The sequence below is a fragment of the Lottia gigantea genome (assembly GCF_000327385.1).
Source record: "Lottia gigantea unplaced genomic scaffold LOTGIsca_23, whole genome shotgun sequence".
Lineage (NCBI taxonomy): Eukaryota > Metazoa > Mollusca > Gastropoda > Lottiidae > Lottia > Lottia gigantea.
The window spans coordinates 1,561,981-1,634,069 of record NW_008708645.1 but is presented as its reverse complement, the minus strand read 5'-3'; the positions used below and the strand labels follow the sequence as shown (position 1 = coordinate 1,634,069).

Sequence of the window (72,089 nt, the reverse complement as noted above, 5' to 3'; positions counted from 1 at the left end):
ACGTCACAGTCGAGTCGTCAGACAATTCAAACAAAAAAATCCAAGTGTTCACACAGGTTTCTTGCCAGAATTTAAAAACGGCAATGGAAAATTACTCTTGTTCTGTACAAGTGAAGGACGCCTTATGTGAACAAAATATTCCTACAGTGATTGCATTAACAGTGTGAAATCTGGACTCCCAACTCAACAAGGTGAATGAGGGAACTTTTCATCTGTCCAAACTGCAATTGATATTCTTGCCAGCCAGTTTGTAAGTGCTCGCCAGAAAACGACCGCAATTTTACGGTTTTTACGGGTAACGACCTTTACAAAGGATGTAATGTCTACAAAGAGAAATGAACATTCCAAACAAGAACTGAAAAGTATGACTGTACAGGAGTTGGGACTATCACAATCACGATCCCGTTATCAACCAATTAACAAGTCGCTTAATTAAACAAAGGGATCTGTTATCGATTGGCGGCGGATTTGCCAGATTGACATGTGTCTTCTTTGTTAGCGGAAATCAGTGACCCAGAACTGAAATGATAGTTCGTTGACGATACAAAACTTTTGTTTGTCAAAAATTGTATTTGACTCTTTTGTGTACGGAAGTTTGAATGAATGCTAACGTCTGCTACGACTTTATGAATGTGATGAAAGGTGTTTGAGACAAAAGACAGTGCAATTGTATTTTAAGTTATTATGAAGTATGACGTTGTGAAATTGAATGGAATATGATTTGATTATTTGAAATTGTATGAATGGATATTGATTAAATTCAACGATATTTATTTAAATTAAAGGAAATATTTTGAAAAGAATTTGTTTGTCCTATTGTATTGAAAGACACCTGTAGTGTTAGGACTGTATTTGAAAAACATCTGGAGAAAAGTGTCTTTAATAGTCAAAATCATTTTTGAAAATTTGGGCATTGTTTTGTAGATTTGGTTCAAAGTACAGGCCACCTACTAACTCATATATACCTCTATGCCATTAAAAAGGGGAAACCACTGTGCGCTCATTTTACCCTTCTTATGCAACAAGCGTCATTCAGTATGTCAGCTGAACTGAACCCTATATCCTGCCCCTATGCCTTGCACATCGATCCCATTTCAGTTTTACCCAAAGTCTGAATTAACTCAGAGCACGTTAGATGCAATTCCATGGATTTTACAGTGTTCTGCAGAAAAATGCTTTGTTTTTTCACGGCCATCGGTGATCGCCATTTTAATTCACTATTTCTTGCGTAAGGCAATGCCGACTAATCCTCAAAATATCACACGTTGAGAGGATGTATATAACAAAATGGAATTGACATCGACAGAATCCAATCTTGAAGCAATCAGGGATATATTATTTGAGAGAACAATCTAGAACAAAATTTTTGGGTATGACCCAAATGAAAATTGACAAATGAAAATTGACCCAATATTTGATTGTCGAATGTAAACGGTTTGTCGCATAGTTGTGATTGTTTACTTTTAGTCATGTACACAATGGAATTTTCACTGAACGTCTCTGTTAACTTTGGTCGTGTCTATAACTAGGTCACATGACCTTTTCGTCTGGAAGGCTTTGTTGAGGGCATTTACGTATTGCGCCCTAAGCACCACCATTTCCTCACAGCGTACTGGTTCATCTGCTTGTACCAAGAAACCAGTAACCCCCGAAACAGAAAACAAATGATAACCTGAGGTTATCTTTTAGGCAGACTTCGAAGGTGTATTAGTAAAGATCAGTAGTAGCCCGTGGCATGGTCTGTAGCCTACTGCCAAATTGCTGTGATGCTGTCAATATGTCAAGGACACATAATAAAACATGGCAACAGAAATCGTGGTTAATGTGTGAATTGTACACATACATTCCAAGTTTAAAAGACAGTCGTTTGAAATCTGAAGGAGCGACAACTTTCCATTAATAGGGAAAAAGAACATCTAACCTGTCTCTGCCTTATACAATCTAGAAAGTTTAAGAGCAAATATGAATGGACGGACATTGGTACCGATATCCCCTGTACTGCTTTCCTTTATTACGACACTTCTAGCAATACAACTTAAAATTGTCCAAGATGATAGCTTAGGGTTCCAATGGTCCACTATTAACCCCAATTGAAATCTAGATGCTACAAGATGAACGACTTTGTGTGGTTTGTCACTTGTTCCGAGGAACACAAAAAAGCTAATTTGGAGCAAGCTTTTACTTTCAATAAAAATACAGTAGGCCTATAATTTTCATACCATATCAGAATGAAGTGATATAAAAGTAATGAAAACTATTTCCCGCGCCACACCCAAAACAACAGACTATTTCCTTTCTGTCATTCTAAAACACTATGTATAAAAGGTAGGGTTGTTCAACCATACAATTCTTATATATAATTTTTTATAATCTGACGTCATATTGAAAATGGGATGACGAGGTAAGTGACCTTGGCGCTAGTTTAATGGTAAGGATTGCCTTCGGTAAAATACTGTTAGTAAGCAACTGAATGTTCATCCCATAAATAACTTATATAAGTCACAAAAAGGTTAACTGGTATACAATAGTTATGAATTATATAAAACAAACTGGGAATAATAACAGTATTGATTTGTAAACAAAATTGCGTAATGTAATGTTACAAAAGCAAAGGCATAGGTATATGCAGGGTAACTCCTATACTGAGAGAGTATCTGTGCAATAGTTTGAATAATACAATATAATTTGAATATATAAAATAAAAATCCATATTCTTCAGAATGTGCAATATAAAAAAGGGATATCCCTTAAAGTAATATTGCTCCAACATAAGGGCTTTAAAGAGATTCCGTTTTATAGCTAACTACAACTGTCATTCCAAGGTGAAACAGAGAACTTGAAACTCCTGCCAACATCGAACAGGAGATTTCCAAGAGAGGAATTTTATTAAAGGGCCAAGTAAAGCATATACCTGACGCAGTATAAGCTATATCATGTTGAGGGAGTATTACAATAGATCGAAGTCCAAAATTTGAATTTGCGTCAACGCCGAACAGGAGATTTACAAGACAGGATCGTTACAAAATAGCCAACGTAAAGCATACCTGACGCAATACACAGAGATCGTGGCGTGACCTCAATAGATCCCTGAGAAATATTCTGGGTGTATTGCAATAGATCAAAGTCCAATATTAGACTGAAATAAAGAAAGAAAGTGTTTAACGTCTTACTTTTCTAGGGCTAACGAATTTGGCCGACTACATTTAAAAGTGTGCAATGAGGGGAATTTTGACAGCTACAAAAGCTACTCTTTTTAGATTTCCGGTTGATGAGGAATCTTTAACGTGCACAGCCTGTAGCAAATTAGCACCTGGAAAAACATACAAAATAAAAAAGAAATGTACCTATGTATACTATTAATATCAAACTAAACAAACCAGAAATATTTAAATGAGTGAAATAGTATTAACTCAAAATGCAGAAGAACAAAAAGCAAAATTTCCCGGTGGAAGGGTCCCAACCAACTTAAGAACACTATCAAGTTGAGATACTGGAAAGAAGGTGTGGGCAAATACTTTCCATTATAAATACTATCAATAAAAGCTAACAGTTACTATTAAGAAGTGACTAAACACCCAACAAATATTTCCTCACGATTAATATTGTCAAAATACTTCAGTTAAACTTGTCGGACACCAAGCATGAAATATGTAACCTGTATAGACTCCACCCACACGAATAACTTGCATCATTGATTTCTAAAAAATGATTTGTTCTGTGAAAATGAAATGAAATTAATCCCATTTTTGTGCAAATGAAAACGAGTAACGCCATGCAGTGTGCAATGAGGGAAATTAGCCTCAATTAACTTTCAATTTCAATTTCATGTTTAAAAGCTGCTCTCGGATAATAACGTCATAAAACGCTCGGTTTTAGGGGTTTTAGTGGAATTACATATCCACAGAAGTATGATAGAATATTTCAAGAATGCAAATCACTGCTATTAGTGTTTCCGATACATATATTTTTTTTAGAAAACCTCTTTATAATTCTTTTAATATATATTAAAGATGGGTTCCCTTAATTTGACACTAAATAAGGAAACCCATCTTTAAGTCTAAAAAATACGTAATATTGTGTGATCGAAAATATAAACAAAGGTGCAGAATTTAAAATCGATATTGAGATTCTGTATATAAAATATATTTCCACTCCTTATTTCAAAATCTGAAAGGAGGCCATTGAAATTATCAATAGTCTATACTTTACTATTTGTTTATATGTTTTTCTTGGTTACCGTTACCAAGTTCAATTACAGATCAAAGGATGACTAAACATAATGATGGTGATCGTGGAAGAGTAGTCAAAATACATTAAAATTACACAAACACAAGTAAACTTTACAAAGATAATCAACACTTCGAAATAAAAAGTCCGTGCTTCGGATCTCGGCCCGTGCTTTCTATGAGTTATATTCTCATTTCACCTTAACACAACCATGTACATAATAATCATACAAGACCACAATCAAATCTGGTTTTCTTCAAGAGACGAGACTACAATTGTAAATCGTTTCACATGCATGTTACCGAGGAACCGAACCCCAGACAGCAGTGTAATCTCGCAAAATCAAAATCGCCTTGCAAAAGTTTTGCAAAATACAGACTTACTTAGGAAAATCTGAAAATGTTTGGTTTGCATATAAATAATGATTTAAAAAGGATTGGCCGTTCTCAGACCTCACCCATGACTAAATCATGTATCATTCTCGCCACAGTCACGATTTCAAAATCACTGTATTGTGAAATGCCCAAATATGTAATAAGCCACACCTTTCTTTTGCACAAAACACAATACTTTTGGATTGAAGTTTTGTATAATAGGAAAGGAAAATTTTGAAAGATTTTCGCGTCATGGTCAAAGACGTGTCAATCGCGTCATCCATGGAATTGGGTTCAAACACTACCTGTACGGCGTGTATCCGAGCGTTCCCTTTCGAAGAATCTATATAGTCATCGTTGTCTGTTTTGTACTTTGATAACCAATAACTGATTATACTGATTATACAATAGTGTATATTGTGCGAATATTACGCTGCTTTGTGAAATTGATCAATCAGTCATCGATAGCCAGATTATCGATATAAATGGCAAACACCTTGTTCAGCATTATTCTATAAAACAAATTAAAGAACTTTCTTTAACATCAATGAACCATGCTTATCGTGTCAATGAACGACAAAAATTCTTCATTTAAAAAAAAGAACAACGAAAGTCGTCACTGAACTTGAGAACGATTGACGCAAATCTAAGAATGAAATATCGTAAGTCACGAGAATGCAGAGAGAAAATGTCAGATGGCTTTAGGCTAGAGTAAATGTGATGACCGCAAGCAATAATTATGACTGCACACATTAAAAGGTTACTGTGTCTCTCCTACGCTGAAATCGATTAATGAAGATGTTCTTTGATCTAACTTTCGTCACTGTGTAAGCAGTGTCACACACAAATGGTCCACCGCGAAATTTCAGCCTTACAGAAACTGCCGAGGATTACCGAATGCGTCATACACTGTACTTATCGTTTTACTTGCAATTAATTTGTCCTTGACAATGATACTGTCATCTGCATACGAGCCTTTTGTAAAAGCTCAATTTCAGATCCATAGCGCTTTTCAAGATGACAACTCGTCGATTAAGGAAAAACGTTCAACGAAGTGACGTATCGCACTTTGAGAATACAAACTGCCTTCAATTTTTTGTCGAAACCCCACTTTATTTCAATGAAAATGAACCACCATCAGATTTCGCTTTTAAAGAGACATGACGAGACAATCAAATTTAGAATATTAATTTCATATTATTTTCATGACTATTTTAAGAGAGTCAATTTCTCAAATTAATTCATGATTATTGATGTATTTGTCAACCTAAATTAAAGGCTGCAGAGACACAAATGTAGGTTCTTTGAATCACCAACTAATTTTTAAAAGTATCCCTTTAAACCCCTGGTTCCCAACCTAGGGTGTTTTCACCTCCTGGGGGTGTGAGTTGAGAGAGCACCTCACATCAACACATGCTGCAAATGTGGATGAACAAAATATTTGGGGTGTGAAAGGTCCAGGTGATTGCTCTAGGTGTGTAAAGGCTGAAATAGGTTGGGAACCACTGCTTTATACGAAACAAGACCAATCCGGTATATTATAGAAATAAGGATAATATATCGGTATGTAAAAGTTACGAGAAGTTGGTTGGGTACCTTGTTTACTCACAAATATCTCCATTGTTTTGGGTCTAGCTTTTCTATTTAAAATCTTACACATAAAATAAACAATTCATTCATTGTATTTTACCTCTTTAACAATAGTGCGTGACATAATTTACTTCCACCTTTTACCTATTCACGTTTATCTTGCTTCGATGGTTAAATATAACCGATACGAATTTTTCACAATGTGTAACGTTCAACTTATCCCCTTATCATCTCGTATGTCTTATAACATGCTATATTTGTCTAAATCATTCTATATCTGTCTTATAATATACTATACCTGTCTTATAACATATTGTACCTGTCTTATAACATACTATACCTGTCTTTTAACATACTATACCTGTCTTATAACATACACTGTCTTATAACATACTATACCTGTCTTATAGCATACTATACCTGTCTTATAACATATTGTACCTGTCTTATAACATACTATACCTGTCTTATAACATACTATACCTGTCTTATAACATATTGTACCTGTCTTATAACATATTGTACCTGTCTTATAACATACTATACCTGTCTTATAATATACTATACCTGTCTTATAACATATTGTACCTGTCTTATAACATACTATACCTGTCTTATAACATACACTGTCTTATAACATACTATACCTGTCTTATAATATACTATACCTGTCTTATAATATACTGTACCTGTCTTATAACATACTATACCTGTCTTATAATATACTGTACCTGTCTTATAACATACTATACCTGTCTTATAACATACACTGTCTTATAACATACTATACCTGTCTTATAATATACTATACCTGTCTTATAATATACTTCACCTGTCTTATAATATACACTACCTGTCTTATAATATACTATACCTGGCTTATAATATACTATACCTGTCTTATAACATACACTGTCTTATAACATACTATACCTGTCTTATAATATACTATGCCTGGCTTATAATATACTATACCTGTCTTATAACATACACTGTCTTATAACATACTATACCTGTCTTATAATATACTATACCTGTCTTATAACATATTATACCTGTCTTATAATATACTATACCTGTCTTATAATATACTATACACTGTCTTATAACATACTATACCTGTCTTATAATATACTATACCTGTCTTATAATATACTATACCTGGCTTATAATATACTATACCTGTCTTATAACATACTATACCTGTCTTATAATATACTTTACCTGTCTTATAATATACTATACCTGGCTAATAATATACTATACCTGTCTTATAACATACACTGTCTTATAATATACTATACCTGTCTTATAACATATTATACCCGTCTTTTTAGCACAGATTTGATTAATAAATATTTTTGAAGCTTTCCACTGTTGTTTGGAAAATATAACGGAACGTCAAAAGGAAAAAACACAAAAAAATAAAAATCCTAAGGAGACGGTTGTAAATAGACTAAAAATAAATCTTTGTAACAAAATAAATAGTGTGATATATCACTTCCGTGTACAATAACATCAGATATACTATATACACGTTATAAATAGGTCAATGATTATTTAATGTGTCGCTTTGAAATTCTTTGAAAATATGGTGATCTTATTCAATTTCTAATTTTTTATATGCAAATTGCAGTAAACTCCGATAAACTTTAAGCGTACCTGTTACATTTTATCAATAAAAATTTCCCCACACTTATTGTATACTTTAATGTCACATGTACATGAATCAATTTATAACAGGAATTTCACGATCTTTAACATATTGTTTCATTTGTGGGTTACTATCCTGGCGTGAAGTAGAGGGGGTAATTTTTGTTTTTGATAATGCTTTCAAACAACAATCTGATTATCAACGATTTTCACTATTTGTCTTGTACCCAATTTGTCATTAGAACATATATGCCTATGTTTCAAAATATACCCGATAAATTGGCATATACCGACATTCTAAGCTAAATGAAATGTGATATATTTCCAATTGTTACTTCATGACGGCATAAACTCGCACAATAATATGACCGTGACATTGAAAGTAGCAGTTTGAAAGACTTCTCTAAGAATTCTCTGAAAATCATCTTAGGTATAAATATTTTTCGATCTGCTGTTTCTATTTTGGTTCAGAGTTGTACTAAATTGGAAAATGGAAGTAAAAGGAACAGTTTTTGAAATGAAGTTGTGGTTCGCCATTTTCGGGGGTTGATTTGGGACTTGAATATAACTATGTAAATAGTCTTCAGAGGTTCTAGAACTGCACGCAAATCGCATAATCCTTCTAATATACATCAAATTAGAAATTCCTTGTATGTCTTTTCTATAATATAGCGGGGTCTCAAGAAAAGACAAGTCGTAATTTAACTTTGAAACACTATTTCTAATTAATTTAGGAAAAAAAGTCCCTGTTTCTGAAACTAAGGTCGAACAGATGGTGAATCTGTCCCTTTAAACAGAATATTCTTTATTTAGTACAAGCGTCATACTATTTTGTCAGAAACCGATTTGAACCTGATGAAATGTCACATGACGCCTCAGCTGACAAACATTGTTATTATTCAGTTACCGATATTGTCATGTGACGATGTATAGGTCAGCAACCCAATATTGATTGCAAAATAAATTGAAACTTCTTACGACCTATTAAAAAATGTAAGACCTGGACTGGAATACGGATGAATTGTAAGTGCCCTTGTCATGTTCGGGGTGACACAAAAGTCACCTTGTAAATAATGTATCAATTCCACTCCTTAAATTTGATTTAGATTATTTTCCTTCTACGTATAAAAATGATATATAAGGTCATTTCCAAGCTTGATCTACATTTTTAAGTGATGATGAATAATGCTGATTATGTTATAATCGGTAAAGCGTCTGAGAGCAATGTATCGTACGAACGGATCATTACCGATCCGGGTGTAATAATGGAAAAGTTCTGAAAAAGATAGGCAAGTGTCTTCGGATATTAAAATCCGTACATGCATTGCGATAAGTGTGTCAGTGTATCAATCAAGTTTATACTTGTACACACCTATTCATCTAAAATTTTGACACTTATGTCTTCTTTTTAACACGTATAAACACCTATACAATAGCAATCTTCAAATGATGACACAGCAACGGTTCACATTTGTAATCACAAGAAATTGCTAAAACCTTAGTTTAATAATTGCACAATATTTGCAGAAAAAAGCAAAACAGTTGCAAGACAAGGTAAAAATAGCGATAGACATTTATCAAAATCAAAACCTTTTCGCCATACCGCCAACACGGATACATTCGTATCACTAAAGCTGTATAAATATACCAAATTTACTGCTCATTCAAAGAAAATAAATAAAACAATGCATAATTAATTAGACCATAAAGTCACAAGTTTCATCTGACATGTATATATATATATATGCATACAAGTTTCACGAAACTTGGATCATAATGTAATTTGAAATGTTTTTGTATTGTTTCAAGTAGGTTTTGTTAAATTGGCAGATTTACGGAAATAGTTCACAGCGCACAGTCAAAATTTGATCGTCAAGTTTTTAATCGCTTGAGAAATGATGTAAAAGAGAGTTCATTAACACCATACTTTCTTCTGGTGATATATATGCAAGGTAGGCTAACAAAGTATATTCTAATTGCATAATAAATTTTTGAAATAAAAGCGAATATTTCCTTGCAAGTTATTTCGCAAACTTAATATTTAATAACCTTCGTTTAACTTTCATGATCGAGGGCGTAATTTATTGCAGGTAATTTTCTCTTGAAACCAATTTATTTTATTCCTACTAACAATATATTCTTTTGAAATTAGTTTAGTTTACTTAAAGGCATGCAGTCCTTCCGCTTTAACAAATAATAAATTTCATATTATATGTGTATATTATAAACTTCATATTAAAAATATTGAAAATTGAACGTGTATATAAATGCACAACTATACCCATTACCAATCATGACATCTTCACAATGGACAAGGTTGACTGCCATGGCCCACTTTCTTATTTTACGGTAAGCGATTTGATTTGATTGTACGCCAGTCAATACAGTCAATCAGAGCCTTCGATTTCAAATCTTTTTGTCGAGAGCACAGATCGGCTGTATTTGCTTGCGTACAATCCAATAAAATCGCTGGATTCATAAGTTATTATTCCCGTCTGAAAAAATATGAGAAAGGAGATCAAATTCAATTGATGTTACTTCGGAATGCGACTGGAAAACTTGACGATTGCATATCTTTCAGTTTCTCTGTAACAATTTCATTTTTTTCGTAACGAAGACGGAAACCACACTGACTTATTGTTAATGTTTTGGAACAACTTATCCACCAACCATTACACAATATTTCGATGTACAATTTATAACACATAATGGCAATCTTCTTAATATAAAAACAACAATCAATGAGTTTATTCACCAATGAGTAAAAAGCAATTAAAAATCTTAGCAAATCCTAATTTGTGTCTTCAAACTTCAAATTCCAAAATACCGCAAGCGCAACGTATGGCTCTGAGAGCGATTTTTGTGGACAGCTACGTAAAGCTTATGAAAATGAGAGAGCATCGTCAACAAAATGCAGGCGGAGACCCACAATAAGCATAGTTTATACTTTCCTACACATTACAGCCCCCCCTCCCCCCCCCCCTCCCTATCTTCTATTTACACACACAATTTCTTGAAATCTACTATTTCACTGGCATTGACAGCATGGTACGATTATATGCTAAAAATTATTAAAAGTTAAGAGGTTTATCTTTTTATACGCCCACAAATATATTTGGGCGTATATTGTAATCACCCTGACGGTCCGTCGGTCCGTTCACATTTGGCTCGTGCTCACTCTATAGGCTACAATTCTTTTCAGATTTTTTTGATTTTCATTTCGTAGGTCAATGTCATTATAAAGATGATCTCTATCGATTTTCGTGATGATCTGATAATTTTTCATCGTGTGTGACTTAGCGTTTTCATTCTATTAACTGTATTGTGCAACTCTTGCTGACTCCACAGGCAACAATTGATTATGGATTATTTTGCTTTTTATTTTGTGGGTCAATGTCATTATGAAGATGATCCTTATCGATTTTCATGATCTGATAGTTTTTCACCAAAATGTCGCTTTCAACTTAGTGAATTCACTCTTTTAGCCATATAGTGCAACTTTTGCTCACACTTCAAGCAACAATTTTTTATGGATTCGTTTGATTTTATATGCCCACTGGTAGTATGGAGGAATATTGTCACCCATCCGTCTGTTCGCAATTGGCTCATGTGCACTGTACAGGCTACAAACAATGATTTGTACTTACAATCAAAGCTGCTGGTTGGCGTAAGTCACCTTGCTTCACAAAGGCTATCTTTATCAATGTATTATGAATACATAATCAACTTGAGTTCAAAACAATTATACAATCATACTTATCACTATGTAAGACATGTACATGTTATTAATTTAATTAGAGAGCCGCGGTGGCTTAGTGAGTTAGACGCTTGCTCGCTATCTGTAGGGTTCAATTCCTGCATATAGGTCTAGAAAATATCTTCGGATTTTTCACCTTGGTTTCTCACTTAAAGCAGGGTAGAAGAAGAGTAGGGCGTAAAACTCCATTCATTTCATTTTTAAGTGAATTAAGCCTAATGGACTGAGTAGGTAACGGATAATCAAAGTAGTTCAAATAAAGTTCTGCTCCCAATAATCCTGTTGAATTCAGAATTTTCCAGACTGAAAAGAAGGCAGAGGTCAACAATTTATCAGGGGGGAGGGGGGGGGGAGAGGAATGATTTGATTATCCAGCTGGGTCATACCTGTAATTACGTTAAATTTGGGTCTATAACTTGCGTCACACAACTCGTAAACGTAAACAAGAAAATGTAAACATGTTTACGTCGCTATACTACAAAACACTCTCCAAACGACAATCGATACGACGAAGCTCGTGTCATAATTACACGATCATTTCAACCAATCGATATAACCGAGAATTCAAACTGAGAGGTAACAATCTACTTCGTATATTAAACTAAGCATCACAAAGACACAGCTATAGTGTTCTTACAGACATCACTCCATTTATTCAAACTTAGATCACCAAGACACGGTTATAGCGTTTTTATAGACACCGCTCCATATATTCAAACTTACCATTACTAAGACACAGTTATAGTGTTTTTACAGACACCACTCAATATTCAAACTAAGCATCACAAAGACACAGTTATAGTGTTTTTACAGACACCACTCAATATTCAAACTAAGCATCACAAAGACACAGTTATAGTGTTTTTACAAAAATGAAATGAATGGAGTTTTACGTCCTACTTTTCTGCACCATGTGGGCTAAGAAGACGGGCAACGCCATGCAGGGAGCAATGAGGGAAATTTTGCCAGGACAGCGGCATTAGCCTGCTCATTTTAGATTTCCAACTGTCGAGGGATCTTTAACGAACACTGCCTGTAGCACACGGGGCCTCGGTCTATTGTCCCATTCGAACGACGAGACGCTTTTTTCGTGTCAGTCCCCTCTTACCTGCACCACTAACAGGGGGAAACCGTGTTGAAAAATCCGAAGGTAATATCTCAACCTATGCCGGGATTGAACCCTGGACCTTCAGGTTAGTGAGCCACCGCGGCTCCCATTGTTATTACAGACACTGCTCTATATTGAGTCTATATATTCAAACTTAGCATCACTCAAAATATTCAAAGTAAGCATCACAAAGACACAGTTAATGTGTTTTTACAGACACCACTGCATATCTTGCATATCTTATCACCACTCTTTATATTCAAACTTAGCATTAGCAAGACAGTGTCATAGTTCTAAAACTTCAGACTAGATTTTTATTTTTTGACCGATCATATTATATTGCATATTCTAGAGACATTTAGGCGGTATCTAGTTGATATACTGTGAGAGTTCAGAGTAAAAAATAAATGAAATGAATAGATTTGGAAACGCAATGCAGTGTGCAATGAGGGAAATTTTCCATTACAATGGCATTATTTTTTCGATTTCCAACTGACGATGGATTTTTAACGTGCACACCATGTAGCACACGGAGACTCGGTTTATCTTAACGACTAGATGCTGTTTCCATGTCAGCCCCTCCGACCTGCATCCCTGACAAAGGGAAACCGGGTTAAAAAAAAATCCGAAAGCATTATCTTGACCTTTGCCTGGTTCTTCAGGTTAGTGATCAGGTTCACTGAGCCACAGTTTCTGATAACATTTGAGAATTGAAAATAATCTACACTATCTACACTGTCAGACTAATAATATTTACTAGGTTAGAATAATTTACACCACTTTACTCTCGACTCATTGGTTAGAAATCTAGCACAATTATTGATTCTTCCAACAGCTGTAAGGAGTTGACCTATACTAAGTTGATCAACTCTTATATAATCATCTCTAACCAACCACATATTATATAATTGAAATTTCATATAAAAATCTAATAATTTAGATCTATCTAGATCTGTAAAGAAGGAACTTTACTTTATACATTGTCATGATTTGTCATTATCAAGCAATGAATATCATCATCATTTCAGTAACAATCAATCCCCCTCCCACCTTAGAAAACTTGTTTGTATCCTCAATTCATTTCTAACAAACTTGAAAATGATTTTTTATAAGTTTAGGCCTCAAAAATTGCCAGAATGCAATTAATTAATCCTATTTTTCAAAAATCTCTCAGATGCTGCATCGTACCTCCGTCAGATCCTGGACGGCAAGGCTGTGAACTGCAGATCTCAAATCATTTTGTAATCATTATATATCCAACATTATCAAGTATAATCAAGCAATGAACATTATCATAATTTATTATTATCAAGCTGGGAGCTATTGCCTCAATATAAAAATGTTAGGACAGAATCAACGTGTAACTAACAGTAAAAATTTGACATCATTTAAAAAATGTTGAGCAGAAAGTTAAAGAGACAGTTGGCACCACAAAACAAAAGATCCGATTTCAGTATTTCAGGTGCATACTAAAAACTTCACCTGCAAGTCTATTTACCCAGGTGTGACTGAAGATCCTTTGTTTCATTCAGGAAGATTTACAACGAAAAACATGCAATTTTGCTGTGAACTAAATTCAAGGCGGTAAGAACATCCATGGAAATTACAAAATATTTATTTCATCATCAAAGAATTACAGGAACCACAGACGTATGATTGCAAATTGGAATGGCGCAAATCGATTCTAACAATGTACCTGCTTCACACAAAAAATTTAGAAAACCTTTTTACAATCCCTTTAAATTTTTGGGTATGAAAGTTTTCAAATTTACATTATGTCTCAAATACGCACCTTTTTGTAACCATTAAACTATTTCAAACTACAGTGTATTATTAAACAGTAGACAGTAAATATATAGATTATGTAAATTAGCGACTGACAGATGTGTATGCTTATTGTTCATTTGTTGACAGGGATACAGTAGGTTAATCGATAAGAGCTCAGTTCATGCTACCGACATATTTTGGATACAAAATCCTCATCAGAACAGATTGTTTTGGAAATGGACGTCAACTGTCCAATATAGGATATAAATGGACAGATTCGCCATCCGTTTAACCAATCGTACCTTAGTCTCACAAGGGAATCTTAAGCTAAACTAATCAGTTATAGTCTTCAAAGCTCACCGTCGAGCCTTCACATCTATGTGTTTCCAGGATTTGTTAGTTTAAATGACTGGTCTGAATACTACACATATTCAATACTAAAATCAACCCCGGATTCAAGGCCTATGAGCAAAGTTTGTGAACTTACTGAAAGAAGAGAAAAGTTTTGCCACCAGTGGGGCTAGGATGTCTGTGAGATTCCCTTTGCCATGATCCACGAATCAATACTACATGAGAGTTCCTGATCCATATTTATATATAATCAGAGAAATCTGTAAGTGAATAAAACTGTATCACTGAAAGGGGGGAAATAATATTCTTTTTATCATTCCTACTATAAACGGTCCATCCATATATATCAATGATGAAGGCATAATGTCAGTCATATTTACTTTATATGAATGGACGATAATAAATTTGTTTGAAACAGGCCGAAAGCAGAGCTCTATAAACAAACAGAACAAACATTAAGCCAGCTTTATCTGTATATGCTCCTTATAAGTTCCTTATTGCATAACACATAAAGTATACTTTTATCAACAATCAACATGCATAATTTGTATCATACTTTATAACCATACTTTATCAACATGCATAATTTGTATCATACTTTATAATCATACTTTATCAATATGTATAATTTGTATCATACATTATAATATCATACTTTATCAACATGCATAATTTGTATCATACTTTATAATCATACTTTATCAACATGTATAATTTGTATCATTATTTATCAACATGTATAAATTGTATCATTATTTATCAACGTGCATAATTTGTATCATTCTTTATATCACTATGTATAATTTGTATCATACTTTATAATCATACTTTATTAACTTGTATAATTTGTATTATACTTTATCAACATGCATAATTTGTATTATACTTTATCAACATGTATAATTTGTATCATTCTTTATAATCATACTTTATCAACATGTATAATTTGTATCATTCTTTATATCACTATGTATAATTTGTATCATACTTTATAATCATACTTTATCAACATGTATAATTTGTATCATACTTTATCAACATGTATAATTTGTATCATTCTTTATCAACATGTATAATTTGTATCTTACTTTATCAACATGTATAATTTGTATCATTCTTTATATCACTATGTATAATTTGTATCATACTTTATAATCATACTTTATTAACTTGTATAATTTGTATTATAATTTATCAACATGTATAATTTGTATCATTCTTTATATCACTATGTATAATTTGTATCATACTTTATAATCATACTTTATTAACTTGTATAATTTGTATTATACTTTGTCAACATGTATAATTTGTATCATTCTTTATATCACTATGTATAATTTGTATCATACTTTATAATCATACTTTATTAACTTGAATAATTTGTATTATAATTTATCAACATGTATAATTTGTATCATACTTTATCAACATGTATAATTTGTATCATTCTTTATATCACTATGTATAATTTGTATCATACTTTATAATCATACTTTATTAACTTGTATAATTTGTATTATACTTTATCAACATGTATAATTTGTATCATACTTTGTCAACATGTATAATTTGTATCATTCTTTATATCACTATGTATAATTTGTATCATACTTTATAATCATACTTTATTAACTTGAATAATTTGTATGATACTTTATCAACATGTATAATTTGTATCATACTTTATTAACATGTATAATTTGTATCATTCTTTATATCACTATGTATAATTTGTATCATACTTTATAATCATACTTTATCACTATGTATAATTTGTATCATACTTTATAATCATACTTTATTAACTTGTATAATTTGTATTATACTTTATCAACATGCATAATTTGTATTATAATTTATCAACATGTATAATTTGTATCATACTTTATCAACGTGTATAATTTGTATCATACTTTATAATCATACTTTATCAACATGCATAATTTGTAATATAATTTATCAACATGTATAATTTGTATCATATTTTATCAACGTGTATAATTTGTATCACGTATAGGCCTAATCATACTTATCAACATAGATAATTTGTATCAATTTTATCAACATGTGTAAATTCATGCAGAAATATCATGCATATCAACATCTGAATTAAAATAGAATTCAATAAAAGGTACCCCATAATTAAACTGAAGGGGTCCTTGAGTTAGCATATATTTAAAACCGGATACAAGTGAATATTTATATTAAGTAATTACATCCGGAATCTCAATATAACGCAATATACGAAGATAACAAGACCTTGACTTTTAAACTGTATATCTATACAAACAGTCGTTTCTTTTATATTACAAAAAAGAGATTCCATTTATGATAAGTTAATTATAGTTATGATAGGCCTACATTGCCAATCAGCAAAGCAATTGACCGGAATCAATTTCTTATTTTGTTAGTTTTCCTAAAATAAAAGAATATTTTAAGATAGACTTATAGACGATTTTATTTCCCAATATAGACCAAATCAATTTTAGTTTCATAAATTTTCTCGAGGGAGAACACTCCCAGGCTCTCCATACGCCTATGCACTTGCTCGGAGTTGCCAAGTTTTTAATATCAACATCGACAGTTGAAAGACAGTCTTCCATGTACCCCCAGTTTCGAAAGGATGGCGTCGCAACTGATTCTCGGTTCATTAGTGAACTGTATTGCTACGTCCCACTTTTCAACAGAATTTTGATTTGGCGTCGATTTTTTTTTATGGTAAATCAGGGTATTGAAAGATCTATATCACTGCTGCTTTTATTCACTGTCACAGTTCAAACATTTTCTTATTTCAAAAAAAAAAAATTCTTACGTAACAAAATTTTATGGGTTTCTTTTGTTGACGTTTTATATCTTCCTTGTGTAATATTTTATATCATAAACAACTTATTATGTCATAATCCTGGAATAGCTTCAATTTTAAAATTCTATATTTAGACATATAAAACATAGCTACCCGTTCAAATAGGTCATTCGTATGGAAAATAACTATGTGCTAAAAATAGCCATTATGTATAGCTATATAAGATTATGAATACAGTAAACACATATTATCTGTGTCAAGAGCTACAAATTTCAATGTTCTATAAATAGAACAGGGGTGTTCCCTGGAAATTATCTATATATAATGTGATACAATTTCTTATAAAAGGAAAATTTTTTCAAGGTTTATCGTTTTAGATCTAATAAAATTTCTTTCTGGGAAATACGCAGAAGTTTGCTTTTCAACAGACCTACATATTCACAACACGAGTAATGTAAGAGTAATTTTCAATTTCAAGGGTTACTTTATGAAAGATTCAGGCAATAGGCAGCAATGGGGCCGTTGGTAATTACAATATACACACGACGGATTCAGGGTGAGAACAATCTAACTATGACGGATCTATCTAGGGCCGTTAGTGAGAACAATATACACAAAGTACTCATGACGGATCTATTTTGTTTCATGGGACGAGAGCCATTGGTGAGAATAATATACTAATGACAGATCTATCTTGATGCATTGGACGAGAGCCATTGGTGAGAACAATGTACTCATGACAGATCTATCTTTTTGCATTGGACGAGAGCTGTTGGTGACAATAATATACTCATGACGGATCTATCTAGGACCATTGGTGAGAACAACATTCCCACTGACGGATCTATCTAAGGCCATTGGTGAGAACAATATTCCCATGACGGGCCAATCTGGGGCCATTGGTGAGAACTATACTCCCATGACGGATCTATCTGGCGCCATTGGTGAGAACTATACTCCCATGACGGATCTATCTGGTGCCATTGGTGAGAACAATATACTCATGACGGATCTATCTGGCGCCATTGGTGATAACAATATACTCATGACAGATCTATCTGGCGCCATTGGTGAGAACAATATACTCATGACGGATCTATCTAGGGTCATTGGTGAAAACAATATTCCAATGATGGATCTCTCTAGGGCTGACCCGAATTTGCCCCCACAGCACCAACCCTAACTATCTAATAATCTGGTTTTGCGAGCCATACACCATTCATCCTCCAACTGACATTTCTGTGGTCCCTACACCTTATGATTCATGAAAATGCGACTGAATATATCCACGCTGGACTAAGAGCCAATGACTTTGAAATAACCTTTCATCCAAATACTATACACTTGTGAAAGAAAATTCAGAACTCACTGGACGTCACATCATAATGAATCTCGAGGCTTTGGACAGAAAATTACGTCAAAAAATGAAACAAAGCATTGAAAAGCTGCCAACAATCGCCAAACGAACTAAAGGAAAACAACCATCCCAATCTAGTCAATGATTTAAAGCCGATATGAGTAGGAGTTTAAATTTATCACAGAGTTATATGGTCTAAGTATGGAAATATAGATTTCTAACAGTAAGCTATTGTTCTAGTGTTTACAAGTGTCGCTCCTCACCATTGCTGATAATCCTCCTACTCAAATCAATCTATTACCTACGTCATCCAGAAATTACAGTTCGAGACCCATGGAGAATTTCACTTTCAAATCTTCTTTCAGCCTATCCAAAATGAATACAGGGATCCAGAGAAGAAGCTAGCCAAGTATTGACCCCTAAGTAGACCTAAATAGTTACTATGATTTATAAAAAAAAAGGATTTTAAAAACTTGTAAATATAATCATATCTGACTGCAAGTTGGCATAAAAAGAATTTCAATCAAATTTTGATTTAAAAAAAAAAAAAAACAACAAAACACCATTGCGCACATATTTAGGCTAGCCACATTTCATGCCAATCTACTGGTAACTAAAGAAATGTTTTATTTTGATATTTAACTTCGCACTTTTTATTCCATTGACAAATTTTCAGAATCAACGAGCAGGATAAATTGACAAACCGTTATGGCCTACCTACGACCAGATTAACATGTATAAATAGAGTTCAAAGCAGGTGTTTGATTAATCCCACCAGAATGTTATAGGTCAATAAACTATCTTATTGATCTACTTTTTACATACACTGTATTTATAATTAGACAATCTAGAACGACACAAACATCGATTTCTACAACGTAAAGGGAGGCAACCTCCATCACTTTGCTCAATAAATCAGACTACATTTAAATACTTTGAATTTACCCAGTGGCGTATTGACATTGAATTTACCACTTCAATACAAGGGAGCTTACAACTTTCTTTTACCAGTATTTTTACATCAACATGATGTTTATTCGTGTTTGAATGCTAAAATGACACTCATTTTTTCTTGTGACTGTCTGACAAAAGATACATAATAATATAGTATAGTATAAGGTTTTAAGACAGAAGCACTGGCAGTATAGTACTAGGCAGTGAAATTCCTAGTTTGAGACATTTTTTAAGGAATTATCCGTTTTAAGTACATTCTTAGTACTATATACATATTTTCAAGATCAAAATCAACCCCTGAAAATGCCGAATCTGTCCCTTTAATATAAATCCATAGCAAAATAAGTTGAAAGTTGATAATTGAATAAAAACACAAAAATTTCGGCAAAATGTAACTATAAATGTTTTCAGTTAGTAAATTAACTATTCACACATTCATATTCAACAACAATTAGATAGTTTGAGTACTGCACAGAATTCTACAGGCCTTTTGAAAGATAACATGTTGATCACAAATAATGACTTGATAATTTCAGTGTATCAAGGGTTGATGAAACTACAGTAATATTTGTCAAATCATACCCAAATTCCATCATGTCCAAGATCTTCTGGATAAAAAACTGCACACAAAATTTTATAACATTCGGCCTTTAACACGTTTAACATCATTTCAGTGTATCAGGGATTGAAAATCTATGATCATTTTTTAATTATACCCAAATTAGAACTTGTCTAAGGTCTCATGGATATGAACTTTTATCGAAATCGGATAAAACTGGGGCCTCTATTGCGTTCCCAAAAGGGTTGAATGTAGGCATATAAATATTCTGATTGGTTGTTCATATTACTACTATATCAATAAAAGACTAATTATTTTAATTCAAGGATCATACACTTTAATGTTTTTAATGTCTTCAATTCTTTTGAAGTTCTTGACCCCGTTTCAATATCGTAGATTAACGTAATAGCATAAAGAGTGTAAATTGGCGTCAAAAATATCGTTTATTTAACGTGCCAGTTTAGTCATACAAAACGGTGTCCAGAAGCATTAAGATTAATTATGATAACAGTTTCTGTTTGTTTACACATGTCTGACCAGCAGATCACTAGAGATAAAAAAGCCACATAGTGACAATATTATCACTATGCACTAAAAACCATGAAATATTGTACTGGTCTGCTCAATTGTTCAGGAACAATGTATGTTTGAGAAAGTGACTGTCCAGCAGTGAAAAATGAGCTTCAAACATAAAGCAATAACAAGTAATTTGCAGTTTCTAGCTAGAGATTCTCATGCTGTATATTTCAGACACCTGAAAAATAACATTCCAGATTACATGCTGATGAAATGATTTAAAGGACATAATGATCAGCCTCGCATAGATCAGGCCAAAGGTCCAAAAATGAAATGAATGGAGTTTTGCTTCCTACTTTTCTGCACCTTATGGGCTAATGAAAACGGGTAACAATATACAGTGTGCAATTAGTGAAATTGTTCCAGGACAGCGGCATCAGCCTACTCATGTGATTTCCAACTGTTGACGGACCTTTAAAGTGCACACCTTTTAGGGGTCTTTTTCTCTATCCTATCTGAATGACTTGAAAACCCCCTCCAAAATGTATCATTGACAGGGGGGAACTGAGTGGCCAAAGGTCAAAAGTAAATGTTTCATTTACATAAGATAAAATAAGGTGAGAAAACATAAGCTTACCTAGTATCTTGATGTGTACCTAAACATCGAACACAGCAATATCTAGCACCACACTGTACACAGGTAAAGTTAGATGAAAATGTTCCACAGTTAAGGAAAAATGGTTCTATTATACACTGATATACACAATAACAAGATATTTAACCCTTTGAGTGCAAATGAAATAGAACATTTAACCATATGACATTAACATTGTGTGATATCACATGGTATAGTCAATTTTTTTTTTTTTTATCAGATCAAAAGCAATAATTACCAAAAAATTATACTGATTTTTTTCTGCTTTTAAGAACGACTCATCTGTGGATGATACTATGTTTCATCTTCGGATTTTACTTAAAATCGGTCTAAATATTACATATAATCCATTTCAACAGGTTTTGAAAAGTGTGTGGCTTTTAAGGAATTGATGAGTTATAAATGAAACATATTTTTAAAAACAAGAGCAGTAACTCATATCAAATATTTCAAATTATTTGTTGAGAAACAATTTTATCAAGTTTGATCAAAAGAATTTTGATTCTAGTGTGTTTGCAAGCAGTTATATCAGAGTCAGTCCTGGGTGCAAAGAACATAAGCTACACATTGCATTTCGTGACTGGTGACACTTCTAAACACAGAGAGATGTTGTGTAAAACTAAAAAAATTACAACACTATCCATACAAAGAAATGAAGTGTTTTATGTTCTACTTTTTTTGCATCGTATGAGCTAAAGAATACGGTTGACACCATGCAGAGTACAATGAGGGAAATTTTGACAGGACAGCAGCATAAGCCTACCCAATTTACAAATGTCAAGGGATGTTTAACATGCGCACCCTGTAGCACTTTGGTGATTAGGTATAGCGTCAAATCTGAAAAACTAAAACGTTTTTCCATGTCAGTCCCTGTCAGGTTAAACAGTAAACATCTAACTCAGTGTATCACCTCAGCTCTCCTATCAATATTAAGAAGAAGGGATGATAACTCTGATCTCCACATACTGAGAACTGGATGAAATAAAAAGGATATCCACATACAGCACAGAAATGTCTGGGAGGAAGTGAAGATGGTGGAACAGCAGCACTAAAATAATTTGGTGGATCTTTATTTTGTAGTTGCTGTGAAATGGAAGAAAGTATCATTATAATTGACTTTAAAGATGGGTTCCCTTATTTTCATTTCTGAAAATGAAAATGCTAATACTTATATGAATAGAAAGTAGAGGTGTTCTAATGACGTGGAAAAATACCAGTTTGTCTCACATGTCTATAATTAATTCATAATTAGCTAAATTAGAAGGGAATTACCAGCAGAATTCCAATGAGTGGCCAATCAAGAAAGATTGTACATACATGGACATCTATGATTGATTAAAACTCTTCATTATATGCAATAAGAACATAATAATATGATTAAGAATACATGATAATTCATTAGAAACAACAATTAATCAAATAGTTTGCTTAATTTGACACTGAAAAAAAAAGGAAACCTTTCTAGTGACAATTCCTTCAAAGAACCACGATTTTAAAAAAAAATAGTGACTGACAAAATAAGATACGTAGCTTTTTTCTATTGCTAAAAGTCACTGAAACAACAAAAGAATATGGTTCACTTTGTGTTCCATAGAAATTTTCTGCTGACACGGAATCCGCTAGTTGATCACGTGACTTCATTCGTTGGACTACATTCTAGCAGATGACACTTGGAATTCCGATTACAGCTTGGGATTATAAGGAAATTCGGCCGATAAAAAAAGGGTGACGTTTGGTAATAAGTGAAATCTGCCATTTTGTATTTGTCAAAGTATACATTAATACATTTTACCTTGCTTGAAACTAATGGATTCATTCTACTAGCTGATATTGTAGATAAAACCCATGTTTATCAAAACAAGCAAATGCGGAGGTCACGCGAGGTCGTACATGTAAATTATTAATCATTTCAGGAAATGCACGAAAAATTGGTTAGCATGAAATTAGGTTAGTTGACTGTACTAACTTCAGCTTATACCTTCACTGCAATAGCCAATATTCTTGTATCATGGAATGCGACAATTTGATGGGATTGTACGCCAGCTTTGTGTTTTTTTTTTTTTTTTTTTTTTTTTTTTTTACATATAAGTTTATTTACAGTATCCACATTTTTACACTTTACATATAATACAATATCAAATATGCTATACTCGTACTACAGTAATACATATGCTATTTTTACCTATAATACAATATCAAATAATTTAAATTTATCATGGTTTATTTGATCCTGTTCTCTTTCTATAGACGCTATCGAGCTCATATATGACATTAGATGACTTGGACTGACAGATATTTGATTACATTTACATCTAAATATATAATATTTTGTTAAGATAATAATGTGATTAACAAATTGGTACTGGGCAAGATTATCTACTTGGTTGAGGTCTATTCCCAAATGTATAGATTTTTTATTTAAATTAATCGCGATTTCATTGTTATCAAATACTTTATATAGTTTCTCGTTAGTGTATATTATTTTATGAATATATTTATATTGAAAGTTTCTAGTTTTTTCGTCTGGACAGACTAAGTAGATTCTTTTAAATATTTCTCTGATAGCTTCTTGATCTAGTGATATATCTAATTCCGTTTCCCATTTATCTATTGCTGTTGGTCTTACAAATCTGGAGGTTATTCTCTTATGATACATGTCGCGGGCTTTAACTTTTTGAAAATCACATTGATACATTTTAAGAAAAACATTATTCAGAGTAGAATATATTTCATTTTTATAATTTGTGTGCTTATTCGTTTTATCTGTAACGTTGTGTATCCCGTCGTCGAAACAAAGATACAATTTTTCTTTATCATATTAAGGATCATATTTTCATCTGTTTTTATTTTGACATTTTTATTAAAATATGCTATTTGGGATTGAATTGGAGAAATCAATATATTGGTTATAGATTTGATACCAGTTTTTAAAAAGCTGGTAGTAAAATTGGGATTTTATATTTATACATTTAGATTCGTAATTACATGTACATAATAATCGCGGATTGTATGGCATAATAGTATATTCTAATACTTCCTTCCATGGCTGATATTCGTCATTGAATAACTTTTTCACCCAAAATAGGCTTTTACACGCCAAAAATTCTTCAAAATTAATCATGCCCAACCCCCCGTTCTGAGTTGGTTGGTATATCACATCCCTTTTAATTTTATCGTTCCCATTCCATAGAAATTTAAAGAAAATTTGATTAAAATTATTAATTATTTCTATTGATACGAAAAGTGATTGGATTTGTAATGCTATTTTTGATATACAGAATGTTTTAAGTATCAAAATCTTGCCTCTTAATGTTAGTGTTCTGTTAGCCCATCTTTTTAATACACTTTCTATATTGTTGAGTTTATTCTTAAAATTTAATTCGTCTTTGAAAGCATTATTTGTTGTAAAATGAATACCTAAAATTTTAATTGATGACGTACATAGGTTTAGTCCTAAGTTGGAGATACATTTTGATATATTTTTACACTTGCTATTTAGATTAAATGCTTCAGTTTTTGTAAGATTTATTGATAGACCAGAAATTAATTTAAATTGTTTCATTACTTCTAGTAGATGTCTTGCTGTTTTAAAATCCTTCATTAGACAAGTAAGGTCATCAGCAAATGCAACCATTTTAAGCGTTTTCGTACCAAATTCGATTCCCTTATATTCTTGATCATTTCTAATAAATAGGCAGAGGGTTTCGATGACAAAATTGAATAGTACCGGTGATATGGGGTCACCTTGGCGAACACCTCTTTCTATTGGGAAATATTTGGTTGTGAAACCATTATTCATTATTGCACATTCTAATTTGTTATATAATGTTTCAATCCATCTTAAGAATATTTTTTTTGAAACCGAAGTATTTCAGAGACTTAAACATGTATAAGGGACAAATTGAATCATGGGCTTTAGAAAAATCGATTGCCAATAAAATTCCTGTAATTCGTTTCTGTTGTGCCAGTGTAAAACAATCATCTATACTCCGTATGTTTTCATTTATATTTCGACCTGGAACAAAAGCCGTTTGGTTAGCATGTATTAATTTACTAAGAAATTGTTTGACTCTAAGGTAAAGTATTTTACTAGCAATTTTCACATCAACATTTATAAGTGAGATAGGTCGCCAATTTGTTAGTTCAAGTTGTTTTTTTCAGGTTTTGGTAAAAGTTTTATTATTGTTTGTCTTTGAGTTTGCGAAAGGCATTTATTTTCAAAGGATTCATTCAAAGAATTTAGAACATATTTACCAATGTATGGCCAAAAACAGCTATAAAATTCTTTTGTAAGGCCATCATTGCCTGGTGATGAATTTAAATTAAGAGTATTTAAAGCTTCCCTACATTCACCGTCGTCTATTTTATATTCTAAGCATTCTGCTTCGTATTCTTCTAATATGGGATGATCGTTTTTGAAAGTTAAAAAATTAATTTCACTTTGACTTTTTTCATTATTTTTTTAATATAGCTGTTTATAGAATTGTTCGATTTCTATCAGAATTTCTTTATTTGTTTGAATCAACGAGTTATCTTTTCTTAAAAGTTTGTATATATTAGTAGAGTTTTGTCTATGTTTTTCTAAGTTCAGGAAAAATTTTGTGTTTTTTTCTCCTTCATAATAATTTTCAAGTTTTGATCTTAATATGGCCCCCTTTGCCTCTTCCGTATAGATATTGTCTAATCTGGTCTTAACAATTTCGTATTCTATTAGTTTCTCTTCGTCGACATTTAAATTTTGGGATATTTCACTTCCTATTTTCTCATAATCATTAATAAGTTTATTTTTAATTTCTCTTTTAACTTTTTGTTTTTCCTTACAATACAAAATTGTATGTTGTTTTATTTTATATTTTATAAAATCCCATAGACCTCTCCTATCACTTCTATCGTAGTATTCTGATTCCCACTTATGAAGAGAAGAGCTAATTAAATTTATATAGTGTTTGTCTAAGGTTAGAGTAGAGTTAAAAATCCAGAGTTTAGGCCCTCTTTTTTCAACATTGTGATTAAGTTCAATGGATATAGCACAGTGATCACTTAAAGTATTGTGGATTATTTCAGTCTTTTTTATATAGTTCAAATTCAATTCTGATATTAACCAGAAGTCAATCCGACTACTGATGGGTGGGGATTTTTGTTTCCATGTAAATTTTTTGTCGTAGGGTAAAGTTGTCTGAATACATCAATCAAATCAAAGTCTCGAATTATATTTTCCATTTCATTTAGGCCCTTTTTTTTAACTTTATAATTTCCTCCTAGACGGTCAATGTCTTTGTTAAAAACATTATTGAAATCTCCCCCCAATAGAATCCTATTAAAATTTTCATCCACAACATTTTGTAATTGTAGTTTTAGATTTTTATAATAATTGTCTTGTAATTTATCAGACACAGGGCTGTATGTATTAACTAAAATATATGATTCTTGTTCTATCGTAATAAGTAAGATATTGTAATAACCGTTATCATCATTTACATACTTAATCACATTAATATCATTCGCCTCTTTAGGTAACAAGATTGCTATACCCGCAGAGTTACTTCTCCCGTGTGAGAAATATATTTTACCACCGAATTCATTTTGCCAAGCGTTTTCATCATTTCTTGTGCTATGTGTTTCTTGTAATAATACGATTTTAAGTTTATTATCTTTTATCCACCTATAGAGTTTATGTCTCTTTATTTTGTCCCGTAATCCTCTAGTGTTAAACGACCCTATACTGATATTAGCCATAATATTTTAAAGATTTTGATTTTCTTATTTTTGAATCGCCACTTAGTTGTTTTACAATCAAAATGATGTATTTTGCCTGTATATTCTTTGTCGTGATTAATAAATATATAAAGGAATATAATATTGCATAATTTTTTAAAATACATGTCTAATAAAATTCTTATATGAGTTAGGATAATGTAAATAAAAAAAGAGAAAAATAAAGACAAAGAAGAATGCCCTTCATAAATATCGTAATATTCATTTGGGGCAGTCAATCTTAAATAATAATACATGTAAAATATAGAATTATGTATGAGATTAAACTTTGTTAGATTAATCTTTTCATAGCTCTTTTCCAAATTTTGTTATAGAATATACTTTTATTATCAAGACATAGTCAAACACATATTGCTAAAAAAAAATTCTGGTATCTCTTTAGGTGGGTTCTCCTATCTTTAAGTGTCAAATTAAGCAACTATTTGATAATTTATGTTTTAATAATTTTCCATGTATTTTTATATTCTTATTTTAGGCCCTTATGATTTATAACATAATATCATTATCACTGTATGTACACCTATAGAAATGTGTCCAGTCATTAGAACACCTCTACTCTCTAATCATATAAGTATTGGCATTTTCATTTTCATTAAATCAGAGAACCCATCTTGAAATAGTTATCTGCTGAAAGTCAAACCTATTGGTCGTATTTTTTAATAATATAATACACAATTCTTTGATTTATAATTTAGCTATATTCGTTGATATCATTTTACCCTTAGCCTTTTTCTCAACAAATTAAGATTACCTGGTTTGGTAAGGGTTTGTATTGTTAACCGCAGAATCAAATAATGGATGTCAATAAATTTGACCAATAGGTTTGGTGTATTTTCACTTAATTTGATATATAAATGCTTTGTGTTCACAGACTTTCTGTTGAGGCCCCTGACTGGATTATTTAGCAGCGTATAATTCAATGAAATCAATATCTTTACAAACTTCAATGATACTAAGAGGAACACTATTGCAGTCAAGGTATAAGTACAAAGTTTGTAATAACTTGATATTTCGAAGAATGTGAGCTGAATCATCACATATCTATTATGGATGCTTATAACCAGAGAGTTGCAAATGAAAATAATGGCAGTTTTCTGTGGTCAGATTGAGATCTAGTAGATTTTAACTCACCTCTTCTTCCAATAAAGAAGCAAAATTTTTACGATATCTTTGTTTAAACTCTCCTTTGGACTTCCTTTTCTTTTTCACATTCATACCTGTAGTGGAAAAGAATTTATCTAAATTTTCAAAGAAACACTTAACCCAACAGGGTGTTGATTTATTTGTATTTGCCACTCATATCTGATTGGACCTTGAAAATGACAGCATTTTTCATCTTTAATACATTTTCTATGCAATATGCTACATTTCCAGCATTGTTCATGCATTTTCATTCAAAATTGATATAAGATCTTAATTGGAGTGTTAAAATGTCTAGTAGTATAGGCTGCAGGGCAGGGGTCTTATTCTTGAAAACTTATCTTAAACAGATATTAGTGTTACAGAACTAAATTCAAAATAATATTTAGTGATCAAATGACTGGAACGTTAACTGGAACATATTATGTCAAGTTTTCAAGAATAAGGCACCTGCCCAATCGTAAAGAAGTCGGCCATACTATGCCTGACAATAACCTTGTATGCAGCTGGTGGATAAATCTGACTACTTTTCAAAGTGACAATAAACTTATATGGCAGCATCTGAAAAATCAGGCTTTTTCTGTAGCCAGAAGTCAAAACACTTATGCAATCATGACCATTGTATAGAGTCTGCAATGTCTCCAATTGTTGTTCCTTTAGTGGTAACGAAATATTTCATTTTTCCTTTGCCAGCTTAATTTTCATCTCCATTGTTGACATCTGACTAGTCTCTGACACCAAGACCACTCCTGTCTCTGACCAGAATAGTCTTCAAGGGAAATAATTAACATATGACAAACTATATTTTTTAACATGGATGTAACTTCTGCCTAACAATTAAAGAACAATTCCAGCTGCATACAAGATTATTATCAGACTAAGGCCACTGTAGATAGGAATGGCCCCTGCCCTGCAACCCACACTACTGGTTTAGTTCAGTCATCTTCATATCAACTATTTGTATCTCTCCACAAAGAAAAATCTGACATTCCGTTTCTCTACAATTGAATAAGTTAGACCTCATTTAACATGTGGTAGACAAAAAAAGAAACTCAGCACAGTAAATCGAAAAAGCACCCAACTTGCCGAAATTCAGTCATGGCCCTCAGATTTATTGTTTACATTCATTACAAGGTACTCAGTTCGTAAAATTAGAACTTTTCGTATTAGTAAGCTTAATTTTCAGAACCTTTAGACGCTTCAGAAATGAGTTCTCCAGGCTTCACAAAATCTGAATCCCCAAAACCAATTCATTCCTGGGGATGGGGCAGTATTTTAATGTCATCTTGGGGACTACCTACTTCCTTCATTGATTGATTCTTCAAACTTTGGTGCTTTTTTACTCATTTTCAAATCAGCATGAGGATCATCTTGAAAGTTATCAGATTCAAGAGCTTCTAAAGCTTTTCTTTGTCTTCTTTTTCGAGCTGCTTCATCTAATACTCTTTTCTGTTGGGACTCTTTAATTCTACCTGTAATGGAAATCATTTCATAATAATTCAAAAGGATTAAAATTATGAAATTGTTACAAACCTTTCAAAGCCTTTGAGTAACTTTGACAAAGGACGAGGAGCGAATGAATAAATTTGTAAATAAGTTACATGTCAATTAATAAATAGGCCTACTACCCCTAAGTTATTTTATCATTAAGATAGTCTAATAAAATTGGATTACATTTAAAAAATCCATTGTCATTTTCTCGTCTCAAGATGTAGTCTATGGAGCTATATAGCCCATTTGGTGCTGATGCTCCTTAATGCATTTCATTTCATTTCAAGATGTAGTCTAGCAGTGACAACTAAGAATCCAAATGACATTACTTTACTGTGTGAAATGAAGTCCAATCAATGCCAAGACGACAATAACTCTAGTCTAACAAATAGACCCAAATAAAGCCTATATACAGGGTCTAACACATCAACATCAAGCTACTGTATGATAATAGCTTTGTAAGTTCATGACCTTGACCATGACAACTTAACAGCCAATCAAATTGCTGATAGCTTTAAAAAAAATGGCATAGAAAATTTTTTACGATTTTCACACCTCGCCAATTAATCTAAAGTCGGCAATAAATAAAGCTAACAAGATGTTGACACTGATGGACTTTAGTGTGGATATGTTCTATGCGTGAAGTACATATTTTATTTCAACTCACAATTTGACCATAAATCCTGTCACTGTGTTGACCTATCAGCTATTGACATGACGTTAATGGCCAAGTAGTTGGAAGTGTTAACGTAGCAGCTTTCGTCTACAATTTTGACTTACAATAATAATTCCAACCCATTTCTTTGCTTTGGGGCGAAGCTTTAGCTAGAATGGCAGACCAAATTAATAGAAGAGTTGACTCATCAAATAATGTTAACGAGTTGTCTTAAGTAGGCCAGTTCTCCAACAAAATATTGTCGTCAAGGTTTTCTTTCCAACTTCAGTGTTTACTGACTTTTTGGTCTGTGTTGTAGCCTAGTACCTAGTCCTACCTACTCTCTGGCCACATCAAGTTCTAAATCACATTTTGGCTATCATTTTTGTGTGAATTGAAATATTAATCTCCAAATATTGCTGAGAGTCTCAGATTGTCTTTGGGTTGATGAAAATGCCAACCATTGAAAACAAAATTATTTGAAACTATGATTTTACAGAGGGAGATTTTCAGTTCAAAATGTGTTTCATTTTCACATGAAATTTCTTGGAGAGAAGCATGTTCATTTCAAGTGCAAAATTTTCAAAACTTATACATTCATGGAACCAAAGGCATTCTAAGACAATTGGTATGCACTTGAAAATTATATTTTGAATATATTATGTGACATGAGAGAAAAAATTTAATTTAGAACTCAATGTGGCCAGTTTTCACATTTTTTATTCAGACATTGTTTCAAGTTTGTCGATAGAGATGTCGAAGATCAATATAGATCCCAGTCGTCAGTAATTTACCTGATTCTCTCTTAGCAGGTTCCATAATTTTGACTAATATTTTTTCTAGGAATTTAGAAAGATATAGACAAGAAGATTTTCTTGTCACGAAATACTTCTCACACGCGTCATTCTCTTTTGTTTTTATGCGCGATCTTCCAGAATTCTATCAAGGGGCTCAATTCAGAGCGCAAAATCAAATCCGACCACAAATAACTATAGGCTTATTTGACAGAGCCGTATATATACGGCTCTGTTATTTGATTTTTTCCCTCAGACGCGGACATGTACTTGATAACGCATATATACAAATTCAATGTTTCTTTCACTATTTTTGGATTTACTCAATCATTCATCCATTGCACCATTTTCATTTCAACACTAACTTCAGTACTGCTTTAATGCGCCATTTTAATTTGGGGGTTGATTTTTGTCTTGAACGTAGCCTACCTAGAAGCCTCGTCTTTTTAATTTTCAAACGCAGATAATTGGATAATTCTGACGATGAGCTGTGAACACTATTAGATTGGCTTAGCTAAGAAAAAATCCTGTTTCTGAGACTACTAAAGTACTGATTGATCAAAAAAGACAGATAGCTTTCCAGGTAAAGTTATAATATACCCCCACCGGCAGCTTTGATTTTGAATAAAAAATATTTGGCAGTACAGTAATAATCACCAGTACCGGTATGAAATATTCAACATTGCGCCATATATAGTATTATAGAATAATATTATCATGTTTTGTCTAAATCTGGCAACCTTTTAGGGTTTACGAGCTAAAAATTGAAAGCGTTTTCAAGAACACGGTCAATAGCTCGTATAAAACATTTTTCGAATTTTTGAATTTCAATGGGGTTCATCCTTGGGTGATAACAAACACTCACACCAAGTTACGTCAAAATCTGCCTTCTGGAGTGTTTACGAGCAATTATGGACGGACGGACATGGGTGACGGCAATATACGACCACCCCCATTTCATGTGTGCGTATAAAAAGGGGCAAATCTGGAAGGCACACAATGGGAAGTGGCGAAATGGGAATAAATTGGGGGCGAATTGGGAATAAACCAAACTATAAACCATTTTCCTTGAAGGGGGATACCCCAGTCCGACCCAACTATCCACCACACAAAAATTACAAACATCATTGAACTAATTTCTAGTCTAGCCTCAAAAAAGCCTTTTGCAGATACATTTGTTTTATAGCCAAGCTTTAGTAGAGTTTATTTAATTCTTATTGATGCAATATCATTTTTTACAAAAAAGAATAGAATAAATATCAGGACAAAATACTAAAGTTCTGTCGGTCTATTACAGGGAAAGAAAACATTTAGGTCGACATAATCCAGTATTAAATGCACTGTGAATCATGCATTGCTATCCACGTTTCAATTTCATTGATGAGGAACTCGCAAATAATTACACTGAAAGTATGAAAGTGTTATCGCGTGGGGATAGTCACCTTTAAGAGTATGTCTATGCAGATATTTTACCGCCTTGCTAAAGGCCTAAGCTAAGAAAAGAAAAGAAAACAAGGATTATAAATGGAGAATTTATCTATAACCAACATTCAATCATATTTTCATGGTTTCTCCACAATTTTTCATTCTTTCAAGCTGGAATAGTTTTTATATTGGGAGGCTTTGTCCTGCTAGTCTATGAGAAATATATTATTTTAAATATAATATTCAGATGCAGACAAAGATATTTTTTTTTCAGATGAACCGGTATGTTCATGTACTCACCAAACTCCTGCAAACCAATCGAATGGCGTTTTGCGTCCTACCACAAAAACCCTGGGCTTTTATATATCCGATACTGTTAGCAATAACATGAATTGATACATGTGTAAAATATGTTAATTTTGGATAAAAAAAAAAAGGTGACACCCCTGTTTAATCCAAAATAATTGCAAATAAGAATAAGAGTATTTCCTTTGCAGCGGATCATCGATTTTTACCCTGTATCTGACTGTATCCTGATGTTATTTATTTCGTGTAGGCTACATCAGGGTACATTTCGCAATAGAATTCCTTAAAGCATACAATAATATTCAGAATTTAAATCAATGGAAATTTTAATCTTTTCCCAGAATAAAATAAATTATGTACGCAAAGGGATCTGATTGTCTGTATTCGCTGGCGAACGATCAATTCAAATCGCTGCATTCCGTGATACCAGAAAGGTGGCTATAGTAGTCAAGGTGTAAGTACGAAGTTCGTAATATGATGATTTAAAGATGGGTTCCCTTATTTTCATTTATGAAAATAAAAATGCTAATACTTATATGAATATGAACGTAGAGGTATTCTAATGACTTGGAAAATAATGTCCTTAATTAATTCATAATCAGCTAAATTAGAAGAGAATTTCTAGCAGAATTCGAAAGAGTGACCGATCAAGAAAGTCTTATGTTTATCCAGACTGTATATACATGGACATTTATGATTGGTTAAAATCTTAATTATATGCAATAGGAACATAATGATATGATTAATAATACATGATAATTCATTAGAAACAACAATTAATCAAATAGTTTGCTTAATTTGACACTAAAAAATAAGGAAACCCATCTTTAAACAGGAGTATAACTTTTTTGAGCCACAATCTATGTCTAACAAGCTAGAAGAATTTTATTGTTGCAGTTTTCTATGATCAGAATCAAATCTTTTTTGTAGCAACAGAAATGAGTTGATGGTACTGAGTGTGACCTTTTATGAAAAGGCTTTCGATTTCAGCCTCACCGTGGTATCTATTTCTTTAGTAGAAGATAACCGATGGAACAGGACTGTTGTGCAGCAGTGGATACAAATTTACCTTAAAATACATATAATTCAAATAACTATACATCGTCCAGTCCTGGAGTATGCATTAATTCACTGGCAGCAGCAAATGTTGCAGCATATATCGATGCCTCGCATGCAAATGTCAAGTAAGGAGACGAAGAAGATAGTAAAAATATGCATCTAAAATTAATACTCTATCCTGTAATAGCTTTCATCTGGCTAAATTTAAAATTTTCCACTGATAATAAAAGGATCACACGGGGCACTGATTGATCGTATAAAATAAAGTTCACTTATTGCTGTCTACGATAAAGTCAGCTTTAAAATTCCACAGACTAAAACAAGCCAAATATTTGAAGATTGCGCACAATCGACGTATGATGCTCGCGCAAATTGTTTTCAAAGTTTTCTGGGCTCACAAGTAGCTTCGTTGGTGAATATAGATATCAAAAAAAATCTTGGAATCGTCATTATATATGTATTCACTAATTCACAATTCGAAGAGACGTGTTTACATCCTTAAAATTAAATATCCTCGAATCAAATTCGATTTATTGGAATTCAACTGATTCGTAAAATATATAGACTTAAGATTGTTAAACTATATGCTGCACTAGGAAAAATCTGTAAACTCAGACGAAATTAAACTTTGAGGCCGAATACCATCCAAAACACACATTTGTTTGTACTTTTCACAAAAACAAATCATTAACTTTAATTCTCTTATCTTCACGTATACACACTTCACGTAAAACATAATTTTAGATAAACTTTTCCGATCGCACAATTTGCTCACAACAAATCACACCCAAATTATTCCCAATAACAGAATACCAAAAGCACACAAATCCTCTAGAAAGTTGTGACGATTTAGCGAATCAAGACTAAATCAACAGCACACGTTTAGTATCGTCCTGATCTTTGTCTAAAATCTACTGATGGGTCTCTTCCTCTTTGCGATGTTCCCCTGAAGCTGTCCCGTCGCTCATGTCGAGGCGGTGATCTGTTACGCATGTTTGGTGATCTTTCACGAAAGCCAGATGATGATTCCCGTCGATTATCAGGAAAAACGTTACGAAAATTTCTATCAACACTGCCACTTCTTGATCTTGTAGATTTTCTGTTGGAAAAAGACGCTCCACGACCAGGAAAATAACTATCGTCATTCTGAAAAGATGCATTATCCTGATTAACATGATGTGACCCAGATCCCGAGTTACCAATGTGCATTTCATTGTCGAACATGAAAGGTCTATCAGAAGTTAACTGCCCTTGTATGTCACCCATTGGAGGTCCAATTTGTCGCAACGACATTTTTTCATTAAATCGTTGTTCTCTTTCGCGATCCAATCTCGACCTTCTTTCCTGATCTATAGTTTGAGCAGGAGCATTTAAGTATCTCGAATGTTCTTCATATCTTCTAGGAGATCCCTCAAATCTAGGTGGATCGTCAAATCTAGATGGTTCGTCCAATCTAGGTGGTTTGTCAAATAAAGGAGGTTCGTCAAATCTAGGAGGTTCGTCAAATCTAGGAGGAGGTTCGTCAAATCTAGGAGGTTCGTCAAATCGTCTCGGTTCATCAAATCTAGGAGGTTCGTTAAATCGGCTAGGAAGCTCATCAAATGGGGGCAACTCCTGATATCTACGATGATGGTCATCCATTTCTCTCGAAGACATGTTCCCTCTACGTCCAGGCATATTAAACCTATCGTCTAAAGTTTGATCAAATCTTGCAGAAAGTTCTCTTTCAAAATTAGCCATATTTGAAGCTCTTGGATATACGTCATTAATCCTTTCCTCCAGTCTTTCAGGAGAAATTGCTTCCAACTGTCTTGAAGGCTCCACAAATCTTTCTGGCGATACATCCTCAAGATCTCTTGAAGGAAAATTATCGTATCTATGCATTTGTTCGCCATAAATTCCGGGACTTTCCCTTGGAAAGCAGTACTGTTCAGGTCGAATGTTATTTAAATCTCTTGACAGCCTTTCATCCAACCTTTCCGGTGATAATTGTTCATAAATAAGAACAGGGCGTTCATCAAATATCTGGGGAGAATCTGTACGGGTTGCTACGACATTTCTTTTGTCACCTGTTCTGTTCAAACTTACAGACAGATCATTCATTTGTCTCGGTGGTGAATCGCTTTCAGAAAGTCTATTATTCAGGTTGTGCCTTAGATCACTTTCTTTCAAAGTTCTGGGGAAAATGTCTCCGTCTCTCAAATGTTGATGGCCACTCTTCCTTGATGTATTTCTTGATCGGCTTGGAGAATAGTTTGATTGCTTGTGGTGATCAGTTCGGTTTGGAGAGCGGGATAGTTTTCCTAGACGTGGATCCTCAGATCTGTATGGATCATTTCTTCTAACCTGTTCTCTGTTGGTGTTTTGGTGATGAAATCTTCTTGGACTGTTTTTCACTTCAGAAATAGAGCTTCTCTTAGGTGATAAATCATTGCTCTTATAACTGCTTCTGTTCCTCCGCTCTGGTGGTTCACGTCTAGATCTTTTAGAAGTACCAATTCTAGGGCTACCAGACCTTCTGGGAGTATAAGATCTCCTTCGGCTACAAGATCTTCTTCTTGGACTTCCAGATCGTTTTCTTAAACTACCAGGACTCCTTCGTGGGCTACCGGATCTTCTAGAACTGCCGTCTCTCCTCTTATGGCTATCATCATGTCTCCGTTTCCTTGGACTAACTTCATGTTTCTTAGAATAACTATTATCTCTTCTCTCTGAAATTTTGGAATCGACTCGACCTTCGTGGGAAGGTTGTACTTTCCTTTTCTTTTCATCAATTGACGTCTTGTCGCTTGAGGAATGAGTCTCCGTTTTTCTATCATTTCGTGTTCTGCTTTTTGCTGGGTTTGACAAACTGTTGCTATACTGTGGTTGAGCAGTCATATTTGTGTACATTGCAGGTGTATGTTGCGGTACTTCATTTCTGTAGGTAGGTATATTCGGGGCAGAATAGTTGTATGGAGGTAATTGGTAATTAGGAGCAACAGGAGCAGCTGGAATTGTAGCAAGAGGAAACTGCACGTTAGGGGTTGGTGTCATTATTGGAGCTTGATTATAATAGCCAGGTGTAAGAGAAGCATGAGCTTGAGGATAAGGACCAGGAAGAGACGGGAACCTAGAAGATCCGGTCATTGGAGTGTAGTGAGATACTATAGGAGCAGTAACATAAGGTTGACTGTAAGCTGAAGTTGAATACGCAGGTACATATGGTGCAGAGCTGGCAGTTGAAAAGTTTGCCTGAGGTGGATACGGCTGAACTAAATGGCTTGAAGTTTGAACAGCTGAAGATACAATAACTTTTTCCAATTCTTTGGCTACATCTTTTTTAAGTTCGACGGTCTCTTTCTTGTATTTCTCTAACATTGAGTTATCAGTATGTGACACTGCTTTTAGAGCCAAGTTTTTCTCTTCATTTAGGTCTTTATATTTCGGAAGTGAGTTTTTCTCAACAATCTTATAACGGCCACTAATTCCATTGTTGTTGGTTAAGATGTTTATCATTGCTGCAGGTGTATGGACAGGCGTTACAACATGATAGAAGTTTCCTTTCTTGCCTTTCACAATACTGTATCTTATGTCATATTTCTTTTTAAAGTATTTAAACAGGAAATAGTATTCACATTTAGGTCCAAAAGTTATTTCTTCCAAGGTATCCTCATTATCAAATATTGATAGCATATTTTTCATAACCGCATATATCCACTTCACACATTTCTTATCCATTTTGGAGGGAATATCATTCAACATGTCGTCTGAAAGATCCTGACATTCCATTCCCGACATCTGCATGACCTTGGCCTGCTGCTCAATATCTGTGTTTGTGAAGCTTCCATCTGTATCGTACTCCTTTACAATCTGAGGATAATAAAGCAAGTTATACATGAACTTAATAGAATAGAAAGAAATTGTATCATCAGTGGATAAAATGAAAAAAGAAAGTATAAATATGGGATATAAATATCAAGTTCCACTGATAAAATTTTATAAAATCCCACATAGAAATTCGGACATCTCCACTGTTAAGTCTGATACTTAAAGTTTGTGTATGATATAATGGACATGTACAAGGATATTTCAATTATTCTGAAAAAAAATATGTTCAAGTACCTCAAGAACAGGATTAGTTTCATACAATCTATATAATACATCAGCACTGCATAAAGATTTAACTCTCAATCGTGTGGGGGCAGTGATTTCAGGTGATGATAACTCTTTCCCCTGGATGTAAATATGGAACCTGAAAATGTAATCAATATAGTTATTTGTCATGAGGAAATATAACAACATGTAATCAGGCTATAAGAATTATCAACCTTTATCTTTAAGGATCCTTGATCAATTGTATACTCCGACCCTTTCAGTTATAAATCCTTAATATTTCCTGATTTTCTCTCAGGTTTTCCTTCCAATCTTTTCATGTCGGAGTATATAGTCTGAAAAAAGAATTGTCCAAAAATTTCATGCTACCTCATTATCTTCATTGCTACTTAAATATGACTTACATATAATTTGAACCATGTTGAGTATAGTCCCATTCCATGAGGAATTTATTCTGGACACAACTATAATTTAAAATTTCAAAAGCATTTGAAAATCTGTTTTTCTTCCACAGTGCTGTCTCCATAATGACCAATTCACTTAAATCTCCATCACATGGATCACTTCCAAGCTTCTTCAAATTACTGTCTTTTTTACTAGTTTCACCTTGTTTATCATATGATAAAATATTCTTTAAGTTCAATTCCTCTGGATCCAGTTTCCGTTGATTCAATATAATATTCTGACCGGTTGTTGATTTCAGGAATGCATGAGCTTTACGGAAAGCATCATTTTTGGCATTATTTTTCGTAGTACCAGAACCAGTAGCAACAAGGTAATCATTTAAAAACATCTCACAACTAATAAGGACAATCTTATCAGCATTCAATTTCCCTGTCTTCTTGTATACACAAAATGGAGCCATTTTCAGCTCATTGGTCTTCTGAACAAGCATAGCCATTATATTGGTTTCTTCTGAATGTTCTTTGATATAATCTATTAGACTATTAAGATTGGCTTTGGTCTTTCGTAACAGCAAGGTCTCTGAAGCTTCTTCAGAAGCAGAATTAAACTTAATCAATCCTTCTTCCATTTCTTTAGAAGACAGTCCACACAGCAATTGTTCTGCAGAATATAGCATCAAACGTTTGTATGCCATCTCAAAGCACTGCTCTTTGGTTGGTTTCCTCTTCAAGTCTGCAGCAATTCCAAGCAGGGCACCAGCCAGGCTACATCTAGCTATACAGAACTTTTCCCCTGATTTGCTCAACGAGTACTCCATTTCTAGTCTCCATTGGTTAGTTGTCTTTGAAATGTGACCCGCATTATGAAGCTTGGTACTAATATTAGTGGGAGTAATCTTAGCATTCTTCAAACTATGTATAAATCGTTTTATTATATTAACAGGTGCATTACGTTCATCTGAAGCAGCACTCTCCAAATCCATTTTCAGCTGATCTCTCAGTTCATCCATTGTACGAGGCATGAGGCTTTTGATTTCTTCAAGGGTACATGTACGACACACTTTGATAGCTTTGGCAAAACAAGCAATCTTTACTTCTCTTTTGGTGCATCCAATAGCATCGGCAAAGAATTGGCCACCAACTGTCAACTTTCCACAATAGTATATGACATTTTGGACCCTGGTTAGTTCTTTAACAACATATTCTTTTTCCATATCTTTATCATTCCTAAATTCTTTTAAAGCTAGTTCTACAAGCTGCAAGAAATGACATGATTATTACATCTAACATTAACATAGGACAACATTTTAAGAAGATCCCATCTCATCCAAACTATGCCAGGTCAGCTGAGATAATACATTTGGATGTTTTATATTTTCTATTCATCTAACACCAGCTCCAGTGGACAAAAAAAGAAGGTCAAGGGAAGAAAAATTTCTAAATTCCTGCAAAAATATTCTTAAATCTTAAACCTAAAAACAGCAGCTGCAATGATTAATTGTATAACTGAAACAAAGGCAAGGTAACATAAAATATGCAGACTAGCAGAAATTACAGTGTTGTTAGTGGCTACACTATAATTTTCTATATTCTAAATAAGGCATAAATAGTTCAAATCTAAAAATTAATAATATCTCGTCAATTTACTGTCTGTCATTTAAATTGAGTTTCCTGCAAATCCATTTTAATTAATATTAATAACCCAAAAAATCAAGGACAATAATGTTTAACAAAATAACAAACTGCCAATTTCTTCATGCAGATATCATACAACTTTGGATAGTAACCAGTTTCATTTGAGCTGAGAAGCCTAATTTGATTTTTAATTTGTCAAGGACACTAACTCAAATCTATTCATTCGAAATATTAACCTTCCTGAGATATCAATATGCACACCAAGTTTCATCAAAATTGGATAAAGCTGTTGCCAAATTTGATGGGTTGATGGGAAGAAAACCACTAATTCTATAATTATCAAATTCAAACTAGACAAAGATCTCATCATCATAACCAAGTTTAATCATGATCAAAGACTCTATTGTGTCCACAAGGAATGTGGACTGACAGAGGATCAATCAGTTTAGCTAGGAGCTTGGGGACGAATTGATAGTCACAGACTCACAGAGCAAAATTGTCTTCATTGATTTTCAAAAACAATGGAGATTTTCATTTGATTATTAGCCTAATAATGCAGCTATAAAGTGAAAAGCCCCTATCCACTACACATAACTTACTGATATGTTACCAATACTTTTACAATAGTATTGAATGAAAAAACAGAATGCTTTCAACTTTTCTTCTTTGGACATTTTCTGGAATCTTAAGTCTTGTTCATTAAATAAGGATGGTATTCCAGACTTCACTTTGGTTTGATCTTGATCAGTAACATCTGCAATAAAGATAGCAAGGTAATATACGCCAACTGGCAGCTTTGATTTTGAATAAAAATAATTAGCAGTACAGTAACAATTACCAGTATGAAATATTCAACCTTCAGTCATACATTTCTTTTAAACTCTTTAGGGCGATACTGAATAATATTGAGTATGAGTTATTGCTCTTAGAGCTAAATTTGAAAGCGTTTTCAAGAACAAGGGCAACAACTCATACTAAATATTTTTCAATTCTTCTGATTTTCAATAGGGTTCATCCTTAAGTGATTACGAACATTCACACCAAGTTTCATCAAAATCCGTCAAGAATTGTGCCTTCTAGATTGATAACTAGCTAAACATTGAACGCGTTTTCAAGAGCAAGGGCAATAATTCATACTAAATATTTTTTGATTTTTCTGATTTGCAATAGGGTTCATCCTTGGGTGATTACGAACACTTATGCCAAGTTTTGTCAAAATCCGTCAAGAATTGTTCTTTTCTAGAGTGTTTACAAGCTATCTCTCAAAAAAATCATCACCAAATTCAATAGTGCACATCTTCATAATGATATTAACACACATACAAAAGATCAAAAGAATCTATAGAGAATTGTAGTCTGTAGAGGGAGCACGAGCCAATAAAGTAAAAAAAAAGTCACACTTACTACTTTTCTTTTGACTCCCTTTAGAACACTCAGCTTCATTTAGTTTTTGAAAAACTTTCTTCAGGGCTTCAAAGTAAGCATCATCAACATGCATTGAAATATCTATTGGCTTGCCACCTTTTGGAGCCAAATTATCACTGTCTGAAATATAAATCCCAATAAATACATAATCCCTGTGGATCCCAATAAATACATAATCCCTGTGGATCCCAATAAATACATAATCCCTGTGGATCCCAATAAATACACAAGATCTGTGGATCCCAATAAATACACAAGATCTGTGGATCCCAATAAATACACAAGATCTGTGGATCCCAATTCATACATAAGATCTGTGGATCCCAATAAATACAAAAAATCTGTGGATCCCAATTCATACACAAGATCTGTAGATCCAAATAAATACACAAGATCTGTGGATCCCAATAAATACACAAGATCTGTGGATTCCTATAAATACACAAGATCTGTTGAACTGTTTCTGGTTTCAGGGAGATTGGTTTGTTTTAGCCTTGAATTTGATCATACAGTCTTGTCTATTTGACTCCTCTTTGGAACTTACAAACTACAGAATAAAAATATCTGGTACAGCCATTTATTTACAGAATGAACAATTTCTGCAAGGTCAAAATTTTCTGGTGTTGGAATTTATATGATTAGCAATATGGCTCTTTTTGCAATGTACCATTTGTAGCCCTACAATAACTGAACAAACTTACCTTTACTCATCTGAATAGAATCTTCTCCAGTTGGCTCAGTTGGGTCATAGGCTTCACTTGTTTTGGTCTTTACACTCTCTGTGACCTTTTTATCACCTGCAGACTTTTTACTGTCTGCAGCTGAAGCTCCATCAATCTCCTTTTTCAACTGACTAATAGAATTTGTTGATTTCTTTACTGAATCATTGCTGCTGCTGTTTGTTTGTTCCTTGCCAAATTTGGATGATTTTGACGCACTTCTGGTAACAGGAGTTCTCTTTGAGTTAGACCCTTGTTTTTCATCTGAGTTTGCATTCCGCCCATGCTTTCCTTTTTCAGGGGTTATAGGTTCAGTATCTAAAGAAGAACCAAATGAACTCCTTTTGGAAGTTTCAGCCTTAGATAGATTCTTTTGAGATGAGGATGACCTCTTTTTAGTTGGACTATTAGCTTGACAAACATCATCAATACTCTTTCGATGTTGTTCTGGAGACTTTGCTCTGGCAGCTTGAGAAGCTGCAATGGCTTTTTCAAAAAATTCTAAAGGAGGAGTTTTTCTCTTGAAAGGAGCTGGTGATCTACTTCTGCTGTGCCACGACCAGGAACCACTTCTTGATCGGTTTCTCCTTTTACGATCCCTGGATCTAGAAGAACTTCTTGTCTTGCTCCTTCTCTTTCTGTCTCGTGATCTTCTGGAATAGGATCTTGACTGGGATTTATGCGAATACGGTGATTTATTTCTGCCCCTGGAATGATGAATTTCATCTGGGGACACACACTCTGTTGAATTGTAAAGAAGCCTATCGATCTCTTCTCTTCTTTGTAGAAATAATTTTAGATCTTCATCATTTGTGTCCGAGTCAGGATTCTTGGAACCTGATATAGCTGGATCACTATCATCAGATACTTCATCAAGCATCTCTTTTCTACGCTTACTTTTTACTGCCATTGGAGATGAAAGAATCGACCAAGGAGATTCCGAACTATCACATTCATCATATTGTTGAGAAGGAGCTTTTATATCCTCTAAACTGTCTGTATCATCAAAATCATCATACAAATCATTGATAGTCTTTTGCTTTACTGGTTGTTTTTTCTCTGACTCTTTTGAGTTTCTACTTCTGTTATCATCAGTCTTGATCTGAATATTCCACATTCTATTTAAAGAAAATTAAAATAAATCATCAATTCATTTCAATTAAAGGTACATTCCACTTTCTTTGTGCTCATATTTGTGAAAACTAAGCTTAATTGATAGAATTTTTGCCAAAATATCCTCAAATACAAATCTAGCTCAACATATCTTCAAATGCAAAACTTCAAACACAAAACTCTACTAACAAATGTTCAAAACAAATAGTTTGTTGTATTTGAGTTTTGTTTGACATTCTGCATTTGAAGATATGTTGAGCTAGATTTGTATTTGTAGATTTGTATTTGAGGATATTTTTGGCAAGAATTCTATTAATTTAATAATTGGAAAACCTATTGTTAATCGAAGAATTTTCAGTACAAATTATGATTTTTGTACAAAATGTTCATTTTCAATAACAAATGTTGAATTAAGGGTGCAAATTAAGATATAAGATATAAGAATTTAGAATTAAGAATTAAGAAATAGCAATGAAGAACATTGAATAAACATAGGCTAGCGAATACTCCCACCAGCATCTTGATAAAAAACTAAATGTGAACTGTAAAACAAACTCTATATCATAGTTTGATGCAATATCACATTTAGCTTGTATTTTCATATCTCTCTATTGAAACTACCTGGTTCTATATTAGGAGGCAGATAGCAAGTTTTCTTTCTAGAAGCTAAAACCAACTTTAGCATTGTTAAATTTAACACAAATTTTACTTGGTTTATTGTGTTGATCCTTTTCAATAAATGTCACAGTAAAATTATCGGATCATCACCAAATTCAATAGTGCACATCTTCATAATGATATTAACACACATACAAAAGATCAAAAGAATCCTTGGAGAATTGTAGCCTGTAGAGTAGACACAAGCAAAATAAGTGAAAAAAAAATGAACGCGATATCAGTTTTATCTGATATCTCTGAACAAAATTATCAGATCATCACCAAATTCAATAGTGCACAACTTCATAATGATATTGACACACATACAAAAGATCAAAATAATCCATGGAGAATTGTAGCCTGTAAAGGAGGCACAAGGTAAATGTGAACGGACAGACGGACCGACTGGGGCAACTACAATACACGCCCATACCGACGTGTGGGCCTATAAAAAACCATTCTGCCTTCCATAGATAAATTTCTCAATTATTCAATCAACAAAACAACACAAGTTTAGATGTTTATTTAGTAAAGTACACTTTGAAGACTTATAAAGTGATGAATTTTTTTGTCAAGAATGTTCTCTTCCAATTTAAATTGAAATCATGACCCGTGAGAACCTCCCCGACATCGGCTAACCGATTTATCATTTCAAAACTAGGTCAAACTGCTTAAATAACAATTTGTACTCTCCCTTTTTAATGAACCCTTTTAATACAAAAATAGCATACTTTAAAAATATCTTCAGGAATAATTTACGAAAATTTTGACAGTGAATACCTCTTACTAAAAATGCGAAATGTCCCTTTAACGGTTGAAAATTGTTTCAATACGAAAACTCCAATAAGGCCAATTTGGCAATTCCAGTTGCAGGGTGGCATTTGTTGTTCCAGGAAGGCTTGCATTTCCTGTCGTGCAAACAGTACTTATCTTATTAGAGAATAATTCATGGTGTCCCTAAACTTTTGAATTCAGAGGATAGCTACTTAAGAACATAACTACCTCTGTTTGAGAGCTGAAAAAATATCTTATGAAAAGACTTCAAGTGTAAATGGTTGACAGAGTATCGTATAACACTTTGAGTTCTTCGACCTATTCAACCAAAAACTTGCATAATAATACAGTATACAAGGTTTTTTGTTTTCATCCGCAGAAAAAGGAACATTGAACCTTGTATAATATAACATTTTACGAGGTTTTAAATCTGACTGTTTATATACCTGTTATTTATTTGGTGGTTTTTGGGTTATTCACTATCAAGCTAAGAAGGTTTTGATCAAAAGATCCGCGCTTTTACAAGCTTTCAAGCGGTGCCAAAATGACCAAATATGGCATATACGAGGTTTCAAGCGGTCACCCAGGATATATTCCAGTGAACGAAGTCACATGAAAAACTAGCGGATATCAGCAGAAAAATTCTATGGAACACAATGTGAGCCATATTCTTATGTTTCAATGACTTTTAGCAATAAATCACTCTTACGTTTTACTTTATCTTCCTTTTTCAGTCACTATTTTTTTTTAAATCATAGAAGGAATTTTCATTAGTTATAATGAAATATTATTTAAAATAAATACGAAGAAAAGTTAATTATAACACGGGGTATCCATCCAACGTGGTTTTGTTTTAAGGATCGAACATCGTACATGAAAATAGGTGTCGCATCTTGCAGCCGTTGTCGAGTTGGTTACTCATGAAATATGGGTCATAGTGAGGGATTCATGAAGAAAATCGAAACAACCTAATTTTAATTACTTTATAGATTATCTGAGGAAACATCTAAGACATAAACGAAATTTGGTGTTGAATCATTATATGCATGAATATAGGTTACACCACTGTACTGATATAACTATAAGGGTAAAGGACACTGATTACAAAGAACATAATCAACTTAAATTTGAGACTCTCAGTATGATTTTGGAATTGAATATAATTGATTGACTAAATTGCGATTCTGAAAAGTTGCAGACCATCATCGGTAGTTTACTCATTCGTCGGTAGTAAAAAGTCTAAGTAGCTTTTCCTTATTGTGTTACATTTGTAAGAGATGTTTACAATTCTCATCACAAAGATAGCTTGTTTTCATTGGTTTTGAATCTAAGAAGTGTCTTACACTTTAGAATCTGCACATCATCTAGTTAAAAATTCGTCAATTTATGATTTTGATGCATCTTGAGAGTCAAGTTGTCGCATGCTGCACAACTTCCGGTTCATATTTATGAAGAAAACATAACTCTTTTAAAATCAGACAACAAATATGTTTTCGAAGCTTTTACAGAGCCGTATATAGAGAGAGTCTGGCCAACTACGTCACAAGGCGCCATCTTGTTACCCTCTCTTAGCTACAAGGCGGCCGACGTTATCCCTCGTAAACGCTCTAGAATTTACAGTTTTTAACCGATTTTGATAAAATTTGGTATGTCTATACAAAAACACAAAAAGAAGACAAATTTTGAATTTTAGCACTTTCCAAATATTAACCACCGAAATATTAAACCTGTAATCTTCCATATTAAAATAGCTAGGGCCTAGCTGTATATTCTACAGCTATATGGAACAATAGGCTAATCACTAGTTATAGTTTATGCAACATATTTATAAGTAATATAATGTATAATATAATTCATATTGTTTTTGATCAATAGGCCCGTGTGCCTGACGAATGTCAAAACGGTGCATAAACTATAACCAATGATTTTTGTTACATAAAGCTTTAGAATATAGTGAAGTTAGTATAAAGGACCGAACTCCATCTTTGTCGAAGAAATTTAGTCATCATGAAAATTGCTCAAAGCAAGATGTGCACTATAAATCGTTATCAACAGAAACAGGCCCGTAACCAGACCAATGTGCCAAGGGGGGCGAATGCATTTGCACGGAGACTGAAATAGCTGATAGAGACTGATTTCAGCTTCGATTGAGAACTTGTTTGAATTTTGCAGTGGAGGGGGGAGGGGGGCGAAAATAATTCAAGGAAGCGCCGCACCCCACTCCCCACCCCTGTCTCTTTTACTTGTGGACCTGAACAGAAAAAGGCTCATTATTCAGTTTCAATCAGCACAATTTATTTTATGTCATGAAGGCATGAAAGTTATATCACACCACTCAATAATCATCATTTCAGCTTTGAAACCATTTTGCTTCAGCTGTCGGCTGTTGTCCTGGCGATCTGTTTCTCTTTGACTGTCGTCGAAGTGATTCTGGAAGAGAAACCAAAATTTACACAAGTGACTGGCCCAAAAGACTTAGTGTTCACATTATAGTCTAGACCCACAGTCTACATTGCCCTTCCATATTTTTCTGCGAATGTCAATAATGAAATAACATAAACAATGGTGGCGTTTCATTTGATCTCTAAAGGGGGTGGGGTAATACTGATGGGCATTTAGGAAATCAATGATATTGATAGGGAGAAGGGTTTTGGGTTGAAAATCAGGACCAGCACAAATATTAGGATTAGGAGCCATGGCCCCTTAAATACTAAAAAAGTAAATAGTCTTAGAATTTCACATTTATAGAAAAACATAAATCGATCGATTATGTGTAGGCCTATCAGAAATGTTGTTGACAGTGTCTCAGAAGCCATGGTGCATGCTCCTCGTCTAGGCCTAGGTTTAGATAGCCAGTGCGTGGAAAGAAACCCTCTCACAAAGTTTTCATATCTATTATATCCAGTTTTTAGACCTGAACATAACACGATTTGCAAAACCCCTGAAATCATCGAATGTACTTACTTCGCATAGAAGAGAGTTGTCGTGGGGAGTCCAGTCGGATCGTTTGACCTTTACTTCCCATTCTCTGCGTCTCCTTTTATCCTTAGGGAACCTGTGCATCACTATACCTTCTCCAGATTTGACAGAGCATTTCTATGCCACACATCGAAGCATTCTGTTGCCAGACAAGACCAGGAATTAGGCTTAAACAACGTAAAGAATACCCAGGCTCCTACGCCTAAACGTCGCGGGAAGGGTAACAATATGGCGGCCTTCAATCACGTTACCACTCTGCGCCAATCATGGTTCAGCGCGGCGAGATCACAAGTTGGCCAGACTCTCTCTATATACGGCTCTGAGCTTTTACAGAGCCGTATATAGAGAGAGTCTGGCCAATTACGTCACAAGGCGCCATCTTGTTACCCTCTCTTAGCTACAAGGCGGCCGACGTTATCCATCGTAAACTCTCTAGAATTTACAGTTTTTAACCGATTTTGATAAAATTTGGTATGTCTATACAAAAACACAAAAAAAAGAAAAATTTTGAATTTTAGCACTTTCCAAATATTAATCACCGAAATATTAAACCTGTAATCTTCCTTATTAAAATAGCTAGGATCTAGCTGTATATTCTACAGCTATATGGAACAATAAGCTAATCACTAGTTATAGTTTATGCAACATATTTATAAGTAATATAATGTATAATATAATTCATATTGTTTTTGATCAATAGGCCCGTGTGCCTGACGACTGTCAAAACGGTGCATAAACTATAACCGATGATTTTTGTTACATAAAGCTTTAGAATATAGTGAAGTTAGTATAAGGGATTGCACTCCATCTTTGTGGAAGAAATTTAGTCATCATGAAAATTGCTCAAAGCAAGATGTGCACTATAAATCGTTATCAACAGAAACAGGCCCGTAACCAGACCAATGTGCCAAGGGGGGCGAATGCATTTGCACGGAGACTGAAATGGCTGATAGAGACTGATTTCAGCTTCGATTGAGAACTTGTTTGAATTTTGCAGTGGAGGGGGGGGGGCGAAAATAATTCAAGGAAGCGCCGCCCCACCCCACTACCCACCCCTGTCTCTTTTACTTGTGGGCCTGAACAGAAAAAGGCTCATTATTCAGTTTCAATCAGCACAATTTATTATATGTCATGAAGGCATGAAAGTTATATCACACCACTCAATAATCATCATTTCAGCTTTGAAACCATTTTGCTTCAGCTGGCAGCTGTTGTCCTGGCGATCTGTTTCTCTTTGACTGTCGTCGAAGTGATTCTGGAAGAGAAACCAAAATTTACACAAGTGACTGGCCCAAAAGACATAGTGTTCACATTATAGTCTAGACCCACAGTCTACATTGCCCTTCCATATTTTTCTGCGAATGTCAATAATGAAATAACATAAACAATGGTGGCGTTTCGTTTGATCTCTAAAGGGGGTGGAGTAATACTGATAGGCATTTAGGAAATCAATGATATTGATAGGGAGAAGGGTGGTGGTGGAGGGGTTTTGAGTTGAAAATCAGGACCAGCACAAATATTAGAATTAGGAGCCATGGCCCCTTGCCTCACCGTACAAGCACCAATATGGCGCACACCTTTAAATTATACTGTTTGTTTTGGTGATTGGAAGTAAATAATACTAAATACTAAATAAGTAAATAGTCTTAGAATTTCACATTTAAAGAAAAACATAAATCGATCGATTAAGTGTAGGCCTATCAGAAATGTTGTTGACACTGACAGTGTCTCAGAAGCCATAGTGCATGCTCCTCGTCTAGGCCTAGGCTTAGATAGCCAGTGCGTGGAAAGAAACCCTCTCACAAAGTTTCCATATCTATTATATCCAGTTTTTAGACCTGAACATAACACAATTTGCAAAACCCCTGAAATCATCGAATGTTGTCGTGGGAAGGGTAACAATATGGCGGCCTTCAATCACGTTACCACTCTGCGCCAATCATAGTTCAGCGCGGCGAGATCACAAGTTGGCCAGACTCTCTCTATACACGGCTCTGAGCTTTTAAAATGTTTATTGACTCGGAGATATACGAGAGCCTTCCAGGCATGGGCGCAGATCACGGTGGGGACAGAGGAACCGGTTCCCACCACTTTTTACAGTGGTCCGGACACGATAGGGTTGGTCTTCACCACTTTTTGTGGCTGTTGTGATTATCAAACTACTTTCAAATACAGTGGTGTAACCTATTTTCGTGGATAAAAGGATTCAACACCGAATTTCGTCAAAGTTAAAAAAACGATAACAAATTTTTATGTCTGAGATGTTTCCTCAGATATTCTACAAAATAATTAAAATTGGTTTATTTCGATTTTCTTTATGAATCCTTCACTTTGACCCATATTTCATGAGCAACCAACTCGGCAACAGTGGCAGAATGCGTCACCTATTTTCGTGTACAATGTTTGATCTATAAATAAGTCTCGAAAAACACGTATGGATACCGGGTGGTATAATTAACTTCTGTTAGTACCGGTATTTATCTTTAATATCAATTCATTATACCTAGTGACAATTCCTTCAAAGAACCACGATTTAAAAAAAAATAGTGACTGACAAAATAAGATACGTAGCGTGATTTATTGCTAAAAGTCACTGAAACAACAAAAGAATATGGTCCACTTTGTGTTCCATAGAAATTTTCTGCTGACACGGAATCCGCTAGTTAATCAGGTGACTACATTCTAACAGACGACACTTGGAATTCCGATTACCGTACCGCTTGCGGGATTATAAGGAAATTCTGCCGATAAAAAATGGTGACGTTTGGTAAAGATAGCTTGCGTTGCAAGGTAACATACGCCCACTGGCAGCTGTCAGAAATAATAAAACAGTCTTTAGTGACTAAAATACGAATTTTCTCATATTGAAGAAATTATTTATGCTGAATAATTCCACAAATTTTTTAAAATCAATATCAATAACCCAAATACAACATTAAATCACACAGCTCTAATCAAGGGCAAAAAACAACTTTTGACGCGTGTTTACAAAGTCAAGGGCAATAACTCAAAAATGTTCATCAAAAATATCTCTTGTTTGAACTTGTCCGAGATCTTATCAATTTCAATGATCACACGAAGTTTCATCAGAATCGGTTGAAAACTGTAGCTTCTATTGTGCTAACGAACAAATTTTGACGCGTTTTACAAAGTCAAGGGCAATAACTGGAAAACCGTTCATCAAAAATGCATCAAGTTAGAACTTGTCCGAGATCTTATTAATTCCAATGATCACAACAAGTTTCATCAGAATCGGTTGAAAACTGTAGCGTCAATCCTGCTCACAAACTATTTTTAACAAATTTCGACGCATTTTAACAAAGTCAAGGGCAATAACTCAAAAACCGTTCATCGAAAATGCGTCAAGTAAGAACTTGTCCGAGATCTTATCAATTCTAATGATCACACCAAGTTTCATCAGAATCAGTTGAAAACTGTAGCTTCAATCCTGCTCACGAACTATTTTTAACAAATATTGACGCGTTTTAACAAAGCCAAGGGCAATAACTCAAAAACCGTTCATCGAAAATGCGTCAAGTTAGAACTTGTCCGAAATCTTATCAATTCCAATGATCACACCAAGTTTCATCAGAATCGGTTGAAAACTGTAGCTTCAATCCTGCTCACGAACTATTTTTAACAAATTTCGACACGTTTTAACGAAGTCAAGGGCAATAACTCAAAAACCGTTCATCGAAAATGCGTCAAGTTAGAACTTGTCCGAGATCTTATCAATTCCAATGATCACACCAAGTTTCATCAGAATCGGTTGAAAACTGTAGCTTCAATCCTGCTCACGAACTCTTTTTAACAAATTTCAACGCGTTTTAACAAAGTCAAGGGCAATAACTCAAAAACCGTTCATCGAAAATGCGTCAAGTTAGAACTTGTCCGAGATCTTATGAATTCCAAAGATCACACCAAGTTTCATCAGAATCGGATGAAAACTGTAGCTTCAATCCTGCTCACGAACAATTTTTAACAAATTTCAAGGCGTTCTAAGTCAAGGGCAATATCTCAAAAACCCTTCATCGAAAATATGTCAAATTCGAACTTGACCGAGATCTTATCAATCTAAAGCATCACAACAAGTTTTATCAAAATCAGATAAAAACTGTAGTCTCTATAGTGCTCACAAGAAATGTTGACGGACGGACCGACGGACCAACGGACAGGGGCGACGACAATATACGACCACATATTCATGTGGGCGTATAATAACTGAAATCCGCCATTTTGTATTTGTCAAAGTATACATTAATACAGTTTACTTTGCTTGAAACTACTGGATTCATTCTACTAGCTGATATTGTAGAGAAAACCCATGTTTATTAAAACAATCTAATGCGGAGGTCGCGCAAGGTCGCTCAAATAAATCATTAAACATTTCCGGAAATCCACGAATAATAGGTTTCCACGAAATTAGGTTACTTTGTGAAATACTTCTTCATCCGTGATTGATATACTTCCTCATATTAATAATTCATTTGTAGCAACCAATTATGTATTGCCAAACTGTTTCTTGGATATCGATTGTCGTTATGTCGTTATCGTTCGTGCTTGGGTTTTTGTTATATTTATACTATATTAACTTTATAATTGACCATATTTCACAGGTATGAGAAATAAAATCCATCATATGATCTGATCTATGAAGTTTGGTAAAGTGGTACAATGGATGATAACTAATCAACGAATTTACTATCGTACTCTCGAAATGCGCGTGAATGGCGTTTCTTGCGATCTTATTCTCTAGCTGAGAGCTGAGGCCTTACAACGAAAACCAACACATCACTTTGACAGAAGTTGAATTATTTACATCGTGTCCAAACCACACCGCCTTTCGTCATATACTTCTTTAATTCGACCATGTCAAAACCCGTATTCGTGATACGATGTATCAGCCTATTTAAAGCCTAGCTCATATCTTCATCCTGTCAAAGCATCAGTTTTTTTTATAACTGAGATCACCATTAATCATCTTCGTGATTGGTTTTGTTCAACTCTCACTTTTATTTGAAATTTACACAATTCCATGGGGGCGTATACAATTTAATTTTATTTTTCTGAATATATTTTACACAAATCGAAATTATGGATTCCACTACTCGAAATTTCGAAGTTGTGCATAACATATGAAGAAAAATATAAATAAAAATATGTTTTTTTTGGTGTACCTAAAAGGCTTTTGTTGATATAAAAATAAATCATGTATTTAAATAAATAAAGATAGCTTGCCAGGCAAGACAATATACGCCCACTGACAGCTTTGATTTTGAATAAAAATATTTAGCAGTACAGTAACAATCACCAGTATGAAATATTCAACCTTCAGTCATACACTTCTTTTGAACTCTTTAGGGCGATACTGAATACTATTGAGTATGAGTTATTGCCCTTGTTCTTGAAAACGTGTTCAATCTTTAGCTCATGAAAACTCTAGAAGGCAAATATTCAATCTTCAGCGAGGGACTGAATAATAAAATCAAGTATTGTCAAAATCCAGCAACAATCGTGCCTTTTAGTGTTTCAGAGCTAAATTTGAAAGCGTTTTCAAGAACAAGGGCAAAAACTCATACTAAATATTTTTCGATTTTTCGGATTTTCAGTAGGGTTTATCCTTGGGTGATAAACACTCATGCCAAGTTTCGTCAAAATCGGTCCAGAATTGTGCCTTCTAGTTTGTTAAAGAGCTGAAAATCGAACGCGTTTTCAAGAACAAGGGCAATAACTCATACTAAACATTTTTCGATTCTTCTGATTTTCAATAGGGTTCATCCTTGGGTGATTACTAACACTCATACCAAGTTTCATCTAAATCCGTTAAGAATTGAACCTTCTGGAGTGTTTACAAGCTTAAATTGAATGCGTTTTCAAGAACAAGGCCAATAACTCATACTTAATATTTTTCGATTTTTCTGATTTTTAATAGGGTTCATCCTTGAGTGATTACAAACAACCATACCAAGTTTCATCGAAATCAGTCAAAACTTGTGCCTTATTGTTGACGGACGTGGGTGACGGGAATATATTCTTGACTCTCTAGAATAGATAAAAAAAAATTGGCGAAGGACGAACTTAAATCAATAAACGACGACATGTACACATATATATTATTTATTTGAAAAAATGATGACAAAATGTACTGTGGATGACACAATTAAAATTATAGTACAGGTATGGGGAACGACGCTGTTCCCAAATTTGAAAACAAATACCCACAAAAGCTTTCCCCTCAATTTCTTGATCCGAAGTCTACTGTACTGTACTGACTTGAATTAGATGTCAATGCCAAACAGATCATTTAAGAGTCAAAACTATTTGTTTAGCTCAACTCTTGGATGAAAAATATAAAATGTGGAACGAGCCAGTATCTGTTGACCTTTTCTGAACACTCAAGCATATGAGACATTATTCAAAGAAGTGCATTCAAAAAAGTTAAAAGTTTAAAAGTCAGGTTCTAATTATTAGAAATACACATTGTTTCTGTTCTGTCAATCTGTTCATAAACTATGCCCATGTTGAACTCTTTGCCTGTGACAGACCTGTATAGACTTCTTTATATTGATTTTAACTCAAATTGTACTGTTTTCCCACAAGACATATCACGTTAATTGAACACCATCTATATCAAGTAATATAATCAAAAATTTAACACTGGCTCCTGGACACATTATTTACACCAATAATTCCATTTCTCTCAGGAATTCACTAACTTTCAATAAAATTCAGCATAAAAACAATAGTCTCAAATAAAACTAATAATAATTGTCAATAAATAAAGAACCATTTTACAGTTTCTTCTTTGAAGCTGGTGTTTTCTTTTGAACAGGAGTACTGGTCATATTTTGTTTAGGTGTGCTGGTGTTACCTTGTATGGGAGTGCTCGGAAGACTCATATCTTCCTTTTTAGGTGTTACAAGAGATGAGTTAGCAGAGCTGTTAGAAGTAAGAGTTGTATCATATGTTGACTGGTATGCTGAATTGTCACCTAGTTGAGAAGACATGGCAGTATGGAATTCACTATTAGACTCTATTGAGACATCATCAAAGAAGTGATCTTGGTTGGGCTGAGAATTCTGAGAAATTTGGATCTCTCCACTGGTTAATTCTGGTACAATATCCTTGTGGCTAGGTAATTCAGATTTGTCCACCAACTTAAATCTTCCAGAGGATCCGCACCTTTCCTTCAGGAATGCAGCCATTTCATTGGGAGTCATACTTTGGGTAACGATTGTGTACATGCTGCCTCTGATTGGTCTTGTCATGTATCTTAAAGGAACCGTGGAATTTCTTAATATTCCAGCTATTTGGCGACCAATTTGAGATGGATAGGATGGTCCAAATAGCATATCTTCTAAAGATTTGACCTTAGTGAACTCATCTACCCTTCGTTTGACATCTTGTAAGATAAATTTTGTCAAATACTTAAATGGCCGTCTGCGTCTTTGAAATGTGTGTGGTTTGTTTTCATCTTGGTTTTCTTCCTTCATTTCCACATCGTCATCTTTAGGTTCAGTCTTAACTTTTTCAGTCTTAACTTCTTCCTTCTTAACTTCTTCAGTTTTAACATCTTGTTCCATTTTGAATTCTGTTTCTACTGGCTTTGCTTCCTCAGATGGTGGAGCCATCTCTACATCTTCTCCAGCATTTTTAGCAGCTTTATGAAGCTCAATGGCTGCATCGAGAACTTCATCAAAAGTGATGCATTTGGTTGATTCCTCCATCTTGGTATATGTTGTTATCTGAAATAATATATTTTTTTAGAATGAAATTAAATAATTTTACAGAGTGTATAATTTTCAGTTTAACATTATGTTGTTCAAAAAATTTTCTCTTATTCCTTTACAGGGATTGTAAATAGGTTTTATAAACTTTTTATATGTAGTGGGAAACCAGTTAATAACCATTTGCACCATTCTTTTTTTCAATCAGATGTGTGTGGTTTCTTTAATTCAATTAGGCATTTTGTAACATCACTATCGCAAAATATGCTTATTCTATATAAGGCCCTTTGCGATAGTGACATCATCAAACGCTAGTTTTAATGGAATTGCAGGAACCAGAAACCAGACGTCTAATTGAAAATTGGAAATGGTGCAAATACATGCTAACACTGTACCCAATACACATAAAAAGTTTAGAAAACCTCTTTACAATCCCTTCCAGCCAAGTACAGGTTTCAGTCAAATCGTATTTTTGTGTGTGTTCAAGATGCATGTACCCATGTAACATCTTCCAATCTTATTTTTGGTCTTCCTGAGGCAACGTTATCAAGTGATCACTTGATAATGTTACCTGTATGTGTCATGAAACGTTGTGTTCAATAATAAATAGAAGTCTATATCCATAAAAACTGTTGTTTCTTAATGTGCTGTGATACTTCTAAATGTCTTACAAGGATTACTAGACTGATGTTAATTTCGGATATAGTACATGTAGTTTCCTATTAGATATGTAATGTATATAGATGTGTACCTGTATATAAGAAAGGTGTATTCCTGATTTTAGAATATTGTTATAGATATACAATGATACATTGTGTTTATTTATTCAAAGATGTCCTAGATTTGAGATAACAATGACATATGCCAGATAATCCCCACCATCTGTTAAATAATACATGTAATAATCAACATTTCACCCAATCATGTTTGTTTGTGCCAAGCAAATGATAGAATTTATAATTACTTGTATTACTGGTTGTGTTTCATACAGTTTAAACAATATATCAGCAGCAGCTAGATTTCGTGAACCGATTTTACTAACAGATTTAGCAGGCTGAGTACCAATATTCTCCTTCTGTATCTTCATATCACATCTATAAAGACAACAATATACTATGTACTGGCCTATCTGTATTAGCCAAATCTGGTGCAGAAAAAAGACCTGGAACTCTACAGCAATTCATATCATTAATTGACTCTATTTACTGATGAAATGTGAATTGTTTATTGCTTACTTATTGTGAAAGTGGAAATAGCCTTGTTGAACACTTTATGCAATAAATGCTTGCAAAAATAGGTTCAAAATTTTTTTTCTTTAAAGATTTTTCATGTTCTTGAAACCAATGTAAACATTGAGAGCATATTGGTTTACATAAATTCAGACATCCATCATACCTTCCAGCTAATACAAATCAGTTCCAACCATTTGATGCCTAATGAGATAAGATATCAACTCTGGAGTGTTTACAAGTTTGAAGGGACAGGTTAACCATCCGTTAGACCAATCACACAGACTCAGTTTATTTTGCCAAGCCAATCAGTAATAGTGTTCACAACTTTGAAATTTGAACCTTTGAACCCATGTGTGTCTAGATTTATCCGCATTTGAAAATTAAAATGATGTCTCTTCTTTTCTTAAGACTCTGCCAAATATAGAAAAGACATATATAGAAATAGAAAGTGAAATTCCTAGTTTGCAATTTTGATCATTTCTAGTACTTATTTACATATATTCAAGACCCAGATTAATCCCACGACAATGGTCAACCTGTCACTTTATAGGACTAACAACTGACCTGAACTGTGTAGAATTATTATCATCACTAAATTCCCATTCCAGAAGCATATTATTGAGAAAACAAGAGTGTTGTAGAATACAGAATCCTTGAACTTTACGATCAGATGACCAACTGGCATGTTCATATAAAACAATGTCTTTCACTGGAGTATCAGATACCTTCAATTTGGTCCTCTGGAGTCGATGAAAATTGGTGCAGTTGTTCCTCAGTACACAATTTCCTTTCACTCTAAAATCTATTACATCTGGAGCAGCTTGATCATGGGCTTGTAGTTTATAATGTTGTGTCAGGATAACCTCTGGCTCAGTTGTTAAGACGATATCTTTTGAATTGGTATATGAATCTATCTGTGCCTCTGTTCTATTTGAAGCTTCACCAATAGCCATCAGACGACCAGCCAGATACAAATTACAGAAGAGCACTGGCTTTTGATCTGGATTATCTTGTTTTGGACCTTGACGATACAGGCAAACTGGTGTGAGTTTAACATCTGCAAACATCAAATCCATGGCAGTGATCACATCTGGAGTCAAATCAGATACAGCTAGAAGTTCCTTTAATCTAACAAACTTCTCCCTTAAATCCAGATTCTTAGCACTCTTGGGTACGATTTTCATACTAGCATTCAGTTCTGATAAAGCCTTTTCTCCAATGGATGGATCCAAACCACTCAAAATATCTTCTGCTTTACATGTCATCAGTCGTTGTACTACCATATTGTAACAGTTAGCTTTGGCAGTTTTCTTTGAGACAGAGAATCCAAGACCTTGAACAACATTATCAATATAATAGCTTCCTTTGAAATATATTCTTCCAGTAGTTGATTGACCCTGTTCTACATCATAACGACAACGAATACGACACTTTGCGACTGCAGCAGCCTGCTCCAAGTTACTAACAGCATTAGAAGGAGTGTATTTTGGATTCTTTAGAATTTCTTGTAATTTTTTCAGCACTTCAACAGTTGGCAAATCTTTAATGGTTTCTTTCTCAACCTTGGCCACTGTGGAATTCAGATTATCCAGCTTCTGCTTCAGCTCTTCTGCTGTTATATCCTTCTGGCTCATGATTTCAGTAACAGACATGGTTCGGAACATTTCTACAGCTCTTTTATAGCAGGTTAACTTGATAACTTTCTTATTACTGGCAATATGGCGTGCCAAAAACACACCATCAAAAATCAAACGGCCAGTGAAAAAGGATCCATTCTTTCCTTGAATCATTTCATCTATCAAGAAATCTGGCTTTATTCCCAATTTACAAGACATGATGGAGTTCTCGAACAGCTGTAAATTGCAATGAAAAGATTAGATTTCAGAATCACATTTGACTCCTTTTGAATCCTTAGTAAGATTTTCAATTTGAAAAAGGTTGCTAGAGTTCTATACTGAGGCACCTGTTTATCTCGTAAATGTTGCATGAAATTGTCCAAAAAGAAATATTGAATATTTTACCTATCTATTGAAAATTCAGACATCAGAAAATGAAACAAAAGTAGAAGTTATCATAGTACTTATTTCATGAATAATCCACTATAGCAAATCTGTGAACAATCCGAAAAAATCTCATTTTCACCATTCTTTTAAACTGTTTTGATAATATTTCACTCATATTAACGTAATGCTTACCATAATTTCATTAACCTCTCGCTTCTCATTGCGTAAAAATAAACTCAATCTACGTATCTTCTCTGGCAGTGGAAGTTTACTGGCATCAACAGTAGGTGCTTTGGCAGCTGCTTGTGGTTTCTTCTCTTTTGGTCGAGATTGACTACCAGGTAAGGTCTCCCATTTCATATCTCCTTCTGCTCCTGAAGAAGTCATGACATGAAATAATTTATTTATTTGCTTGTAAGTTATATCTTTGGAGCAGAGCTTAATTTCAGAGTCAACAATTAATAAAATATAGAAAATAAACAGATATAGCATAAAAAACAAAAATGGAATAATCCAATATCAAAGATTAGTATTGTTTTAGATACTCCTTTGGAAAACAATAATTGCCTACAGATTGCATTTAAGTGATGGTCATCAAAATATTTGATTTCAAAGCTAATGAAATCTCCAATTGAGCTGTCAATCAGTTCAAATAGAGTTCCATCACCTGAGAAAGGCAATATATGTATAGTCCAGCAAAGATATTTCTGCTCAGTCTGGTTTGAATAAAAACAAAAACACCGGCAGTCCACTATATTTTTCGGTTATTTAAGTACCATTCAAATATAAGTTTAGTCTGCATAGTTTCTATTACTATTCATTCTACCTTAAAATAAAATGAATGGCTCAAGATTTTGTTTTGAATTTACCTGGATGAGCAAAAATAAAAATATTTTCCTATAGATTTAAACTTTCCAGTCTTGCTATCACACCCTCACGCTATAGCCATTATCAGATGCACATGTTTGCAAATAATGAAAATGGTAATGAGTATCAAACACAAATCACAACTCAGTTGCATGAGGTTTGCATTGGAAACTTATGATCACTTTAGTTATTCACAATACACGACTGATCACTATGACGTGAGGGATCTCAAAATTCCCTTTTCCATAGCATATTTATTACATTACTGACTTCAAAATTACTTTCTCAGTAGAGTTTTTTGACCAGGCCATGTCACAAATCTCTATGGTAAAGAGTAAAGAGATTTCACTTGTGGCTAGCTGAAATTATAATAATAGGATTTTTTACAGAATTGGGTTAATCAATTCTTAGTTGGCTTTTACTTCAATGTAATGACAAGAATTGAAGTTCTGAAATCAAGCTCTGCCTTCCATCTAACATCTTCAGAGTGTCAAGGTAATACAAACTTCGTCTTATATCATGACAGCAATAGCCAAAGTAGGTAATAACTTGACATTGTGAAGATGTAAATCTTAATGAATGGAATACTTAAAATCACCAGTTATGACATTGAAATCTTATGTGTTAAAATTGTGCAAATTCATTTATATTCCAGACTTACATCCCAGCTTCAGAGATTTCAAAGAGTACAAATTTTTAAATGCAATACAAATCCTTATTTTACATTTTTACAGATGGTGCAAGTGGCTTCAAATTTTCCAGAAGCAGTTTCATGGCTGACTGGAATTTTGAGCTATTCTTCAATACCAGATCACTAAACCATTAAATAAAAAAATAACTTTTCCACATTTTAAGACTGTATAAATAGTCTAACTCAAAACCCATGTGTACCAGAATCTTGTTTTCGGAAAGTTGGAAACAAGCTATACCAGACTTAAAATGATTGTTTACAGGTTTTCTAAACTGTTCATGTACATTCGGGATACTGATATCATCAATTTGCACCATTCAGATTTCTGTGGTTCTTGCAATTCCACATCTGATTGAAAATTAGAATGATCCAAAAGATGCTATCAGTATCCCTGATACACATAAAAAGTTCAGAAAACTCTTCACAATCCCTTAAGAATATCTAGCCTGCCTGCCTGCAAGTCTACATTTGTGCACATTAGGCTAATGCAATAGCAGTGTATTTTAGTTTGATTTAAAGTGATTATAAAGAAATTTTCTAATTGTTTGTATGTGTATTGGGGACACTAATAGCATCAATTTGCACCATTCCAATTTGTAGTTCCTGCAATTCCACTAAAACTAAGTGTTTTATGACGTCACCCCCACGTAATTTGCTTGTATCACATACGACCCTTGTGGGAGTGACTTCATTCTAGTAGAATTGCTAGAACCAGGGACGGGCAATCGATGTTATCATTGTCCCCGATACACATACAAAATTTAGAAAACCTCTTTAAAATACCTTTTAGCATAATTTGAACCAGACCCATATTAAACCAGCTAAAACTAACATAAACTTCTATTGCTTGTGTTCTGCATCAACCTGGATGCTTGCAAATACAATTACTCCACAATAAAGTCATGTATAAGTTGTTACACTATATTTTCATCTAGCTCAACAAATCTGGCCACACAGATTCCTAGAACATACAGATATACAGAAGAGATATCGTCAACAGTTAGGGCCAGACTCAAAAGATCACATTTTCTGGGAGTTACTCCCGATACAAAGCTGAACCATTAATGAATACCACAATACAGGCGAGGGGTACGAAGTCTGAAGAAAGGAAAAAGCCTACCCCTGAACTGTGGTACAGGATGAGGCACAAAGACATTGCAGATTAGGCAGAATTGGATTCATTAATGTCTCAGATTTCTATCAATAACAAAAGTTTTGCCAAATTTCACTTTTGTCTTGATGAAAATTCTCAAAATCAAATCAAAAGTCAAGCCCTGTATATCACATTGATGAACGGGTATGGCCAGATTTTGCATCAAGCAAATACAAGAATTTTTTTATTATATCCAATCTTACATTACAAATGAAGTTTCAGAGCGAAAAAACCTGACCACACCTACATTAAACTTTAAATGATAACATCATCTGGTAGATATTCGTAAGGAGACAAGAATATTGATACTGGCCATAAAATATTGATTTAAAAGAATGACATGATGAAGAGTCAATAGAATGACCTATTGACTATTGTCACTTATCACCCTCCACAGTTTATATAGATTTAACCAATCAAAGAAATACAATCATCTAATGACTAATATTTGCGTTATTAGCAGACTTGTCATCAGTTTTCCATATCACTTTTCAGAAGTAAAATCAAATGTTCAGTTCTTCTGCAATTCTCAAGTACCGGTACTTTGCTTTACAAAAACTTAACAAAGAAACTTACACTTTCGCCACTTCCAGATTCTAGTAAGCTTTGAGAATCTGCCTGTCAGAATGAAAATAAACAGCCTGAAGTGATGATAGTGTAAACTGGCACTGGTGAATTGCATGAGAACCAGACATTGAAAAAAACAGATAAAATTTGACTTATGCTGATAAAGCAAATATTAAGATGACACTTTCCTTTGAAGGAATACTACCTCCTAGGATAAGCAAAATTGTTTATATTAAATCTTGGCCAAAATGAGTCTATATTCAATCGTGGACAAACCTGGCCACGCATTCTCTAAATGATCCTAGAATCAATGTTAGAAGATAAGAACATAGGACATCCTAGAACTAAGATCATTTCGAGAATACGTGGCCAGGTGTCATAACAATAAAACAGAATCCTTCTAGAAATATTGAAAAATATAATAATATTTAAAATGTTTCCTAATAATGACTTATTTTACTGTATTCATCATCTTATACATAAATTCTGTTGTTAAATCATGGCACCAGGTAAGTCCTAATAAACATATACTCTTATTGGCCAAGTTTGAGTCTATAGAATTTATATTCAATCTAAAGGGGTAGCAATCCTTAAAATAAACTAACCTAACATTTTCCAAATGGACAGAGACCGTTCAATATCCTGTATTTTGAAATGGGTAATTGGTGAGTTTTAGAGTCAAGTTTATTACAAGGAACATGCTTTCTGATGCCCTTTTTAAGCTTTTGAACCGTTTGAACCTTATTCTATTATAAACTATAGACAAAAAATATTTTGAAATCAAATTTTCTCTGAAACTGGGGGAGTCTGAAGAATACTATTGTTTCTTACAGATCCGTTATTTGCAGTATTGGTGCCATTAAAATATCTGAAAAGGAAAACAAACCAATTACCATTATTAGAAGCTCCTCTACCTCGACCTCTCCCTCTACTAGCACCAACTCTTCCCATACTGGTTGATAAAGCCCCACCACCACCTCTAGAGAGACTTCCTCCACGTGAATTTCTACTGAAGCCAGAGAATCTTCCCATAGTATCAGTATAATCCATTTCATCATCAGTATACCCTCTATTCATTCCTCTTCCACTGCTGGCAGTAGAACGCATAGACCTAGAGTCCCCAGCAGTTCCTCGTCCATTTCCTATACTACCTCTTCCCCGGGAGATCACTCTGTTAGAGCTGCCACGATCATTGCTGCTTCTATTGGTTCGATAACCACTACCAGTGCCATTACCAGTATAGCCATAGCCTTGACTTCTAGATTGATTAGTATGACTGTAGCTACTACCGACACTGCCATAACCTGTACTGTAGCTAGCTTGCTGCCCGTTACCATAGTAACTACTACTGGTCTTGTCATATAGAGGGCACTCAAAAGTGGCTGGTGGGGCTGCTGTAGTCTCGGTTGGTTGACTATAGTAACTTGAGTAGGAGGCATAGGAAGAATACTGAGTTGGGTCGTAGCTACCTTGACTGTATGAACTAACAGCTGTTGGTTGAGTTTGTTGCTGATGTTGTTGTAGTTGGTGAGATTGAATCTGCTGAGTTTGCTGTTGCTGTTGTTGTTGTTGAGAGGGATCAGTATACATGCTGTAATAAGAACTATAGTCAGTAGTGTAAGCACCTGTATCTGGTTGTTGCCAAGTTCCTGTTTCCATATATTCCACCTTGGTTTTCTTAGCTGGTTGTTGATAGTATTGTTCTGTGTCCTCCATCTTTGTTTTGCCTTGAAGACTGGTGTAAGCACCATATCCTGCCATTCTTATCTTGGGTAGCCTACAATAAAACACAGATTTGTAAGTAATTTGATTTTTGGAACTGTGAAGCAAGTTTTATTCTGTAGAGTATATTCTGATTCTGAAATGAAATGAATGGAGTTTTACATCCTACTTTTCTGCGCCATGTGGGCAAATGAAGACGGGCAAATTAACAGTTAAGTGTTGAAATGAAATTTAACTTCCTACTTTACTGCACATTATGGGCTAATGAAGTTGGGTAATGCAATGCAGTGTGCAACGAGGGAAATTTTGCCAGCATTCCATTCTAACAACTAGAAGTTTTTCCCTTCCGACCTGCTAACTGACAAGTAAAAACCAGTTAAAAATCTGAAGAAATTCAGCTAACTTCTACCAAACTGAACCACAGTAGCTCACTATTATTAATTGTTGTTCACATGAGCTAAAGGGATGTTTTGAAAGCCCACAATGTATCTCAATATTCCAATCAATCTATGTCAATTTGCCCTTTCTACTTTAAATGACAAATAATTAACATCATTTTTCTCTGAAAATAACTGTATATTTTAGTATGAACTGTATTTACAAATTAGCTTATTTTGCAAGAAAGTGACAATAATAAAAATTCTGAATTGATTGAAATGCGTTACTTTTAGAGAAGAATATTTTAATCTATTCTCACACATTCAAGATGAAGACACTGGATCCTTAAATCAAATTTTGGAAGAATTCGAAAATTAGAAATAAGAATTTATGGTGATTGAACCAAAAACATAAATTTTTTTCCACAAAAATCTGAAATAAGGTGATCCCATCTTTCTCATTATGTTAAGACATATCAAACAATTCAGTTTTTACCTTGATTTGTAAGAAAAAGTTGACTGGGAATTTTAATTCCCTATATAATTATCGATAGTAAGGTCAAGGGCAGACCCTTGGTTTTATTCTTTATTCAATTGAATCTAAGGGAGAATAATTCAGGTAATCTGTTCAGTATGGTTCTCTATAAGCAACTCTTACGTTGAATAATTCAAGCCTTAGATTTAACTGGATCTGATGAGATGCTAAAATGAAAAATAAAAAATTACAGAGATTTGGTGGCTCCATTCATCTATATAGATCGAGGTTTAATTTGTTGGTTTACAAATTTCTAGGCTATGTTAAGTCCCATTAAAATTGTATGTCTGGATTACCACTACACTAATACTAGAATTCAGGTTTCCTGTGTATTTCTTATACTGGTTCTCATAATTTTAATATTTCATTTTAAAAATGTAGTTTAGCATGTTTCATGAAAAACTGGGGTTAAGAATCTTAATACACAAAGACCTGACTTAAAAATGTGCAGATTTAGACTTTTCAAAATAATATTTTTAATCTCATATCAATGTAGCAATAAAGTGTCGTCATTCTACATAAGGAATTGTTCAAAACCCTAAAACTAACCCTAGTAACTTTGTCATTAGTACAAAGTTACGACCTTTCCTCCAAAACAAAGACTTCTTGTCTACTAATGACTTTCAGCCATGTTTACAGTCCTGAGTTGCATGGATGAAAGGTTTCAACTTCTCATCTTTCTCTCTTCAGGAATATGGGACAATTTTATTAGGACAAAATGATCAGGCCTTGGGTCAATTATTTTGAAATGTAATAAATTTCTTTACAAAACAATTTTTCATAATAACATTACATTACATTTGCCTTTGTTACCTTAATATAATTTGCATGTACTATCAATGTTATCAAGAAATTCCAAGTACCAGTAGCAAAAACTGACAAATTGCAATAGGGAGCTGAACTCTATACAACACAATGTAAGATGTTGCCACCCTAAACAAGCCAAAATTTCATTGACAAAATAATAACTTTTTGTTGATTTGTATTTTCATCACTATCAACAGTATTTAAGAGTTCCTTATTCCTTTCATAGGAAGATGATCTGTAAAATTTTGTCCAGCCATGGACTGTGATTTTTACTACATATTCCCAAGGTAGAAGTGTCTGTAATATATCTCTTTCGGTGTGACAGTTCATGACAGTCAATCAATTCGCTGATGGCTTTAACTTCAGGAAAATGGCTGAGAAAAAAATTTCATAATTCTACTACCCACTGATCTATTTAAACTTTGCAATAAATAATCAAACCTATTGTATAAACAAAGTAAATGTTTTTTGAATTTTGACCATTAAATGCTTCACAGACAAAAAAGCAAAGATGTAAGCTTACTGGAATATCATTGCGTTGCTAAAAATACACATATCCACATATATGTCACTAATTCTAGTTTCACTTTTGGAGACAAAAACTTCTACATTTTCACACTTAACACATTAATATACCGGTACCTATTTTAGTTTATTAATCACAAATATTTTAATACAAAATATTTACAAAATACATTAAAGTCTAATGAGTTATAACTCCTGAAACAATCTTATAAACAGAACAAAATGGCAATGAAGCAGGGCTTGAACGGACATTGTCCGTTGCAATTTCGGCAAATGTCCAGGACAATATCGTTTGAGCCAGACATTTTGTCGGGTACCAAATCTATGAAAATGTTGAAAGATCGTGAATCATCAGCTATTCTGACCGTTAATATTGCCAATAGACAGAATTAGTTCAAGTCAAGTCATTTGTCCGTATCTTTTCGTAATTTTAATTCTTTAATTACTTTATATAATCATGAGATGATCTTTCATATGGTTCTATATATTATAACCAAAAAGTCTAATCACGCTTTGATACTACTATTTCAAATATTACATAAGAATTTGATACAAAGTTCCAAGATCCGACACTGAGCCGGAGGAAATTGTCAAGCACCGTCTTAAATAAACACTGCCGGATGTGTTGATAAGCGCGAGTATTCTTAAAACCGAAAGTAGAAAAATAATGAAAGTAAGAAATTCATTGGCTGATATAGATTTCCTTTCTTGTCCAATCAGATAAGTTATTACTTCCGATGACTCCTTTTTTTTATGTTCCTAGAACTTTTCAACCAGATGGCCTATTTGAATGACAAACTATTCTTAGCTAGTTGTTAACCTGTATTGCACTTGTAGGTGAGAAAACAGCGAATTTCATTCCTAAATTGATGGGTTTTGCATGCAATTTTTCAATACAATTTTTGGAGTTATTTCAAGAATGCAGGTAGACAAAATGGCGGATCCTCAACATCGATTCACAGTATTTTCGAAGGGGAAAAAAATAATTCAAATTTATTCAATTTATTTCACTGTGTATAGTGGGCACCCCTTTTGAGGTAAAAAATGCACATTATATTTGGAAATATACAGTACCAAAAACTGTGCTTGTTTACTAATTGAGGAATTTCCCTAGTGTGACGTAATTTCCTTTTAGTTTTCAGTCCATGCTATTTTTCAATAGGGATGTTGTGTTAAAATAATCGAAATTTTCTGTATAAGATGGGAACAAAAATAGTGATTATTTAACTTCTCTGAATGATTGAATGATCAATGATATTTCATCATAATGTTTACAAAGCCAAAATATGTGAATGTGAAACTGATGATAAAATATTGGCTTTGAATACAACACAACTCTTACCGCATGCAAAAAAATAATGGAATTGAAAGCAATCATTAAAGTTGATCAAATTAGGGAGAGATCCGATTAATTGTCTAGAGATTTCACAATATTTTTTGTTTTGTTAATTTCGTAAGACCATATACTGTACAGTTTTGATAAAAACTTGCAATACAACCACCCTTGTTGAAAAAACATAGATTTGGTCCAGAAAGGGGCACAACTCTTGTCGAATAAGACATAACTATCATGGAATCCCTCTTCTCAAATTTTGTACAAAGTGCAAAAATGTAGAAGTTTTTGTTTCCAAAAGTGAAATTGGAAATAGTGACATGTGGATACTGGTATATATATCGTGGGTGACCCCTTGAAACCTTGTATATGCCATATTTGGTCATTTTGACTTTTTGTTATCGTTTGAAAGCTAGTAAAAGCGCGGATCTTCTTGTAATCAAAACCTCGTATTCTTAGCTTGATTGTAAATAACTCAAAAAGCATTAATTAAATAACATGTATATAAACAGTCAGGTTTAAAACCTCGAAAAATATAATATTATACGAGGTTCAATGCTCCTTTTCTGCGGATGAAAATGAAAAACCTAGTATACTGTATTATTATACGAGTTTTCTGTTCAATAGGCCGGCGATCTCAAATTGTTGTACGAGGTTTATATTTTCAAAAAATAAAAACCACGGTATGAAAAATAATAAAAAAGATTTTTAATAACAAAATACGCGTACAAATAGTTTTTCTTGACAAGTAATTTTGCGTCCTATATTGTTATCAAAGTTTTAAGCGGTCACCCACGATGTGTATTTTTAGCAACGCAATGATATTCCAGTAGTATGCTTACATCATTGCTTTTTTGTCTGTGAAGCATTTAATAGTCAAAATTCAAAAAACTTTTTCAAAACACAGAAAATTCAAAATTACAAACATAAAATCCCAGTAGAAGGTGGCATTAGTACATATCGTCGGCACTATTGCTGCTTCTTCCTCCTCCCCTTTCGTAGAGCCATCGATCTGAAACTTGGCAGAGAGGTACTTATATGTGTCATGAATATTCACAGCAAATTTCAGATAATTTTGACGCTTCCTTCCATCTTAAATTTATTTTAAAATTGTTGAACTTACTCAAATTTTTCCCGATAATGGCGAAATGGCAGGGGGACGTAACTACTTTGTTTAATCGTATTTGCTTTGCCAAATCATTCAGTTCCAAGTTATTTCAACCAAATTGTCAACTTTTCACAGCGGTTTAACGGCTGTAACCGCAATCATTTTTATGTTGTGCTCTCAAATTTATCATAGCTCTTTGCCGTTTGAGGCTTAGGTATAGATTTGAAAATTTGCAATGCGATAACAGAGTAATGCATTCTGATTCCTCACAACATTTTTCAGACCGAAGCAATGTTAAATCAATCGTCAAGTCTATGTATTTCACTATGCAAAATACAGTTCAATATGGTTGTGCAGCCGGGTAGTAGATGAGAAATACCACAAAAGACTTCCTGCTAGTACGTTACAGTTGCTGCAGTGTAGTGACTGAGTTAGATTAGAGGACTTTTTAGAGAAGACACATGCCGGCTGGAGATAAAAAAAAAAAAAGAAACACGTTGTCATTGCAATTGTCTATTTAATTAAGCCGAATCGACACTACAGTGTTATCAATACTTACCATGGAGAAAAAATTCATGAAACAGAAGTAAAATACTCAATAAATGATGGAAAGCGTTTTAGTGAATCAATAAATTAGTTCCGTCTCGCTTCCACTTTCTTGTGCATTGTGGTTCGAGTTCCGCTTCCGGTAATTCGGAAACATACGGAGTATTATCTTTTTTTCAATAATGCCTCATGCAGGGGTTTTGAAAGAGATAATTGAAAGCAATCTTCGATTGTCCAACACTTTCTTTAAAACTAGTTTATGAATTGTGTTTGATCTAACGAATAAATAAATAAATTTAATATTTATTTTTCGAAATAAACAAGTAGAAGAGATTGATAACGCGATTATCCAGTCCCAGTTAATCTGATGAGTCCTGTAAATTAAAACCGACCGGCTTTCCTGTGAGTTTGGGTTATAGAAATAACTAACTTTCTGAACGCAATTATAGATTTTCATTGATGATAAAATTATTTAAAAGAATGATTCTCAGTCAAAATTCTTAAAATCTAGTACGAAACATCTGCCTCTCGTCTTCTGACGTCTGTTAATGTTACATATCATCAGAACTAAGCAGGTACGAAGTAGAACTAAAATTCAAAATCTGTTACTCACTACACAAACTATATGAACTCAAATATTGACTCGGTTGGATGGTTGTCAATAGCTTATCTTTAATCTTCATAACTTACTGTATCATCGCTTTTCAGAATACAAAATTTTACTTTATGTTCAGTATAAATTTGATATTGTCCTGATATGAGGCAAAAATACAATAATTGGCATGGCTGTGTTAAATACAAGTATTACAGTGGTGTAACCTATTTTCGTGGATAAAAGGATTCAACACCGAATTTCGTCAAAGTTAACAAAACGAAAAACAAATTTTATGTCTTAGATGTTTCCTCAGATATTCTACAAAATAATACAAATTGGTTTCTTTCGATTTTCTTAATGAATCCTTCACTTTGACCCATATTTCATGAGCAATCAACTCGGGAACGGCGGCAGAATGCGTCACCTATTTTCGTGTACAATGTTTGATCTATAAATAAGTCTAGATAAACACGTTGTATGGATACCGGGTGGTATAATTAACTTCTCTTAGTATTTATCTTTAATATCAATTCATTATAACTAGTGACAATTCATTCAAAAAACCACGATTTAAAAAAAAAATATTGACTGACAAAATAAGATACGTAGCGTGATTTATTGCTAAAAGTCACTGAAACAACATAAGAATATGGTCCACTTTGTGTTCCATAGAAATTTTCTGCTGACACGGAATCCGCTAGTTGATCACGTGACTTCATTCGTTGGACTATATTCTAGCAGACGACATTTGGAATTCCGATTACCGCTCGGGATTATAATGAAATTCGGCCGATAAAAAATGGTGACGTTTGGTAATAAGTGAAATCCGCCATTTTGTATTTTTCAAAGTATACATTAATACATTTTACCTTGCTTGCAACTACTGGATTCATTCTACTAGCTGATATTGTACAGAAAACCCATGTTTATTAAAACAAACTAAATTGTTAATTATTTCCGAAAATCCACGAATAATAGGTTTCCACGAAATTAGGTTACTCGACTGTATACCTATAATTTCTTCTGAATTATCCAGAACTCATCTATTTAGTTTCAGAAATAGAATAAAATGATGGATTTTATGGATTATGGACTAAATCCAGTCTTTGAAACAATGCCTCATGGACAGGGAAGTGGTTTCATGAGATCAAGAGGGAACAGAAGAGGAAGAGGACAAACTAGAGGTGGAGTAGTCAACAGAGGCAGGGGGGAATATCAAGGACAAAGCAGAAATTATCTACAGAATGGACATCAAGGAGGAATTCAAAAACAGGGTGGATACCTTGGAAGAGGTGGAAATCAGATGCGAGGAGGAAGGGGAGGCAATCCTATAAGAGGAGGTCAGACAAGAGGAAGAAGTTATGGAATGACAAGAGTTGGAGGTCAGAGGGGGGGTAGAGGAGGATTTAATAGTAGGTTGAAATCTTTCATGTAATAGTCAAAATTCATTTGTTTGCAAACCTTCTATTTGGAAAGAGAAAAATAAATTCTGTTGTTCTTAGACATGTAAAAACTATTTTCCATGATAAGGAAATGAGTTCATATTCAGATGTGTTATCCAAAAGAAATTATTTGTGTGGTTTAACAAGGCTAAGACTACTGTAATTCTATTCCATCATAATTTTAGTCTAATTACTAGTATTCATGACCACCTGTACAACATTGAGCAGGTGGTGGACTGGTGGTGATATCTTTTGATATACTTTTATTCACCAAAATCTATTTATCTATTATGACATTCTTGTCAATCTAAAAGAAAATCATGTATAAGATTATTGTGTATGCAGAAATGTGTCATGATATTATCTCCTGTGATGCATACTTAAATGCAAAAGGTTGTGAAATTTGTGACAATTTGGAAGTTAAACCTTTTTTAAGCTCCTTGAGTTTACATGTATACTAGACTGTGTATCTATTAATTTCAATATTTTATTCTTGTAGATAGCAACAATTCTTTTAGATTCAATTTACAAAACTTCATGAAAGTGGTTAAAAATAATACAACAGAAACAAATGATATCATGGTAAAGTATTAGTTCTTGAAATATAAATTATCAATTGCATAATGGTCATATGTGCTGCCATCTTCACAATGACCAGGTGTAACCAACTGTGTCTAATACCTTGAAATCATTTGTCACTTTCTTTCTATCACTTAAGGCTGTTATTTGATTGGATTGT

General features: G+C 33.7%; 5 protein-coding genes across 5 annotated transcripts in view; 2 read left to right on the top strand and 3 right to left on the bottom strand.

Annotated features, from left to right (window-relative positions):
• Positions 1–21,652: 21,652 nt before the first annotated feature.
• Positions 21,653–30,077, bottom strand: LOTGIDRAFT_116143 (hypothetical protein; the record flags this gene model as incomplete). The annotated part of the gene is made up of 4 exons (XM_009054957.1): positions 21,653–21,709; positions 22,641–22,757; positions 28,581–28,666; positions 29,891–30,077. 4 exons carry the CDS (start codon positions 30,075–30,077, stop codon positions 21,653–21,655), a joined length of 447 nt encoding a protein of 148 aa, XP_009053205.1.
• Positions 30,078–42,041: 11,964 nt separating this feature from the next.
• On the top strand, positions 42,042–42,404 carry LOTGIDRAFT_116166 (hypothetical protein; the record flags this gene model as incomplete). The annotated part of the gene is made up of 1 exon (XM_009054956.1): positions 42,042–42,404. A coding segment is annotated over one exon (363 nt), but the record flags the coding sequence as incomplete, so codon positions are not given.
• Positions 42,405–54,221: 11,817 nt separating this feature from the next.
• LOTGIDRAFT_231829 (hypothetical protein) lies at positions 54,222–61,451 on the bottom strand (the record flags this gene model as incomplete). The annotated part of the gene is made up of 5 exons (XM_009054955.1): positions 54,222–55,865; positions 56,812–56,941; positions 57,644–58,932; positions 59,275–59,456; positions 61,424–61,451. The coding sequence occupies 5 exons, from the start codon at positions 61,449–61,451 to the stop codon at positions 54,912–54,914; spliced, it is 2,583 nt and encodes an 860-aa protein (XP_009053203.1). The 3' UTR covers positions 54,222–54,911.
• Positions 61,452–63,140: 1,689 nt separating this feature from the next.
• On the bottom strand, positions 63,141–64,264 carry LOTGIDRAFT_160072 (hypothetical protein; the record flags this gene model as incomplete). The annotated part of the gene is made up of 2 exons (XM_009054954.1): positions 63,141–64,137; positions 64,245–64,264. The coding sequence occupies 2 exons, from the start codon at positions 64,262–64,264 to the stop codon at positions 63,141–63,143; spliced, it is 1,017 nt and encodes a 338-aa protein (XP_009053202.1).
• A 6,758-nt stretch (positions 64,265–71,022) lies between these two features.
• The window catches only part of LOTGIDRAFT_231828 (hypothetical protein), a gene marked incomplete at its 5' end in the record, with an annotated part of 9,101 nt that continues 8,034 nt past the window's right edge, over positions 71,023–72,089 (top strand). The window contains 2 exons of the mRNA XM_009054953.1: positions 71,023–71,290; positions 71,850–71,932. Coding sequence (XP_009053201.1) covers positions 71,023–71,290; positions 71,850–71,932 — 351 coding nt within the window. The remainder of the gene's footprint in view (positions 71,291–71,849; positions 71,933–72,089) is intronic.